This window comes from Panicum virgatum, chromosome 1K (assembly GCF_016808335.1).
Source record: "Panicum virgatum strain AP13 chromosome 1K, P.virgatum_v5, whole genome shotgun sequence".
In the NCBI taxonomy this organism is placed as follows: Eukaryota; Viridiplantae; Streptophyta; class Magnoliopsida; order Poales; family Poaceae; genus Panicum; species Panicum virgatum.
The window spans coordinates 13,079,196-13,151,284 of NC_053136.1; the positions used below are offsets into that span (position 1 = coordinate 13,079,196).

The window sequence follows — 72,089 nt, forward strand, 5'->3', positions numbered from 1 at the left end:
CATCCTTTGGCCCATAAGGTTTCCGGCTTAATGCATCTGCTACCACATTAGCTTTACCAGGGTGGTAATGAACTTCCACATTATAATCCTTGACCTGTTATAACCATCTTCTCTGCCTGAGGTTTTGATCTGGTTGGGTGAAGATATACTTCAGGCTCTTATGATCCGTGTATATCTCACACTTATTTCCGATCAAATAATGTCTCCAGATCTTGAGGGCATGCACTACGGCTGCAAAACTCCAGATCATGTGTTGGGTAATTCTGCTCATGAGGCATGAGCTGTCGGGAGGCATAAGCTACTACCTTCCCGTCTTGCATAAGGACACATCCTAACCCCTGGCGGGATGCGTCACAATAGACGACAAAATCCCGATGAATATTCGGTAGGGTTAGTACTGGAGCGGTTGTCAATCTTCTCTTCAATTCTTGGAAACTTCTTTTACATGACTCTGTCCAAGCAAACTTTTTTTCCTTCTTAAGCAGCTTTGTCATGGGCCGGGCTATCTTGGAGAATCCTTCAATAAATCTCCGATAATACCCAGCTAACCCAAGAAAGCTTCTAATTTCACTAACATTGGTTGGTTGCTGCCAATTGAAAACCGCTTCGATTTTCTCAGGGTCGACTGCTACTCCTTCTGCGGTCAGAATATGACCAAGGAAAGACACTTTCTCTAGCCAAAATTCACATTTGCTGAATTTAGCATAGAGTTTGTGCGCTCTCAACTTTTCCAAAACTTCCTGCAGATGTTGCTCGTGTTCCTGGACACTCTTGGAGTAAATAAGTATGTCGTCAATAAAGACTACGACGAACTTATCTAACTTATCCATAAACACCTTGTTCATGAGGTTCATGAAATAAGCAGGTGCATTAGTGAGTCCAAAAGACATCACGGTAAACTCAAACTGCCCTTAACAGGTGACAAAAGCTATCTTTGGAATGTCACTTTCCTTAATCTTGAGCTGGTGATATTCTGATCTCAGATCAATCTTGGAGAACTACTTGGCTCTTTTTAGCTGACCGAAGAGATCATCAATTCTGGGGAGAGGGTACTTATTTTTTATAGTAATCTCATTCAGTGCACGATAATCTACACACATCCTCATACTCTCGTCCTTCTTTTTGACAAATAGGACTGGGGCTCCCTATAGGGATGAACTGGGTCTGATAAAACCACTTTGTTTTAACTCTTCCAGTTGTTTCTTCAGCTCTGCTAGTTCTGAGGCTGCCATCCTATAGGGTTTCTTGGCTATGGGAGAGGTCCCTGGGACAAGGTCAATGGAGAACTCTATATCCCGGTCGGGTGGCATTCCAGGGAGTTCGTCGGGAAAAACATCAGGGTATTCATTCGCAACTAGAACTCCTTCTAAGGATTTCACATCCATACTGAAAACCATTGGGTCTGGTCCACTTTCTCGAGTATGGCAGGTCACTTGCATCCCATCCGAGTTGGTTAGGTGTACTACCTTGTCAGCACAACCTATGAGACCATTGTGTAGACTTAACCAGTCCATTCCAAGGATCACATCTATTCCTTTAGACTTAAGTACTACTAGATCGGATAGAAATTCTACCCCACTTAAATTGATCCTTACCCGAGAACAACCCAGTTGACACTTGATGTCACCTCCAGGCGTTCGGGTTAATAGGGGTGTTTTTAATAGTACCGTAGGTACTTTATGTTTATCCACAAAGCATGACGATATGAATTAGTGTGATGCTCCAGAATCAAATAATACTGTTGCCAGAGTTGAGCTGACTAGGAACTCACCAAGTACCACTCCTTGTGCACCCCGAGCCTCCTGCGCGTTGATGTGGTTGACGCGGGCTCGTCCGTAAAGCTGCTGGTTGTTGCTGTTGCCCTTGTTGTTGCTGCCGACGGGGACACGGTTGGCTCCGGATACAGGTGGCCTAGGCCCATTCACCGAGTTGGAGAAGGCTAATGCAACAGGCTTGTTTTTGGCATATGGACAGTTGGCAATGTAATGTCTTGTCTCACGGCAGTTGAAACAGGCCCTAGCATTGTTGTTGTTGGTGACGACTTGGCTGGCATTGCTCTGCGGAGCCTTCATGGTGTTCTGGCTTCTGAACTATGTGTTAGGGCCTAGGGGCCTGTCACTTGGGACTGGGTCCTATACTGCATTGGGGCCTGAGATATTGATGCAGTATAGCTGGAGCTTCTTCTTTTCTGGAAGCGGTCCTGCTGGCAGGCCTTGCTTTCCAGGAACTTGCGCTTGTTTTCCTTTTTTTCTTCAGCTTTGGCCCTTTCTGTGAGAATGGCCATGTTCATTAGAGTATTGAAGTCCGGGTATATCTGAGGGGTAAGCAAGGTCCGAAGTTCTGGGTTCAATCCCCTTCTTGAACATGTCCTGTTTCTTTTCGTCCTTGTCCACTTCCTCTGGTGCATAACGGGCAAGCTCCATAAACTGGTAGGTGTACTCCTCCACTAACTTGGTTCCTTGTTGCAGTTCACGGAACTCATTTGCCTTGCGCTTCATGGTGGCCGTGGGGATATGATAGCGGCGGAACTCCTCCACGAATTCCTTCCAAGTGATGGTGGAGGCATATTTGGCAGTGGCACAGTAATTCTCCCACGAAGCTAAGGCAGTTCCGGTGAGTTGGTGAGCTGCCAGAAGAACCTTGTCTCGATCTTGGCACTCGAACGGCTCGAGCTTCCTCTGGATCACACGCAGCCAGTCATCTGCCTCCAAGGAGTTGCTGGATCCGGCAAAGGTGGGTGGCTTGGTCCTCAGGAAAGCTATCAGCTTGTTATTCATGGTCTACTCTCGTGGCCGCTTATTGACTAGGACATTGGCCAGGGCTTCCAGTATGAGGGTCTGATTGCTTATCGCCTGTGCCAGGTCCCTGAAAGGTGGAGGTGGTGGCAGTGGTGCATCTCCTTGGTTTCCTCCCCCGATCTGACTCACTTCCTGTTCTTCCTGAAGAGGGTCATGCCCGTTAGGCAGCCCTCCCGCACCAGGCACTGCAGGGGTCCGACTTGGGAGGCTCTTGAACAGCGTCGGGAAGACATCTGTAGATTGGGTAGAGTCCTGGTGAGACTGGGATTAGGATTAAGTGATGTTTAAGTTATTTAGTTCGTATTTTTTGAAAAGGCAGAATCTTCCTCCTGCCAAAAAGCACACAAACAAGCACACAGAACAACAAGCACAAACAACTTTATTACTGCAGGGGGTACAACACTGGGGCAAGGCCAAAACGTGTACTACACGACCGGGTACAAAGGCCACAATTAAGGGTACAACTTAAGCCAAGGGGCTGGGAGGGCTTGTTCCAGGGTGGCTTCAGAGCATGCTACCCACGGGGCGAGCCTTCTTCCGAGACGGAGTGTGCCTCCAGGGGAATGAGCAATCTTTGCTCGCCGTCCTCTAGGTTTCTGTTTTCCCGGGGTTGCTCAGCAGCTTCTCCTTCAACGACGGTAGTAGGCCCTTCAGGGTTCTCGGATGGGGCTTGTGGAGTCCCCAAAAGTGGTCCCCATCCTATGATAGGCGGCCCGAGTAGGACATAGTTTTCCCCAATTACCGGGACTGGTGTTCCACTTCTGGTACATTCTTACATGCGCCGGTCCCGGGTCTGTCTGAGGCTCTCCTGGGCAACCGCTTTGCTACTGACCGCGGCTGCGGCTCTTGCCTCGGCTTGAGCCACCCGGATCTAATGCATTCTTATCGCGAGCTCTGCTTGCTCGGCCTGATGGGTCTGCTCCCTTAGGATGCTAGGTAAGTAGCCACTTGGTATAGGGGGTCCAAGGAGGCTAGGTAATTAGCCACTTGGTATAGGGGGTCCTCTTCATGGCGGCGTCGTTCCAGGCTTCTCATGCGAGCTTCCCATACTGGGGTTCTAATGGTCGGGGGAAAGAACTTCATCGTTGTGGGGGCGAGGTGTCCTTCAAAAATCCGGCACAGATAACGGAGCGCCTTCCTGACGACCAAGGGATAGGTGTCTTAGTACCTAAACCCCTTGGCGGTCACTCGCCATGGCTAGATGTCGGGGTAGCGGTCACTTTTGGCGATGACCAGAATTACCCTGCAGCGGAGAGTACCATGGTGCCCGTACTCCCTGTTGTAGTACCTTGGGCGTTCCGTAACGCCAAGACTCTTCAGGGCATTGATTAAAAGGCTGGGGAAGTCAGGTGCAACTTGGCAAATGCCCTGGGTCCATCCTTCCTCCGCCATCTGAAAACAAAGATTGGGTGAACAAGTTTTGCATATATACGGTCTTTATTTCATCACAAGGTTGGGTACATGGTTCATGGGTACATTATTAGGATAGCGGTTCTAGCCTAGGCATACTATTCTCTACTCATGGGGATGCTTCCTCAAACCAGGTGCGGCGCTTCTTTGGTGGAAGACAGTGCTCTTCATCTTCGGTCTGAGTACCCTTATCCCAATGGATTTCTTCGGGTTCTTCTTCTACCATCCAAGCTTCTGTCCTGGACGCCTCATGGTTTTGCCATTGGGCTTGGAGAGCGGTTAGGGAGTTTTCGGCTTGTATGGCTCTTTTCCGTTGTAATTCCATATCTTGGATTGCCTTTTCTGCCCTGCGGATTTGGTGCTTCAGTTGTGCCGCCTGTTCTTGGTAGAGTTGGTCTAGGCCGGTGAGGTAGATGGATAGGTGGGAGATCGTATCTTCTAATTCTTCTTCTTCCCTCCCAAGTCCTCTCATCCGAGCAATCCATGAGCATCCTCTTCCTTCAGTAGGCGAAAAAAATCACATAGGAGTCCGCTGGAGATGATGCTTGTAAAAAACACGCAGGCATCGCAGGGCTTTTCGGATAGCCTTTCGGTAGGTGTCTGGGAAGCAAAAGCAGGTGGTGGAGATGAGCTGGGGTTCCACGTCAGGATAGCTGGTGCTTTTTCCCACAAAGATCATCATGTCGCACCGAAAGGTGCCCCTGGAGTCATACTCTCGGTAGATGTACTCCGGTGGGTCCACAACTCCGACGCGTTCCAAACTGAGTAGCAATAACTTAGGGAGCCCAGGCTCTGCGGGGCAGATTCCGCCACTCCATTCGTCGTCAGCCATATGGAACCAGGCAAAGGCCAAAGGTAAGTGCTATGTGGAAAGATGGGCTAAGCAGGGAAAGTTCTAGTGGGAAATGGCTTAGAAAAGGTCCTCGGTCCTAAGAGTCACGTCCTACGGCCAACCTACAGCTCTGATATCACCTGAAGCGTCCCCACATAGGTAGAGACTAAATGTGATACAAATATCAGTCCCAGGAGGCTGATAACACATTTATTCAACAGATGGTTCAGTCACCGTACAAACCTCTGAGGAGGCGGACACTCGATACAAACGATGATAAGTAGTAAGACAACTACGGTAATACACCAAAGTACGACCCATATGGTTTCCAGCTCGGGCTCAGAGTAATGCACTAGCAGAAGCATCTTGCAGAGGGCCAACACCACAGGCAAGGTTGAGTGCGGACGCAACCTCTACTCAATGTCTTCAACAACGAAGTCTGGATCCTCTTCTGAAGAAAAACCACAATATATATCGGGTGAGTACAAAAGTACTCAACAAGTCCAACCCCATCCACGGAGGGGGAATACACAGATATGCACAGGATAAATCAAAGATAAGACTGAGGTTTGTTTGCAGTAAAGCTAGATTTTACACATGCAAGGGTTTATTTTTAAAAAGAGTTTTCTTAAAATAGTTTCTTACTTAACCGAATAATGAGTGGGGTTGATCCTACACAAATGATCCAAGTTTTAATGCTACCGGACTCCTCATCCGCAGTAGCTCACGACACAACTGTCGGACACATTCCCAAATAACTCACACCATGAAAATATCCCTCCCAAAAGTCTAGTTGTGTGACCAAACCGTAACTCACCCAATACCGTGGGCACGGCTATTCGAATATGTTTTAAAACTCTGCAGAGATGTACAATTTTACCCACAAGTGGGGTACCACAGCACGATCACCTTAGTGTCGGTGCAGATCCCAATAAAGCCATTACCCACCTTAGCTAGACCTCACTAGCCAACATGGACTCCACCAAGGGGCCATTTGACATATCACTGAGGTTTAGCCGGGGCATAAGTCACCACGACCTTATCATTTCTCCTTGATCACCCGTTGCTCTCAGCTCTTCTGATGGCTTATTAGACTAACTAGTGGGGTTTATGCTAAGCCATTGCCACACACAACGGTCGAGTGATTTGCACGATAGTTGAGTTAGGCAAGATGACACATCAACTCGGTCCTTAACTGTGACAAGATGGATATCTCCCAACCTTGCTCAACCACGCCGGTATGAGCACACCCTTTGGCAATTCACACAAGAATGACATCCATCTCATCTAAGTACATCTTTCTTTTAGTTTCCAAATATTTCACATTTTTCCTTCCCACACCCTCACACACCCTCACACGTTTTTCTTTTATAAAACAAGTTGTATCATATTCGTTGTGTTGTAGTTTAAGCACAAGGTCCTAAGCATTCTAGCAGCGATTAACATCCAAATAGAATAAAGAATATTTAGACATTAATCTAGGTGATCAAGGAATGGTTATAACAAATCAAGGGGTGGCTATCCAACCATGTTTTCAATAGTCAAAGCATATGCAATTTTGTAAAACAGGCCAATAGGTGGTGTTTATAAAACTGGGTCGAAATATGCAATCAAAGAATGAGATTAAACTTGCCGTCTTCAAAGCTTTCAGGGAGTTTCTGCTCGCGGTACGGTTTTTCGGGCTCCGGCTCGCGGTACTGATCTCCGAACTCCTCGGCGTTCTCTTCGTCAATTACTCCGTCGGCTACAGCGACAACGGCACACACGACAAGCAAACACAAGAAGGCACAAACATAAAATAAAATGAGCTCAGAAGGAGATGAAAATTGGTGGAATAGATAGTATATGATTTTATAGGAATTTAGGAAAATAACTTTATTGAATCAGAATTTAGATGGTTAAGATATTGGATAGCAAAGTGAGCTGATAAATAAGCTGGGTAATTAAATTAGCTTGTTTCACGTGATGGCATGGATGGGCATTTTTGGGCTGCTCGATCAGCAAATGGGTTGGTGGGCTTGCTGGTTTCTGGGCTGGGTAGTAAAATGAAAACTAAAGGAGAGAGGTGGTTACAGGAAGGAACAGACGGACGTCGTCCCCTTCTCCTCAGCGCCGCATGGCAGCAGGGCCGAACTCTCGGAGCTCTGCCAGAACGGCGCTCCCGGCCACGGTTCTCGAATCCGAGGGCATGGGGAGAGAGAGAGGAGGGTGAGGGGGTTCCTATTTGACAGCTTCGAGCCTGAGAGGCGTAGGTCGGCTCCGGCCACGTGGCAGCCATGGCTGTGGGTTAGCAGCTCGTGGAGCTCGGCTCAGGTGGGGAGGTTAGGATGGGGACGATGGGGTGTATGGAGCTGGTGGTGGAGAAGCTGTTAGGGGGTCTCACCTTCACAGGGAAGAGCTCGGGAGCGAGGACAGTGCAGCAGTAAGAGCAGAGCGAGAGCGAGGTGACTTGCGAGCGGTGGCGAGTTCTGGGTGGCCGGGATGGAGAGCTCGGCGCCGCCTTTTATAGGCTGGGGGCGGGGGTGCAGCCGGGTAGGTGCGGCCAACCGCGGCGCTAGCGACGAGGCCGGGCAAATGCCAGCGAGGGCGCTGGTCCTTGACGGTGCTGCAGCTACGCGTGCGCGGGGCTGCTTGGCGTGGAGCGGCGCGCTGGTGGCCGGCAGCGGGATGCGCGGCGGTCTGCGGCGAAGTGACGGGTGCGGCAGAGCGACTGTGGCGCACGTGGTCGCGAGCGACGGGCAGGTGAGGCCAAGAAGCAAAAGACGCCGGCGTCGCTGCACTGCGCGTGCGCGTGCATGCCGCTGCGTGAGCGATGGTCGGGATAGGCTTGCAAGCATGCAATTAGATGCCATTAGTTGATATGACTGCATGCTTTTGTGCTTAAGTGCTGCTGCATGCGTACAACATGTGTACGTGAAATTTGTGTACGTGAGAGCACACAATTTGGAGTGAGAGCAACAGAGGGATTAAAAAATAGAGAAGAGCTGATTTGTTGAGGTATATGTGCGAGATGATGATTAAGCCTGAGGTGGATTAGAGGCACAAGGAGTTGAGCTCAAGAATGCAATTAGATTTTTAAAAATAGTTTTGAATTCGAATGATTTTTTTATATGAATTTTCGGGCTATTACACTCCGCCCCTGTCCAGCCGTAATAACAATGCATCAAACAGGCTACATTTTCTAGAACCATCGCCTGAAGGCTGTTTGCGGGTCAGCGTGAATAATTTCGGCCTAATACCACTTTTGTTGCTCCGCCTGAAGGCTGTTTGCGGGTCAGCATGAATAATTTCGGCCTAATACCACTTTTGTTGCTCCACACTGCAGTTTTCTATGTTCATTATTTTGAATTGCATTTTTTATTCACTGATTCTACTACTACACGTGAACATGGACTCACATTGCTTCATATTGCATTTTTTCTAGTCTTTTCTAATTTTGTTTTCATTTTTTCCTTGTACTGCTTTGTATTGATTGTTTATTTATTTTCTTCTTTCCTTCCTTTTCATTCTAAATTGTAGATTAAATTATTTTGTGACGTTGACCCATTTGTTTACGGTGTTTAATATTTTGCTCGTTCTACATTATTATTTGTTTGTTATGTTTATTTTTTTGTTTGTTAAAATAATTATTTGTTCCTCTTGTTAAATTATCTATTTTCATGATCCAAAATTAATTATTTAGTGTAAACAAAAATATTTTAAAAAATATTGTGCAAACATAGGCAAATATTATCTTGTTTTGAAGATCTTATCATAAGAAAGATAATGATGCAATCTGAATTTAATTTGAATAATTGGTTTAATCCTTGTTGCTTTTTTTAGTTTCAAATTTGCATGCACATGGAAGACATCATTATTGCTAAATAGTTCAATTGTTGGGTTGATCCCGGCCCATCTAGTATATTCCTGAGGCGATGGCTTCCGTACCTATCACTTTAAGTGATATATAGCCACTTTCTCTTTCGGCCCCAAACAGTTGGACCCGGGACTAATGCCGAGCGGGACCAATGTGCAGGATCAAAGACCCTTTGTGTACAAGTGAAAGGATCTCACATTGAATACATACGAGATACTATTGTGGGTGGTTCTTTTACTGTCTGCAATCTGGCATATTATCACAAACCCATACGTCTTGGATTGGAAGTACTAGCCGCCTCTGATGAATCAGTCTATAGTAGTAATAACATCGTTTTTTATAATTTCTGAATACACACTTTGATACCATTCTATAGCAGTGATAACATCATTTTTTGAGTATTTCTAAATATATTAATATAGCCGGCAACAAGCTTATTGTATTTTTTCGGGTGCGGGTAGTTCCGTTCCCAAATTGCAGTTCTACATCTTTTGATGGGAGCGTCTATTCATAGCACATGTAATTGGAAGCTATACTATCGCGCTTGATTATGTTTAGATGATACTTTTATTAATATATTTTATTTGTTTGGAATTTTTTTTATCTTTAGATATTGTTATCTTATCTTGGAATATTTTTATTTGTTATTGAATAATTTCTATCTCTAGAATATTTTATCTTATTTTAGAATATTTTATTATACTTTGAAATAATCTCTATTTTCATAATATTTTTATACTGACGGACTTGTGTGATAGTATGACTTCTAGTCGCATGTGCGATGACACACACTCTTTTTTTTTGAGATTACACAATACAATTCAAACACTTACGACACACGCACACTCACCTTCTATGAATACACGTACGCAAACAGTGTGTAAACACTTTCGAAGTCATCACAGGCATCTCGCTGTCGACTGGAACGTCGCCTACCACTTAATGAACAACGCCGTTAAATCCTGAAATATTCGCTCTTATGGGGAGTCGAACCCAAAATCTGGGATGCTACCGAGACTCTTAAACCACTAGAGTACGGGCCTTTTCGGAGACACACGTTCTTTTGACTGCTCCACGGAAAGGACTTGGAGCTGACCTGTTTGGCAGCGGAAAGACTATATATCGCGCGTATGATGATTTAGGGATCCATCGCCTAAAGTTGGTTAGTGGGCCGATGAGATTTATTTCAGCCCAATAACATTTTCATTGGTAGCATGTGGTAAGCAGATTTGTTATCCATATCCATACATATATGCACATATGCATTACAGACTTGCGATTTTTATATACGGACGCATGCATCCATGCATGATGCAAATTTATTTTTGTTCTTTTTTCCTTTGCTTTTCTTTCTTATTATTACTAATTTACACACTGTTTTTTATTTTCTTTACTTTTTGCATGTGCATGCATGAATGCGATGATTGGGTCGTGTCAGTAGTTTTTTCTTCTTTTTTTTTTATTCTTTTTTTACATTCTTTTCTTTTTCTTTTCATATTTTTTATTGTACGCATACATATACAAATATTTTTCTTTCTCCTTTTGTTTTACTTCTTTTCCTTTTTTATTTGTATCTTGATTTTTTCTTTATATTTTTAAAACTTGTTTCTACTTCCTTTCATCATTCTATGATTGTATATTATTAAATATATCTTTAATTAGATTATCTAATATACAAACTACATATTTGTGATGAAAAATTACGCTTATAAAAATATATATTTACAATATAGATGTATTTGTCCTCATGTAAACTATTTATTATCGTATTACTAATTTATTCACAACATCATATTATTTGTTCGCTTTGTAGATTAAATTGTCCCGTAATGTTGACTAATTTGTTTGTGATATCTATTTTTTATTATTATCCTATGTTCGTGATGTGTAATATTTTGTCCGTTGTGTATTATTATTTGTTCGTTATGCTTAACCTTTTTATTTGTATAAAATAATTACTTGTTCGTGTTGGTAAAATATGTGTTCCCAGTATTCGAAATTCTTTATTAAGTATTTAAAAATATTTTTTAAAAAATATCGTGCAAGCATAGGCAAGTGTGGTCTTGTTTTGAAGATCTTATTACAAGAAAGATAATGGTGTAATCCAAATTTTATTTTGATGCTTAATTTAATACTTATAGCTTTTTTAGTTACGAATTAGCAAGCATGTGGGTGACATCATCAATTGCATGGACAGAATCTTTTCTCTAGATGGAAGTATACCGCGTAGTGTTAATGGGCTTAATTGTGGCCCAAATTATTATCTAGAGCTATGCGCTTAAGGTGATGGTTCGAGGAAACATCGCCTCGAGCGATATAGAATCACACCCGTTTGGCAGGTCTTTAGGCCCATGTTGTACTAGACTCAGAATTCTGTCCGCAGTGAGTTTGGAAGTCGGCCCAGTGTCCTTCAACTCAACTTCCGGCCCATAAGAGCAACTTCGGTGGAGTGACTAAATGAGTTTCCATGAAAGTTTAATCGGTGAATATCAAAAATGGATCTCCAGCAGGGGAGTAAATGAGCTTCCATTTTAGTAGGCTTTTCAAATTTCTCTCCCCCACCCCCAATTTGGTGGCCCTCTATTTGGGCTGCCTTCCAAATTTCTCCCCCACCTCTTTAATTTAGTGGCCCTCTACTTGGGCTGCCATATAAATGGAAGCCTAATTACTTAACCTGTGATGACTTTGAAATATTTAGCAGTGAGCTTCAAATATTAATATTTGAGTGAGTAAAATTTAGAAGTGGATTTCTAAATAAATCTCGAATTGCTCTGACCTCGTGGTCGAAACCCGCACGCCAATAGGCCCATCTAGTCGACTGGTCCCCCCACAAGCCGAGCCAATATCCCCTCCTCCGGTGTCGTCCCGGCTCCTCCGCCATTCGCCCGTTCCAATCCAAGTCGCTCTCGCGCGCCTCGTGAACCAATCCAATCCCTAACCACGATTAAAAGCAAGCAGCGCAGCCCACTCTCCCACCTGCGCTAATTAATCACATCACGAGATCCCCTTCTCCGCCCTCTCCCTCCTCCTCCTCCGCCTCAGTCGCACGCCTCGGCCCTCGGCGCCTCGCCTCGCTCCCACCGCCACCGCCACCGCCACTCGCGCGCCGGCGACGAGCCCAGGCGCCCGCCCCCGCAGCGCCGGACCGGGCTCGCTTCCGCGCGGCCGTGGCACCGGGGGATCCCGCGGTGAGCCTCCGCCGCCCGCGCCACAGGTCTGTCCCTCCATGCTCTCTCTCTTCCCTCCGAGGCTCCGAATGCGGCCGTCGCTCGCGCTCGATCGGATGGGCGGGCGGGCGCGCTCCGTGGCGGGGTTGCCGGATTCGGCGGCTCAATCGGTTTCGATTCCGGGGTGGCGTGGGGAGCGCGGCAAATGGTGGCAGCGGGTAATGCTGGGGTTCGCCTCGTTGGTCAACGCCGCGAGGGTTTGACTTCGCTTGCGTACGTCATTCGGTGGAGTGAGGGTGGTGGCTGCGTTGGATGGTTGCTGGGGAGAGGTCAACCCACGCTGCTGACGCGTGAGAGAGCACCCACCGACCCTCGTTGTCGTTGGTCAAGTTTTGGAGCTGGTGTCTTGATCATAGTCACAAAGTTCCTAGGTCGACCGGGTCGAGGAATGGGGTTGAGGGTCGTCATTTTATAAAATTGTGGTACGAAGGGGGTATACATCTATGGAACGATAAATTATTATGTGGGACGCGACCCTGATTCATCGGGGTCGATATCTTCGGATCGATAAAGACAAAAACTATATATGTGCTACTAATGAAGAAACTAATCTGCACAAGCATATAAGAAACATATAAAAGAGTACATTTAGACCATGCTACACGTACTCAGCTCATTGTCTAACAAAAACCACACCAATCCACTGTCCTTAACCTCCTTATCCCAACTAAATCTGCTAGCAATGGGGCTGCGATCCCTTTCAAACCAGGACACGATCCAACCTTGAATGGGACACTGACCCTCTTCGACCCCGACCCTCGAATCGAATCGGAACGACGTTCCCGGGTCGAGGGACGAGGCATCGACCCCGAATCCTGTGACTATGGTCTTGATACGATTAGGGGTTTTAGGTTGTTGCGGGATTGGCAGTTTGGCCTCGTTGGCTGTTGCTGAGTTTAGTGTGTAGCAAAGTTCTCCTGTTTAACTGTTCCATTACAGATTGCCCGGTGACCCGTGCTTGCCTCCACCACATGCTACTACACTTTGTTTTTTAGCATTGTGTCTGTTTAAATGGTAGTTACAGTGATAGCTGGCTCAGAATCTCAGTGGTTCCATATACTTCTCCGAATTCTGGATGGGCGTACATGTTAGTCAAACATGGGGCTGGGTTGATGTGATCGCACATTCACACCTGGTTACCTTTGCTGTAACATCACCACTGCCCTTTCTCTCTCTCCTGTGGAACCTAAGTTGTGCTTCTTGTCTTGATAGTGATTGGCTTTAGAATCTCTGGTGGAAGCTACACTGGAATCTTTGAAATTTACTTGTGGTGTAGATACAATGTTACAGTTGATTGGTCAGGATGTCAAATTCTGAAGTAGCCAACAATTTTACATTATCCTATTCGAGGTTTGATTTGAGTGAGAACACAAAGTGCTGAAATCTTATTATCTAGCGTGCATACTGTATTCTGTTGCCTGAATGCCACGAGTCTATGGCTTGTGAATTCCTATGTTTAGTGGGAAGATTTTGGCGAAGTAACTGTTCTCTCTAAATATACTGTACAATCCATGTATGTGTGAAGCCTGAACCTTTGCAGAGCATGTTCTAGTTCTGCTCCTATGTGACAAGAACATTTAGAGGAGCACCAATGTATATGGTGTTCCTATTGTACTGAATAAACCAATGCAATAAGCTTTCAGTAGTCAGTACCATGAAAAGCAATTTCTATTGACATAACTTTTGCAATAATTGTGATAGATATAAAGAATATGTCTGTTGTTCAATGTGGAAAACACTCGTGGAAATCAGTTTAAGAGAATATTGGTAATTTTTGAAGTTTGGAAATAAGTGTTGCATGTAGGACTTTTTTACATGATAATGCAAATATAAAATATTGATTCTTTGGTAATTGGATCAACAAGAATAGATTAATACATATTGCCCCTGCTTTGCTGCAGTTAGAAATAATTTCTTTTGGATGGTGCCATAAAATACATGTTTTGGTGAAAGCATGTTGTTTCGTGAGAGGATGTATATGGACTAGCAACTTTCCACCATTTTAGCCGAATGATGTCCAACAAACATCTGTTAACTACTTTCAAAACCTGATGTTTAAAATTTGTTTGAAGTTTGAGCTGATGAAACTGTAGTTGTGGTGGTGATGTGGCAAAGCATAGATACTCTGTTAGGAATCAATTTTAGAGCAAATAAAGATGTCGGTGCTTCGATACTTGGTGTTAAATTAGTTCCCACGATAATTCTTATTAGTGGCTGCATAGCATTGGTAAAATCATAACAAGGAAAATCAATATTCCACAATAACCATGCTATCTATGACCTACTCCCTCCATTCTCTATTGATAGTCCTATTTCACTTTGACACAATGACCAAGGAAAAGCAACCTTGCTTATCATCTAATTAATGCAACACAAGACTTTTTGCTAGTCTTCCAATATCTTTGCTAGAAACTCCTCGTTACTGATGCTATTTATTGTCATGGTCCTTATCAAGAGCAAATAGGACTATCATTTGTGAATATTTGAGTTTTGAAAATGGAATTATCAAAAAAGAATGGAGGGAGTATTAGCTAGCAACATATATTCATCATGTTTGGAGCGTGCTGAAGCAATTGGATTATCTGTATGGTGATCAAATTCTGCGTAATTCCATTTGTACAGTTACAGTAATGTGTAATGAAATGGCAATCCGAACTGTGAGTTAGCAGTGTAGTCAACAACTCACAATTCATATATTTCAACTTTTGAATTCGCCTTCTAACATAAATCAGAATGCTACAATTGTGAAGTATTTGCTCAACCCTGTTCTCAAGTTGGTTAAGTTGTACACCGTACGTTTAGATTATTGTTTGCACATGGTAAACAGTAACATGCAATCTGTATGGATATGTTAATATGATCCTGCACTCCCCTGCTAGCATTGCCTTTTTGTTTCAAATGTTGTTCTGAAGCATTTGAATATTTGATGTCTGTAGTGAATTCGAGGCCTCACCACGCCTTGTAAAATGAATCTCGCAATCTCAATTTTAAGTTGTCAAGATATTATGTTTTATTTGTTTGCTGTTTAAACATAGGGTGGCCTTGAAGGATGATAATTGAAGCAAAATGATTCTATATTTCAACATATTTTGGAGATGGATGATCTGTCAGGGGATGAAGGGAGATCCCAGACACAACCTTCAGATCCAAATTGGCCCTCCCATTTGGATCACAAGTTCCAGTCCCTTTCCCTGATTAAACAGGAAAAAAAATTGGATTCTGCATATTCTTCCCTTGATTCTAGGGAAGCTGGTCATTCATTGCACTTGCAGGCTGCTCAGACATTGTGGTCTACTGGATCTCTATCAGGTCCAATACCCAATGGTTTTTATTCCATTATTCCGGTATGGGAAGTCTTTCTATGACATTAGCTTGTAAAAAGATTGTGAGTAACTTATTTTGACAGTTTAGTTCATCTATTCACTCTAACTTTGCAGGAAAAGAGGCTCAAGGAGCGTTTTGACACCATACCTTCTCCAGATGACCTTTATTCTCTTGGAATAGAAGGATTTAAGGCAGAGATTATCCTTGTGGACATAGAAAGAGATAAAAAGATATCTGCTTTAAAGCAGCTATGCACAGCGCTGGTAAAAGGATTGAATTCAAATCCTGCTGCCATGATAAAGAAGGTTGCAGGTTTGGTAAGTTCTCTATGAGATTCTTTACATAATGTAGGATGATTATGGCAGTTTTTTCTTCCTCCAAAGTGCTGCAAGATCCTGTGGTCGATTGCCTTGAAATGGTTTGCGTAAAATTTTCCTTGATGGAACTGTTCCCTTCTATTACTTTTGTTTATGTGTTTGGTGGCTTGTACTTGGTGCTTGAAATATGAATGCTTCCTTCCAAACCGTTGATTGATTATTTATTCTTCCAGCCTATATGAATGCCTTATTAATTATTAAGTATTTACTTCTCTTTCATTAACTTTAAGTTTTTAATGATAATTACAGGTTTCTGACTTTTACAAGCGACCAAACCCGCATCTCAGTCCTGCAAGAACTTCCTCCGAAGAACTTTCTCATTTCTTAGAAAACAGGGGAGTTCAATTTCTGGGACAGATAAGACATGGATCTTGCAGGCCCAGAGCTATATTATTTAAAGTTCTTGCTGACTCTGTTGGTATAGACTCTAAACTGCTGGTGGTATGTTTTTACCTTCCATCAGTATGTCTGAATTTGAAATAGTAATCATCTCTTCTAATGGAACCCCTTAATCCTATATCAATATGTCATTTGACTTCGCACTTTATCAGAGCATTCCGAATGCCTGAATTTCTTTATCAAAATACAAATCCTGAATTTGAACAGTACTATCTCTTCTAATGGAAGTCCTTAACCCCACATAAATATGTTATTTTACTTGTCAGGGCATTCCAAATGAAGAACCTCATGGTTATGATGATTCGTCCAAACATATGTCTGTTGTGGTCACGATGAAATCTGCGGAGTTCCTAGTTGACCTGATGCGTTTTCCAGGACAACTAGTTCCATTTTCATCCAAGGCTGTCATCACATCCCATATATCTGCGGCTGGAGAGAGTGATTCAGCTGACTATGATTCCTGCGATTCTCCTCTTGAACCGAATAGTCCCCTATGTGCTCAACGGTATACCTATGCATTTCCATTTTAGTGAAATTTGTTAGTAGTGCTGTTTGGTCCCTTTGATCTAGCATCAATATATCAAATCAGGGTCAGTGTGCAAACTGCATGTAGTTTTGAATCATGTGTATGGAATCAGGATCAGTGGGTCATACTTCCCAACTCAGCATTTGCTAATTTGATGTAGAACCCAAGCTGCTGGAATGCTACACATTCACAGTGTGGGTATTTGGAACTGATAGGTTTACTATAATCGGTACAATGCTTAACTTTTTGATTCATAGGAATAGCAGCTAGAGAATTGACTGCTTCAAAATGTTTTTGTTGAAATTGTAACATTTTAGCCAATGTTCTTTTTTTTTCTTCACTTTTTGAGCGTTGTTTGTTTGATAAAATTTTACTCCAGTTTACTTCTCAAAATCTTAAGGTGAAATGTTGAGAACTTCTGTGATGCCTTAACTTGTCTTATTCAAAGCACCATTATTTTACTTTTGTACTTCTGCAGTTCTGCTTTTGAGGTATTTTTGGGTTTCAAACGCTGTTTGAAGCTTGGAACAATATTTTGGTTGACAACTTGATATTTGGGAACAGTTAATAACTTTAAATCAAACATTTCCACGCAATGGTTTCTTGATCTATGATGAGCACTATAAGCATTCCCTGTCTCTTTTTCAGGCAAGAGCAAGATGACAGCAACAGATCCTTTAAAGCCGCCTCTCTAAGAAACATCATGCTCAAATCAACAAATTCTATGGAGGGTAAAATGAGGTGGTAAGACATATAATCAAGCTTGTTCAGTGATTTTAGTTTCTTTTTTTTTCATGTTTACTAGGGGTTTCGTATTGTGCCCCTAAGGGGTCATCACCAACCCTCTTTAGTTCAACTAATAGAAATTCTTTTCCGAAATGTGCGGGAAATCTAATTCTATTAGTTTTAGTTGAACTAAAGAGGGTTGGTGGTGACTCTTAGGAGCACCAATTCACACCCCTAATGTGTACTGATTTTGTCGTTGTCCACTTAGCTGCAAAATTAGTCATCAGAATTTATTCCTCGTGCTTTTCCAGTTCATCACATAGTGACCCGAATGTTGCCAACGCCTTCTGTGGTCGCAGCCGGAAGAAAGTTGTGGATGAACATCAAAGAACTGCAAGTTCAAGGTGCTCATTTGATTTCGTTTATCTTATTAGTAATTGTCATTGGATGGACAAAAAACTGAAGGTTATGTTTTTATATTTAGTTTGCCTTCAGTTCTTTTTCTGCCAGGCTGCCGTAACTCATACTGCCTATCCCTGAATGCCCACACAGTGGCGGATCTAGGCCTAGGGCAGCTGGGGTTCCATCAGTGTGCAGCCACATGCGTGATCTGTTTCTTGTCACCACCCATGTGTGCAAACTTTCTATTTTTGGCATACATTAAATTGGCCTCATGAAAATTATGTCGGCATATTTTTTACCACTCATCAAACTGTTCTTAAATGTTTATACTGTAGTTATAAATATGATATATTTAAATGAAAGTATTTTTGGAGGCAAATCAAATTTTCACATAACTGATCCAATGGTATTTGTAAAGATGTTGGTCAAGTTTTAATTAGGTTGATTGCATGCATTCAATGATGGCTCTAATTTAACTAAATGGGTAATATATATAAACTTGTAACTGAATATCTCTTGGAGTTCTAAATTCCAAGAACAAACACTTCGATTACCAGTGTCATGTTGGTATGAAATAAAAACTATATAACTTTTCATAGCTCTTAACTATTGAGATATGATAAATGTAATTTCAGTCCTCCTTTGTGTCCATGTTTCTTTTGGTTCCTTTGTTTTAAGATAGGCAAATTGAGGGTGTTTTTGGAGGGCTTATCATGCTAGTTATTTTAGGAGGGCTTATCATGCTAGTTATTTTATCTCCCTTGTCTTCTACATTATATATGATATTTCCTCTAATGGTTGTATATACATTCCAACCTAGAATATTGAGTCCTTCACTGATAAGATTGCTTTTCCTCAAATGCCTTTCTTTGCTCCTGTAGTCCAGAGCATCCATTGTCCAGAGTTTGTGGGCGCTCAATGCTGGGTGACAGACAACAGGGTAACGGTGTAGCTGTGTCAAGGTACCTCAGTAAGTCTCTCTTGTGTATTTCTTTTCAGTCTGAAGCAACCAGAAGAGGCAAATTCTGAATTCTGATCCAGTGATCCTCATTGTTTTAGTACCCAAACAAAGCATCTAATGATGCATCTTTATATGCCTCTCAATTGCCAGATGTCATTGTTTTAGTGCCCAAACAAAGCATCTAATGCTGCATCTGTGATGCCTCACATTTTACCATGAGATGTAAAAGAAATCATAGACAGAAACATGAAAAAATGTTGAGTTTGGTTTGGTTTTTATCGACACACAAAACTCCAATACTGTATAATTTGTATAATTGAAATGTTGAAGCAAATACAATCAACCCCCAATTCATCAAACCGACCTGGTTTTGACCTATGTCATGTGGCTATTGAGTCTGATCCTTGTTGGCACACCTAAATGACAAGGCTGCAGGCTCCACGCCGTAGGGTTTTTTTTTTTTTTGAAAAAATGGTCCTTTCTCTTTCTTCATAACACCAATACTCATTTTATTCATCGTGGCTATTCTTCACTTCTCCAAATGCACTCCATCTGTAGGAAAGACCTATAGTGGAATAGAACTTGAAGTTGAGCAAACCTATGAAATTTTCTCGAATATGCAGGAGAGCTGCATATCATTGCATTAAGAAGAGGAAAAAGGCCAAAATAGCCAAAGTACACACACCACTACGCACCCAAGACACACACCACCACCCCAGCCCCTGGGATTCACTGTTTGAAAGTTACAGACGCGCCAATAAACAAAAACAATAAAACAACCACCGTGACCACTAGTTTGTCGCTATATAGGACTCCTAATCAGGAAATGCGACCGCGACCACCGCACTCAGCCCCTTTGCACCTGCAAGCATCCAAAGTTCAGCTTCATCCCGTGCAAGCAAGAGGGCTCTATCAACACTGGGAGCGATCCTATCAAACACAGTATCATTTCTAGTCCTCCAAATAGACCATGCTCCCAGAACGACCAGGGTATTGAACCCCTGCAACACACCAGCACTTATCCTGTCACCAGCCTGCTGCCACCACATAAAGAAATCCAAATCATTAGGAAGAGGCGTGACAGCCTGAAATCCAAAACAGCCCAAAAACCGATGCCAAAACTGCCGGGCAAACACACATGCCGAGAGAAGGTGGTTGATTGTCTCCTCTTCTTGTTCACAAAGAGGACAATGATCTGGATGTGATAGGCCCCGACGAGCAAGTCTGTCTGCTGTCCAACAGCGGTTATGGGCGACTAGCCACATGAAAAACTTGCATTTCTTTGGTGCCCAAGTGCCCCAGATCAGTTTGCCCACTGCAAAATAAACGGATCCATTGAAAAGGGCCTCATAGGCTGATTTGGTAGAGAACTGACCCGAAGCTTCAAAACGCCACTTGTGGACATCCTCCACATCATGTTGTAGAACAACCTCTTGTATCAGGTCCCAAACATTCAGGTACTCAGAAAGTACAGCGACCGAGTAGTGACCTTGGATGTCCCCAAGCCACATATTGTTACTCAAAGCTTCCTTGACAGTTCGTCTGTTAGCCCTCCTTTTTGGAACACAGGCGAAAAGATGAGGGGCAAGTACCTCAATGGAACACCCATTTAGCCATCTGTCGGTCCAGAATTTAGTATTTTCTCCATTGCCTACTTCAGTATGTATGGCAATAGCAAATAGCGACTTGGCACAAGAGTGAACTGGAACTGGGAGGGAGCTCCACGGCCTTGCAGGCTCAGTTTTTCCGAGCCACAACCATCTGACTCTAAGTGCCCAGCTGAAACGTTGCAGGTCTAGGATACCAAGACCACCAAGCTCCTTAGGCATACAAACTTTAGGCCAGGCTAATAGACAATGCCCTCCATTAGCCTCTTTTCTACCTCGCCATAAAAAGTTTCTTCGGATTTTGTCAATGGCCCTTAGGCACCATGGGGGAAGCTCCAGGGCAGTAGCAACATATATCAACATGGCTATTAGAACATGCTGCACAAGAATGGCTCTTCCTGCACGATTCAACAAATCAGCCTTCCACCCTGGGAGTTTTTCTGCAATCTTGTCGATGATAGGTTGGAGCTGTGCACGGCTTAGCTTCCTGATGGAGAGAGGCAGCCCAAGATATTTGCAGGGAAAGTTCTGAACCTCGCAAGGGAGATGTGCTTGCACAACCGTCAACTCATCCTCCGAGCACTGAATGGGCATGACACTGCTTTTCTGGATATTTGTTTTAAGGCCCGTAGCAGCTCCAAATAGCTGCAGCAAGTTCTCAACCATACACAAATCAGTGGCCACTGGGCGGAGGAATAAAACCACATCATCAGCATAAATGGAGACACGGTGATGGATGTTCCTTGTAGCCAATGGTTGCAGGAGCCCCTCGCTGTTTGCTTTCTCGACCATACAGTTTAGAACATCCATAACCAAGATGAATAGCATAGGTGATAGGGGGTCACCTTGTCTAAGCCCACGCCGATGGAACAGCTCTTCTCCTGGAATGCCATTAAGTAGTATCCGGGTGGACGAAGAGCCAAGGATACCACTGATCAAATTTCGGCATCTTGGGCCGAAACCCCTTTTTTGCAAGATCTCCAGTAAAAACGCCCAAGAGGCTGAGTCAAACGCCTTAGAGATATCCAACTTCAAGAGAATCCGAGGTTGTTTTTGTTGGTGGAGGAATTTTGCTGTTTGTTGGACTAGGATAAAATTGTCATGAATGCAACGACCTTTAACAAATGCACTTTGGTTTGCAGCCACCATAGCACTTAGCTTGCTTGCCAGCCGGTTAGCGATCAGTTTAGTGACAAGTTTGGCAAAGCTGTGGATGAGGCTGATAGGCCGAAAGTCCTTGACATGGACAGCACCTTCTTTCTTGGGCAACAATGTGAGAAGTGCTGTGTTGAGTAGGTGTAGATTTCTGAAATTTCCACGGTGTACTGCAGCAAGGGCCGCCATCACATCCGGCTTAATGGTGGCCCAGCACGACTTGTAGAAGCGGCCAGTGTAACCGTCAGGTCCCGGGGCCTTGTCCGAGGGCATGTGTTTGATGGTGTTCCACACTTCCTCTTCCCCGAAAGGCAGCTCCAGCTCGGCAAGATCATGTTGAACGAGGTCCAAGTTATCAAGGTCAATAGAAATATCCCTCTGTTCAGCCGTGCCAAGGAGTTTGTCGTAGAACTCAAAAACTGCTGCAGCTTTGTCATTGTGGCTTGTAAGAACTTGGTCCTCTGAAACTAATTTAGAGATGAAATTTTTCCTCTTCCTGTACTGCGCCTGAGAGTGAAAAAGCGCGGTGTTGGCATCACCATCCTTTAGCCACCCAATCCTAGATCGTACCCTAGCCATGGTTCGCTGCAAGGAACTCAGTGCAAGTGAATGTTTCTTCAGTGTATGCAGCAACCACAGCTCACTGACAGATAACTGACGGTTGTCTTGAGCAATCTCGAACTGGTGAATAATTTCCTTGGCCAAGGCAAGCTGGGTTGCAATATGACCTATTTTCTTCTGACTCCAGCTTTGCAAAGCTCGGGTAAGTGCCTTAAGCTTCAATGATAACGTTTCCAGGGGACAGAAATGTGGCTCGACCGAGTTCCAGGCTTCCGCGACCACATCCTGGAATCCATCCAATCGTGGCCAAAAGGACTCAAAATGGAACCTTCCTTTACCATGAAGTAAATCACCAAGTCCCAAGATGAGGGGGCAGTGGTCCGAGTCCATGGATGCTGTGCTTTGTAGTAAACAATTCGGGAACATACCCTCCCAATCCATTGAACAGAACACCCTGTCCAGCTTATAGAGTGTTGGGGATGGCCCTCCGCCACTCCAGGTGAACTTTGCGACCAGAAAGTGGCAACTCTTTCAATGCTAGATCATTAAGTGTTCTCCGAAAACGACCCATCATTGCACGATTGAGATTTGAATTATTCTTGTCCTCCTCTCTGTAAATAAGATTAAAATCACCTGCTAGCACCCACGGGCCATGACAAGCTGCCCGAATACTACGTATCTCTTGTAGGAATTGGACTTTCTCATCATTGCCTTGCGGTCCATACACACACGTAAGCCACCAAGGTTCACCTCCCTCATCAGCTGGCTGAAATTGGACTGAAGTGCTGTGAGCATCCACCCGGGTGGAGATTGCTGGACCCAGGTCATGCTTCCAAGCGACTAGGATGCCCCCACTCGCACCCACCGAAGGGGCGAAACTGAAATGGCTGAAGGAGGAACCCAGGGCAGAGATCAGGATCTGTTTGGATATGATTTCCATCTTAGTCTCCTGGATACACACGATATCGGCCTTAGTGGACTCCACGAGCGACCGCAATGAATCTTGGTGTGCAGTTGAATTTAACCCACGCACGTTCCATATTAAAATCTTGGACGGATTCATTGAGCAACAGAAGAAACAACCGACCACCAGATAACCAATCAGCACTGAAACGCTGTACTTATATTACTCATGTTCCTGAGTCCCTCGGGCACATTCCAACCAAACAAAGCCGCTAGGGCTTGGACATGGGACATCGAAAGGAGATTGCTGAACAGCTTGGCGTAGTCGTTCAGAACGCGTTGGTCAATATGCACCTGTTCCATTGCGATGTCGAGGGAGCGGATGACAGTTTTCCGGGCTCCAATGTCCGGGATGCCACCAAATTCAGCGCTCAGCCCGGCATTACGCCGGCTTCTGCGCGGAGCCGAGGTTGGAGGAGGCGCCCTGTTCTGTCTTTTGTTGATGACCGGAGGGAGTGCCACAATACTGTCAGTTTTCTTGGTGAGGTTGTCAATGAACTCCATCCTACGCAAGGTAGCCGGCGACTGGGCTTCCCCTGCTCCGGACGAGCAACCAAGGGGGGCCACAGCTAGCTGTGGTTGTGCGACTTCTGTAGGCGGCGGCGAGGGTTGCCGCGAGCGCTGCTTGCGTCTGTAGTAAACCCTGAGACCACCATCTACCCCGCCGTGAGGAGCAGTGGCCCTTGAAACCGCGGTCTCCACAAAGACGAGGGCTTCCAGGGCTTCAAGCGACGGGTCTTCAGAAAAGGTCGGCGAGGAGTGTAGTGCAGGTGGTGCAGAAGCATCGCCCGTCGAGATCAGGGGTGCCATCGATCCTTCAACACCCTCGCCAGCAGAAACGGTCAACGTCAGGGGATCGCCAACATCCGTCACCACTTCTCCAACATCCAGGGCCGCCCCTAGCAAGCTGGCAGGTTCCACGTGCTGTGTCTCAACCGGCAAGATGGGAGACGCACTTGCACAGCCAACAGAGCACCCCCCAACACCCAAGTCCAGAGCCGCCGCGGCCACCATGGGACTGGTAGCCGGTAGCAGGGGGCAGGCGCGACCAATAACTTCTCAGCGATAAGTTCCTCAGGCTGGAGCGCTAGTTCCTCGTGCTGGATCTCAACCGGCGCATCGGGAGACGCAACAACACGGGCCGCTAGGCACTCAGCAGCTCCTCCGAGCTCTTCCAGTGAATACGCCCCCGTGGCGGAGGGGACAGCCTCGGTTTCGCCCCTGCCCCGAGTCCCCCGCCCGCCATCAACACTGCCGCGCGAAAGCCGCACCGACCCGAGCCGTTGTTGCACTAGGACTCGTTCCTCAGGCCCACCGCCCGCGCTCCCAAGCGCTGCCGCATCAGCCTGCGCGTAGCGGTGCCGCCAGCGTTGTCGGCGACGGCGATCGGCCGGAGGCGGTGGGGGAGGGGTAGGGTGGACCGTCGGATCAGGTTGGTCGTGCCGAACGAGTGATACCTCCACAGGGTAGAGGAGGGAGCGCTTGGCAGGGATGCCGCCATCGCCGGCGACGGGAGCTTCGATGATTTCCAAGTCGACCTCCGATGGGACAGACTCCAGGGAGGAGCACCAGCCTGCCAGGTGGAAAACATCACGACGTTCCGCCGTCTCAGGGTGCAGGTCGCCGATCCAGCAGAAATCGTTGAGCAGGGCCTCCGCCGTTGCGAGCTCCCAGGCGTGAGCCGGTATGCCACGCAGCTCAACCTCTACCGCGACAGGGAGAGAAGCCGCCTTGGCGTTGATGAACCGCGACCACCGCCGAACATGAAGACGGTGGGAATTGGTGACGATCGGACGTCCTCCATTGAACACCCGCGTTGCCGCCGCCTCATCTTACAGGACAACCAGAAAACTTGCCGGGCCAAACCGTCGTACGAAGAGCTGGGAACTCTGTAGCTCGAAGCGGGCGGCGATCGTAGCCGAAATTGCACTCGCCGAGCCGTCGAGGCAGTCCCCGAACACAGAGACGACCAACGCCTTGGAGAGGTCCTCCTCCCGTTGCACGATGCTGGCCGAGCGATCGATTATCCGTCGAGGCCGCGATACTGCAGCCGAGGATCCATCATCGCTCGAGGCCAATCCCGAGTAAACATCGCATCTGCCCCCATCTCCCTCGACGTCACCACCAGGAACGGAAGGAGATGGTGGTCCGCCAGGAGAGGCCGCACGCCGGCCCCGGCAACGACGCCGACGTCGTTCAACACCGGCCGCCTCCACGCAAGTGCGGGTTGCCGTGGCCACCGGGAGTGGAGGGGAACAGGTCGACACCGAGCCGAGAGCGCCTGCCGCGGGGGCGGCGTCCATCGGCACCCAGACTCTCCGTTGTCCCGTCGAGCCGGCGTCCGTGCGGCGGCGCTGGCACCTGTAGGAGATGTGCCCGAGCCCGCGACACACGAAGCAGCGCGGCTTGGAACGGCACGCCACCGCCCGGTGATCCTCGGAGAAGCAGTTGAAACACCTGCCCCGGAGATCCCCAGGGACCCGTCGATGGGGCAGGCGGGCCTGACGCAAACGGGCGCGGCGAGCACGTCGACTCATCGCCTCTTGCCATCCATCCGAGTCGGTCCGCCGTACGGGCAGAGCACGGCGGTCCGGCGGACGCAGCACGATGCGCGTCACCTCGGCCCGTGACGACGGGGTCACCACGGGCGGCGGCACCCGGCGAGCAGCGTCACAAGGGGCCATCCACGAGGTTGCCGGTGGCGCACGCCGAAGGAGGGCGTCCTTGAATGGGGTAGGAGAAGAACACTCCGGGGAACCAGAGGGAGGAGAAGCGTTCTGCCACCTCTGGAACTTGGAACGGCCCGTGGGCACGGGGGAGAGAGAGGAAGAGAGGGCGGGCGGCGTCTCGGTGAGGTGGGGCGCCGTCCGATGGGTGGCCGCCGTGCCCGGAGTGGGCGGCGGCGGGCTGGTGGGGGAGCGGGCTACCAAAACCGAACCCGCTGTCTCTTCTATCATTTTTAATCTTATCCTTCACGTCCCTTGACACGACCTGCAGCGTGGCTGGTTTGAGATGAATGCCTGTTACTAGCAAGGCTGGGCCTTCTCTCATCTCTCAACAGAACAATGTCACCTGCATCATTGAGCGCACCAGCAGCTCCTCGAATCAATTCTTTTGTACCTTGTAGCCTTTGAAGAATTTGATTTTTCAGTAAGTCAATAACTTGGTTGATTGGGAAGTGATGCTCCTCGAATCGCATTGGCTTTCCTTTTCGGTTTTTTTTTTCTGCGTTGGAAGTGATGCTCCTGGAGAATGTGCAAATTCCCCATGCCTGTTTGGAGTGATAAGAAGACATGCACAGTTGCACACATGCTGGAGCAGATAAGGAAGAAGTTGGAGGGGCGAGGTTCGAGGGCCAAGAGATGGGAAGAACAAAGAATAAGTAGGGGCGAGAAGAGAGGAGCAGTACAGTTGGAACACTACATGTTAACCTACGAAAACCCTGTAGTTACATGCTGTTTTGTAGGAATGAGGAGGCAGAAAAAAGACAAAAGGACAGCAACCAAATCTTTATAGCAGAAGAAATAGGACTTATATGTGCTTATCTTTGGTAGTTAGGTTACCCTTGGCTATAGAGGCTTTAAACACTAGCAGTCAATACCTTTAGTCAAGTATACCACTTTATTTTGCCCTAATAAACATTTCTTGCTTGATCATAGGTCAGATGGTGCATCAACATCAAATGCACGTATAGCACGGAGACGAAGTATAAGTATCACCCCTGAAATCAGTGATGATATTGTGAGGTTGGTAAAGATGATTTTAACTCTGAACTACCAGATTTTTCCCAAAATGTGGCCTGCTTCTAAGTTCCGTGAAAATGCAGTGCTTTTAGCTTTATTACAGTAGTTTCTTTCTCTCCAGAAGTTTTAGTCTTTTCTAGTTCCGTGCTATCTAAGAAACATGGTGCAAGGGTTTTGGGGAATTATATGGTTTGGTTTCCTTTTATTTTAACACAAAATTCGTTGTATAACACGTTGCATTTGTGCATCGACCCACATATTATGTTTCTTTTCTATGGGCCTTGATGAAATGTTCAATATTATGTTTTGGTCTTTTCACTTTTTGCCCATTTAGCTTTTCCTTTAATCACAGAACTGTCACATGCATCTTATTTCTTTGGCTAATTGACCGCAAGCAAGTTGGGAATTATTTTTTTTCACTCTTCTTCTTTAGGGGACATTACCTGTCGTGACTGACATAGAAATGTGTTTTGCTTCTTTGCAGGGCAGTTCGAGCAATGAGTGAAAGCATGAGACAGAATCGCCTTTCAAGGGGGCAGAATGATGGTTCTCTTGGATCCTCAAATGATTCACAGAAACATGTATGTTAATACCTCAAGTATATTACTATCTTGGAGCATGTTTATGTCTCTCCATTGGCTTGTTTGGTTCCATTTTCCTCAATACTTTTGCACCATTGTTACTTTACAATAATTTCCACGATTCACAATATAATCATGCCACTGAGAAATATATGTGGTTCAGGAAAGAAAATGATCGCTGAGCAGAGGTCAATATTAGATTTTAGGCATTGATGCTCTCAGCTGTCTATATTATGCTTGAGCTATCTTACCCTACACTTTTGGGCTTGATCTATTGGTTATGTTGGTTCGATGTTTGCTTATTAGTATAAAAACCTTCACATGTTCATGTATCTAGATTTAGGCATCAAGAGGAAGCTAATACTGCACTGTCAGATGCTTTGTTCACATTTTGTTCCTGTTGAGAAGCCTGAATTAGATGGTGTAAAAGACTTCTTTCTACATGTGAAATGGAACTAGTTTCCTATTTTTCATGACATTGTAGTTTATGTTTCTGAAACTCATCATGACTTTGATTGTTATTATTCCTCCGCAAAGAGTACTCCCTGCTTAGCTTTCCTTTCTTGTCATAACTTGCAACCACCACCATTCTCTTGTAGCATACAGGGCTTATAGATCCTTAATTGTAATTCGTGTCCTGATTATGTACCCACTTAAGGTTGCCACCACTGGATAAGTGTTGGTTTATAAATTATAAGAATACCTAGTTTTGTTGTTTTTCACACCTACTAAACATGTATGTATGTTACAGCTGACACTAATGCTAGCGTGTTAACTAAAAGCTGATGAGATGTCTATGGATCTAAGTATCTAACACCTCTTATGCTTGTCAAAGGGGCTATAAGGGAGTAAGCCACTTTACAGTTACAATAGGTAGACCCATCCTCTTCAGTTTAGTGTACCTAGGTGCAGGTTGTATCTTGTATGCCAGTCTTTGAATTTAGACACTTCGTTTCATATTTGTAGGATAGCATATACATGTATTATTCAATTTTTTGTTTGTAGTATAAGGGCAGGGATCCTATATACTTTGTTGATTCCAAATAGTAATATGTTTTATATTGCTGCACTTATGCTAGGCGCCACAAGCAGGGTAGCTTGGCACAAACTAATTATGCTAAGAGGATGATAATGTTTAATATTTGCTTAAGACTCAATTTATGTTAGATAAGATCAGTTTGTTATGCTAAATAATTGTTTCTGTTGGTTTGTTGAATCTGGCATAAGCTATATAAGGTGAGGTGGTGTCCATGAATAAAGCAAGCAAAAGTTATCTCTGGTGCCTGTTCCCTTTCTCCCTCCCCTAGGTGCCTGTTCCCCTAGATCTGTGCTTCCATCGCCACATCTTGCCTTCGTTGTAAGCCCAGCAACCCAGCCCAGTGTGTGCACCCCTCCCTATTGCCTAGGGTCCTGTTTTGGCACATGGCTGGCAACCCACTAATTTAGGTGAAATTGCAGCGGTAAGAGATTTCCTGTCATGTTTCCTTTTTAGAGAGGTGCATGGGTACATGCTGAAAAGTGAAAACCAACTAATAAACATATGAACTGTGACAAAACAAGGTATTCTAATATGTCATTGCGAAACAGAAAGTTAAGAAGATGCTTATGAATAAGTTTTTTAAAATTTTGTCTCGCGTAGCATTTTTTTAACTAACATTATTTTCGGAATACCTATTTTTCGAAATTCCAGAGCAACTTTTAATGTGTTCTCATATTTTATAATGGCTTATACAAGTTCCCTTTTTAGTATACTAGGAACTTGTCAAATTAATCTTGCATATCTTCAGAATATTGGTGTTATAGAAGTAAAGAATTGGTTTTGCTGCATTCTTTTGTTTTATTTCAAGTTCATTATATTGCAATTGTATCTTCTATATGTATGTTACAGTAGACATTGGTGCCTAATGTTACATCCTGGAGACCATGCAATTATCCAAAATGGTGCCTGTTACTTACAAATATAGTACACTAGGTTCTACTGGTAGCCATAGTAATGCCTGCATACCTTACCAATGTCCATCTTTGATCTGCTTGCGCAGAATAGTTCAGGCAACATGAAATATTTTGAAGGATCATGCACCTGACTAGTGACTACATTTGCACTTCCATACTTGTGCTGCTAGCATTACTGTACAGCATCAGTACATAGCTACGAAAAAAATAGTGCGCTATTTCGACGCTATAGCGGCCCAAAGCAACTGGCGTGACGCAATTGCTCGTTTTTGCGCTATGCGCGCTATTGCGCGCTAAAGCACCGCTAAGTACGTTTAGCGCAAAAGCGCCGCTAACCAGCCGCTACTGTTTGGCTTTGCTTGTATGTATCTCATGTGATTATGTTTCCTGTTTGGCTATTTGCTACTTTACTCTTATGATTGTTATGGTGGTCTGGTGGATGTTATCAGTTATGAGTTATGAATTATGACTTATGAGTTATTAGATTGAGACATTGAGCAATTGAGGATTGACATATTTTTATGTTTTTTTTTGTATTTGTTAACAAATAGCGCACTATAGCGTGCAAATAGCGGCGCTATAGCGTGTACAATCAGCTGACGCTAGTGCGTTTAGCTACCGCTACAGCGGAGCTATAGCGCCGCTATAGCATTCGCTATAGCACCAATAGCGTCCAGGACCTCACGCTAAATTTGATAGCGCGCGATTTAAAACATTGGTACATAGATAGCAATGCGCCAATGCCAAATAGTTGAGTGCTGTCATTGTGAACTTTTTTTGATCTAGTTTATTGACATGTCTTATTTTGATTTCTGGTAAACTTTTCTTCATCTATTACTTATGCTAGAATTTTCTATGCTTTTTTATTGAGTATAAACCCAAAGATCAATTGGAAGGTCTGAGTTACTTAGTTTTGTGGTTTAATTATTTTTATAATCCATGCTTTATATAGGAACCTGCTGGTGACTCCCATGATGATGAAGTATCTACAAGACGACCAAGCGCACTGGAGGGTTTGAGAAGACAAATTAATAGTCAGAAAGCAGTGTCATTACCTTCATCACCGCATAGGTCAAGTATCCTTGCCTCTGACCTTAGGGGCCCATCTGACTTCACAGAAGCTGATCTGATGTCAACCTGGAATAAGGTGTTGCAGTCTTCACCATTTCTGAACAAGCCTTTATTGCCATATGAGGAATGGCGCATTGAGTTTTCAGAGATTACTGTTGGTATTCGTGTGGGAGTAGGCAAGTAATCTTCCCTGTTGTCTAATATTTGCTATATTTTGGATGGAAGCACTGCATCATCTGAAGTCTTTTAGAGGCAGGTGCATCATCAGAAGTTATGCTTCCTTTATTACCAATTTTGTAGAATTATTGAGAAAGTCAATGAATCTGAAATAATAGATGCTGTGTTTCCTTTATTTGGCATCTGATTCTAAGGTTGTAGCTGATCAAAAAATTTGTTCAGGGTTCTTTGGAGAAGTCTTTCGTGGCCTCTGGAATGGAACAGATGTAGCTATAAAAGTATTCCTGGAGCAAGATTTGACAACAGAGAATATGAAAGATTTCTGCAACGAGATCTCAATACTTAGGTTTTGTGTCTATCTTTGAGCATTACTTTTGTTATGAATGTTTAAAAGATTGTCCTCTTACTATTTTCTCGTTTTGTTTCAGCCGACTTCGACATCCCAATGGTACTACCTCCACATTGAACTTACATTAGTTTAGTTTAAAATTCAATTTGTTAATTTTGATACCAGCCTCTTCAGGATTGGTGGTTCCTATTTCATATCATAAAGAAAAGAACTTATCATGCATTCTGAAGAGTATGCTAAATATGTTGCTTTTTACTGCAGTCATACTCTTCCTTGGTGCATGTATGAAGCCTCCTCACTTATCCCTAGTCACTGAGTACATGGAATTGGGTTCTCTGTACAGTTTGATTCATTCAAAAACGCACAAAACGAAGCTCCATTGGAAGAAGAGATTAAAGATGCTCCGTGATATCTGTAGGTGAGCATGTTCAATGCCTCTAGTTTTCTGGACTATTCAATGCCTGTAGTTTTTCAGATGGTTCAATCCCTTATATATCCCTTTATGTTCTTATTATCGTGTTGTACAAGGGGCCTCATGTGCATGCACCGACTGAAGATTGTTCACCGCGATCTGAAGAGTGCAAATTGCCTTGTTAACAAATACTGGACAGTCAAGATATGTGATTTTGGGCTCTCTCAAATAATGTCAGATTCTGCAATGAATGACAACTCACCTGCGGGGACTCCAGAGTGGATGGCTCCTGAGCTCATTCGCAATGAGCCATTCACAGAAAAATGTGATATCTTCAGCTTTGGGGTTATCATGTGGGAGCTTTGCACTCTGAGTAGACCTTGGGAAGGAATACCACCTGTTCAGGTAGCCACCATACTTTTCAACAGCTCTTTTTTTTATTAGTTGTCACTAAATGAAACCAACTCATATAGAATTTGTTATCTCCTGATCTACATGTTTAGATCGTTTATTCTGTTGCCAATGATGGGGCGAGGCTGGAAATACCAGAAGGACCTCTTGGAAGCTTGATTGCTGGTATGGTTTGTGCAATCCTGCATCATTTTGATATTTGATATTTCCATTGTGGTTTGCGCAGATTCCAATTTTCAAAGTGGTCATACATGTTGCAATTTTCAAGCTTACCTATAAGAAATTCCTTATCTCTAGAGATGGACAATGGTTAATCTATTTCATGAAAAGATAAGAGGAAACTGATGGCTATTGTCGAATACTTTTGACTCTAGAAAAAAAAAGTCCTTTACCCAAGCAGCCAGGCAGACACGGTACTACCTCCCTTGGTGAATGTATGATGTCCTAGAATGTGTGTAGTCAACACCTTTCAACTTTGACCATGGATGTAAGAAAAACTTTTTGAAGTTAAGATTTAAGAAAAACTATTTGAGTTGTCGCATGGACACAACCTTTGAATGGAGGGAGTATAGTCAGCAATATACAGTCAAGACAATCTCACTTCAAAATTTTGCCACTCATCATGTTTTAAAAATAAAGGAATTCATGTCAACGTTGCAAGGAGACTAATTTTCAAGAACTCCATTAATGCACCTAATGTTGACCTGCTAAAAAGAATATGCTACATCCTTGTTTTTAACAGATTGCTGGGCAGAGCCGGAGAGGCGTCCAAGCTGCCAGGAGATCCTGACCCGCCTTCTTGATTGCGAGTATACCCTATGCTGAGATTTTGCCTCTAGTCTGTATATCAGTTTTAGGGGGCACCAAATTGGTCCGGCTTATACATGAATTTTCATTTCCCGTTTCACATCATTTTGACACCATTGACGATGTAAATTAGTAACATATACTATAATAAACAAACTTTTCATTACCTCTTTAATGCCACATATGATGCCTTGAAATTCAAGTTTTTTTTCTTGGAAAAATTACTTGTGTTCGAGTTTTGTGCTTTCTTCTATTTTATCCAGTGTCAACCCCTTGTAAATGACTAAACGTTATTTTCAGAGAAATCTGAATGTGAATTTATTTTTTTCTTCTGGCCGAGGCTAACTAGCTAACAATTATTTTAATTTGACAACTACTGGTTCCAAGCATGTCCCATTAACGTCTGGTTTCTGGCTCAGAATACATTTGAGCCAGGAGCCCAACACATTTGCACCTGGGCAGCCTGTACATCCACTCCGTTACACGGCGTTGGGCACACCTGATTTTTACAAAAAATCATAATATGAAACCATGAGTTCTGTTATTTGCCTAAAACAGCCTCCATCCAGGCTTGAGGCTTCTATCCAGTGCCGCTCTCTTCAGAGCTGTGCACCCAGAAGACGATTAAATTGCTGTGGTTCACAGTGTGGTTCACATAAGTCAAACGGAAGTTTGGTTCGCTTCCTGCATTGTAAACATCGATTTGTGCAACCCTATGCCCTTTCTCCGGGTGGACAAATCCTCCGGTGCTATGTGCGTCTCTCTTTCCCATTCTTCCTCTTCTCCCTCTCCAACCCTACCAATCCATCCATGGATACAGAAATCAAGCCATGAAGGAGATCCAAGCAAATGAGAGCCGGACAAAGTGATCCTAGCCCCCTCGTGTGGTGGCGTCGGCACATCGACGGCCTGCTCGAGTACGCGAGGCTCCTAAAGCGTGGGCACCAGGCGCCGAGGGAGGACGGATCCGGACTGGAGAGCAATCCAGTTTTTTTTTTTGAGGGAAGCTCGCTCGTTCTATATTCAGGAACCTCTACACTATAGAAAGCCATGCAGCCCGAGGCCCGGAGGCCCGGCCCGGAGCCCGCTTTTTAGGCCTGGCCCGGAGCCCGCTTTTTAGGCCCGGCTCGAGCACGGGCCGGCCCGACAGCCTGTGGGCCCGTGCTAGCCCGGCCCGACTCAGCAGGCCGTGCTTGGGCCGGACCCCAAGCACGGCACGGCCCGCCATCTAACGGCCGGCTCGACAGCGGCCCGACCCAACAATAGCCCACCCCCTCCCCATATATACCCCGCGCCGGCGCCCCTCCCCCCGGCCAAACCCTAACCTAATCCACCCACCCGCAGCCGCTCGCCAGTCGCCTCGCCTCGCCCGCTCCGCTCCGGCACTCCCACGACTCGCTCTCTCTCGTCGTCCTCCCCGACTCCGGTCACCGGCCGTTGCTGGTGGTCCTCTCCGGCTCGTCCTCTCCCCGACACTGAGTGCTCTGATCGATCCCCTCTCCCTCTCCTCTCGCTCTTGCTGTGACCATGTGAGTTTGTCTCCCCGTTCGTCCCTCCGCCACCACTCGCCTTCCAAGCTAATCCTTGTCGTTGTGATTCCTCTGGTTGGGCATTGTCTTCTCCGGCGCCGGGCTCCAATTGCGCAGGTCAGTAACCCTAACCCTAACCCTGACCTGATCTGATCTGATCTAGGTGTTCTTCCTCCTTTTCCTCCATTTGCAGGTCGGTAACTGATGCTTCATCCTCTACCACTAGTGGGTTTGGGCGAGCACGGCGGCCTCTAGCACCGTTGAGGAACGGTGCTGGAGGTTCCTCCGCGGTCGAGGGCGTCATGGCCGAGGACAATGTCGTCTATCCCTTGACTGGCAACGATGACCTGATCGCGGCAGGGCTGCGCCTCGAGGATGACGACGACATCCTTGAGGATGCTGCTGCCCTGTTGGGTGTCGGTGTCGGCAGCGACTCTGCTCCGATCGATCTGGATGGCGGCGGTGGTGAAGGTGCGACGAGGACACGGACCACGGTTGACTCCACCAGCAATGATGCCGTCGACACAACCTCAACTGTTGTTGGTAATGGTAAGCGTAAATCTAAAGTCTGGACTGATTTTGAGCAGATCTATGAGAATGTGAATGGTAAGAAGGTTTGCACTAAAGCCATCTGTAAAATCTGTAAGAATACTCTGTCTGCTAGATCTAAGGCTGGCACTGGACACTAGGACACAGAAGGGAACAGCACTATGTGGACAACCAAGATTTGGAAGATTCTTTCAAGAATTTGTATCTTGATGAAGAGGAACCTGGGGCTGCTGTCCCTGCTGATTGTACTTAGTGTGAGAGTGAGAGACTGAGTTGAGAGTGTGAGACTGAGAGTGACTCAGTGAGACATTTATTTTGAGACATTTGAACAATGGTCTGTAATAACTATTAAGACTTAATTTAGAGCTGGCTGCACTCTTTTTTTCCTTTCTAGGATTTTTCACAAGGGTGAGTTTTACCTAGAAAGGTTTTAAATGGGGCAGCATTGCACAAACAGCTCATTTTGGTTACTCATTGCTTTTTGGTTCTCAACTTCTCATTTTCTTTGTTAGAATCTAAGTTTGACTTGTGATTTGTGAATCTTTGTAGTTTTATACTTCTGTTGTAGATGAAATTGTGAAAATTATGGACTGTTAGATGAGCTGAGTCGTTTAAGGTGCGGCAAGATTATTGGGCTGTGGGCTGGCATGGCCCGGTATTTTGTTCGGGCTTGGCGGTCTAACCCGGCACGAAAAACAGCCCGTAGTGCCGTGCCTGGGCCAACGGTTGAGCCCGTGGGCCCGATAGGCATGGCCTGGGAGGCACGACATGCCGGGCCGGCCCGACCTCTTCCATGCCGTGCTTATGTCGGGCCCGGGCCGGTCAGGCCGGGTCGGCCCGTTGGCCACCTATACTCTACACCAGCAAGGTCACGGTCCAACCAAAGTCTTACAAAGTTTGGGATGGGGTCAAACCAGACAATCGGATCACCCGGGTCCCGTACAAGACCAGCTTGAGCAAGCTCATGTGCACACTGATTACAAGAACGTGGTAAAAGACTAAAGAGCACAGAAACAAACTGCAAAGAGAGCAGTTCCCGAATCTCCCTAAAAATAACATCACCAGGGGCCTGATCAAACAGTGATGTCTGGATAGCCGACAGGAGATTAGTCGAATCAGATTTGACGATAACCCACGATATGCCCACTTCCGTTGCTGCCCGTAGTGCAGCCAAACACTCACCCTCAGCAGATAAAGCATCATGGACAGCATTCAGTCTCCCTAAACCAGCCAGAACACCATAGCCATCGCTGTCACGCACCACAAAACCCCACGCCCTTGACCTCTCTATCATATGAAAAGCTCCGTCAGAATTGATCTTCAGAACATCAGCTGCTGGCGGCTTCCACCTGCTCTCCTTTTTTAGCGTTTCACCACTGGTGTTGGCGTGATCTTGCATGCCTTTGTAAATTTCTACCGCAGACACTGCCTTTGTAAATTTCTACCGCAGACACTGAAGCCCAGCTCACAACTTCAGTAACCGCAGGCAACGTTGGCTTTGTTTCTACTCATCCTCCACACCCATAACAGACTGATAGCAGTGGCGGAGGACAGATTGGAATTTAGGTATGGCACGATTAGACTAACGAAGTCAATTACTACAGTATAGCATTTATGTTAATGCTAAAATAATTGACACCAACATTGAACACGTATTGTCAGCAAAATTTGAGGTATGGCGGCCGCCATACCCTGCCCTACCGAGCGCTCCGCCACTGACTGATAGTCAGCTGTTGCTTGGTTTGGCCCATCTGAAGAATATGCCCCACGACCTCCTTTGCTGAACTCAGCGTGAGCAAATGCAGTCGCACATCTTCCAGGCAGTTTGCTAGGTAAAGGAAATTTTATACTCCATCAATGAAGCCAAATTAAGACATCAAATGAGAAAACGAGGTTTTCTTCAGAAAAAAAGAAAGATGGCGTACAGTCCAGTAAACCATAATTGCCATGGAATGCTATTAGTAAAAATAAAATAAAAATGCTGTAAATTCTTAAAAAAACAGATAAAGGAGTGTTTAGATAGCAAGATGTTCAACCCAATCTCCTCGAATCAACAGAAACATATAGAGAAGAAGTTTTGCGAAACACTTTATAAAAAAGTTTCAGCTCCACTAGAAAAGCACTCCACGAGAGGAGCCACGGCCAAAGTTGCTTGAGCATCCGAAGCCGTTACAAACCCATAGTTCCGTTTCTGTCCCTTGATCATGAAGCCATGGTGGAAGAAAACAAATCATGTCATCCGATCCTTCCGTTCCCGTCTACAACTGCTGCCTTCCACCTGCCTGCAACATCCCCCAGCGCCCGCCGCGACGACCCTTCCGGCGACCACGCCCGCGCAGCAGCCTCACGGAGCTCTCTCGCCCGGGAGCGCGCGGCGCTTCCCTTCTCCCCCTCCATGAGCTCCCTCACCGCCGCCGCGATCTCCTCGCGCGCCACCAGGCCGTCGCCGTACGCCGCCGGCCGCAGTGCCACGCCGGTCACCTCGTTCAGGATGGCCGCGTTCGTCTTCTGCTCCGCGTACAGCGGCCACGCGACCATCGGCACGCCGGCCGCCACGCTCTCCAGCGCCGAGTTCCACCCGCAGTGAGACACGAAGGCCGCCGTCGCCGGGTGAGACAGCACGCGCACCTGCGGCGCCCACGCCGCGACGGCGAGGCCCCGGCCCCTCGTCCTTTCCAAGAACCCCTCGGGGAGCCACGCCAGTGGATTGTCCTCGGCGCCGGGGATCGTCGCCAAGGCGCAGGGGTTGCCGTCGAGGCTGGGCATGCGCACGACCCAAAGAAATCTGTGGCCACTCGTCTCCAGCCCGGCGGCGAGTTCGGCCGTCTGTTCCACAGACAGCGCGCCCCCGGTGCCGAAGGAGACGTAGACCACCGAGTCCTCCGGCTGGCGATCCAGCCACTCCAAGCACGCCGACTCATCGGATTCTTCGCCGGAGCTTGGCCGGACGAAGGGCCCCACAGGGTACACCGGAGGGAACGCGCCGCCCTCGGCGTGCCGCTTGAACTTTTCCGCCATGGCGATCTCCAGTTCCTCGAAGCTGTTCACCAAGAATCCGTCGGCGCGGCCGTATCTCCGCGCCTCCTCGACGAGATAGGCGTAGACCGGGTCCGTCCGGTCCCGGAACCCGTCTGGGAGGTCGGCGTGGCGCAGAACGGGGCCGCCAGAGAGCGGGAGCGGGTCCGGGAGGTCGCGGTACTCGCCAGGGGCGGCGTCGCCGTGGAGCTCGACGATGTGGCGCATGATGGAGATCAGGGCGAAGCTGTTGGGGAAGAAGACGTACCCCTGCACGCCGAGCTCGGCGGCGAGCGGCAGCGCCGAGGTTCCGAAGAAGTCGCATACGAGCGCGGTCACCGGGCCGCTGCTGGGGCCCAACATGAGCGCGCGGAGGTGCGGGAGCGAGCGGCGGACGAGCTCGAACATGAGGGTACCGAAGCCGATGTCCGGCGGGAGGTCGTCGAGGGAAACAGCAGGGAGCGCCGCGGTCGCGACGGAGGCTGGCAGCGAGGACAGCACGGCGGCGTCAGTTGCCGGGTTGGACATGCCGGTGAGCGTGACAACCGTGACCGCGAGGCTCTGGTCCACGGCGAGCCGACGCGCGAGCTCCACCAGCGGGATGAGGTGGCCCGCGCCGGGGCTCGCGAAGATCACGACCTTCTGCGGCGGCGCCAGCTCCTCCGTGCACGCCGGCGATGGCAGCTCCGCCGACGACGGCGACGTGTCGCTTGCACCGGTGGTCGCCGCGGCCATGGTGGAGCGTCACCCTCGCGCACGTATGGTTGTTTGTTGCCTTGGTGGCGCCTCACTTGGTAGTAGTTTTGGGTATTGCATCAAAATGTATGATTGGTTCTTCGACTTCATGGGTCTTAGAAATTTTTGAAATGTAATTTTTAAAGAGGTTGGGAATAATTAACATTAAAATGGGATCAAATTTCAAAGTGAGGTAGGCTAACTGAAAGGCAGGTGGAAAGAATATTGCAAGAGTCAGTAAGAGAGAATAATTCAACGACCTTATTGGAAAACAATGATTTACAATTTTTTGGGTGTTTTTCCATTTCTTACCTCTGTTTGATGTTAGGCTTTGAAACCAGTCCAAGCACTTGGAGCTTGGCGCCAAGTCCCTACTGGCAAGAACACGACAGGGATGGCATGGCATGGCCCGGCTCGGTTTGGCGTCATTTTTTTCATTCTCAGATGAAGTTAGGCATCATGTTTCGCATGATCATCATCACCTCCGGAGAAACCTGAAGAAAAAAATATTTCTATTTTTTTAAAATAAATCTCCTGCCTTAAGCTGAAAACAAAGATATTTGGCATACCTTACAAATTACTTTGGGTGCATCGATAAAAAAAACTGTTTTTCAATCAGTGTTTTTATGCTTGGAACTACATATGTCCGAACTCCTGAAATTTCCGAGTGTCAAGAACTTGATAAGGGGCTCTACCTGGAAGTTGGAATAGCAGGTTTTACTTACGTCCGAAGATTTATATATTATTTCACGAAAGAAAATTAAAACAGATCCAAATTATCCTTAGCCAGACTTGTGAAAAAACAGATCCAAATCGAGATCTAAGCGCGGTCACAAGGGAACTGTTGCTTCATCAGAAGAAAGTACTTACTAATAAAATTCATTTCCGTCGCATCCGGCTTGCACGAGACGATTTGACTAAGAGAGTGGCCCCACGACCAGATATGCAAACAGTGGTGGATAAAAGCAATGTGAAAGGAACGTTGAGCAAGTCTGTATAACCTAGCGTGCAGTTGACGAACTCTTTGCAAGAGAGGTATAGGAATATAAGATTGTCAACAATGGAAACGAACCAGCTTCAGCTAAACTTGCCACACTATGTTATAGTTAAATAACTATTTTCTCCATCTATAAATACAAGATATTCAAATATTATCACAAGTCACACTATCATAAATTTGACCAAATCTATAGAAAAGAGCATTAATATTTACAATTTAAGACTAGTTGTTATGGGACAAATTTTTAGTATTGTGACCAAGAGCAATAAACCTATAGAGATTGAGTCAGCAGAGGCTCGCTCTATCAAATGAGCTTCTTTTTGTTAAAGTAAAAGTGAAAGAGAGTTGTGAAAGTGATTAAATCTTTTTTTTACATGAAAAGTGATTAATTCTTGATGAAAGGAGTTTGTGCATATTTATACTCTGCCAACGGACAGGAAGTGGCCCCTTCGAACACAGTGGCTATATGTCGCTCGCGCGACAAATTTATCATTCATCGCCTGAAGAACGAAGCGCAGGTGTCAGCCAATTATATATTGGGCCAACCAGATCCTTCAAGAGACCTAGTAACAACAGCATTGACACAGAGCCCGTTTAGTTACAAAAAATTTTCACCCAAATTTTTTTGGCTCACCTTTAGACACATGCATGGAGCATTAAATATAGTTAAAAAATAAAACTAATTGCACAGTTTAGATATATACGACGAGATGAATCTTTTGAGCCTAATTAGTGCATGATTAGCCATAATTGCTACAGTAATCCACATGTACTAATGATGCGGTCAAAGGCCTCAAAAGATTCGTCTCGCAGTTTCCAAGCCAGTTCTAAAATTAGTTTTTTAATTAGTGCCCGAAAATCTCTTTTGACATCTGGTCAAACATTTGATGTGACCTTTGTACCAAAAATTTTCATCAACTAAACACCCTCACATGCTTACACGGCAGCACGTACTGCAGTATGCAGAATGGTACAACAACATGCATACACTAGGTCATTATTGCAGGTATCATCACTTTTTTATTTTTTATTCTTTCTTTGTTTTCTTCTAATTTATTTCCCTTCCTACTCCTGCCTTTTTATTTATTAATTTTCTTTCTCTTTCGCTTTCCCTTTTTACGCCCCCTTCTTTTTTTCCTTTCCTTTTCATTTTCTATTTATATTTAAATTTTTGTCATTTTTTCTTTTGTATGTTAAATTGTTAATACACGCATACTTATTTTTCCTTCCCTTTCCTTTTATTTTATTCTCAATTTACCTTATGTTTCTCTAGTAATAAGTCTTGCTTTCATCTTTTATTTGTTTCTGATAATACTTTAATTTTTTCCTTGTCATGTATTTAATTGATCTTTATTTATAATTTGTAGTATTTGTTAATATATTTTTTACTTTAATTTAGCAAATATGTACTCTATTATAATACTTTGAAGTGGTCTGAATATTGACTTATTTGTTCATTTTTTAGGAAAATTTGTTTGGTGAGTTTAATTTATTTGTTTGCAATATTCATAGGCTCAAGTTTTCGCCATGTTTAATATTTTGTTTGTTGTACATTATTATTTGTTCGGTATATTTAATTTTTTGTTTGTAAAAATAATTATTTGTTTGTTTTGTTAAATATTTTTCTCAAAATATGAATTAATTATCTAGCATTAAAAAATATTTTTAATAAAAATCGTCCAAATATATTCATGTGTGGTCTTGTTTTGAAGATTTTGTCATAAGAAACACAGTGGAGCAATCAGAATTTAATTTAGATATATGGTTATGATTTATTATTTTTTTAATCTTCACCATGTTTGCATGATAAAAAGATTTGTCTCTTTTGCTTGTTGCATGTGCATGTGCAGACAACCCATGTATAGATGTTAGTTACGTATTGATTTTTGTGTGAGCCAAGATTCAATTAGGCCATAGATGATGGAGGTTTGGGTCAGCTTTCAGGCGATAGGAAAAAATATTATCGCCTTCTGCGATGCATATCCGTTCCCCCCTTCGAGGCACCCCTTCAGGGTGGGTTCCCCTTTGGATTTATCCACTAATTACTAAATTAAATAAATAATTACATATTGATCACTAATTAATCTATTTTTCTTCAACACTTTTCTTAGTAGCCTCGCTCCAAAAGCTGTTTCAGTCCCTGCCTTCTACCAAGGGCCATTCATGATATTTTGATGGCCTGAGATGAAACCCTTAATCTAAACATCACAGTATTGATATAAAAATGCATTGATCACTACTTTGTTAGGCCAATCCCTGTGGAGGATTTCATATTGATGTTTCAAAGATAGCCACATAAGCAAAAAGACTATAAAATCATGGTTGAAACTACCTCTCCCAATGCCTAATTTCATGTTGTGGTTTCTTAGGGTCTATGTTGCATTTAATTTCAAGACTCATAGAGTGTTGGTATTTGTGTAGAGAGAGTTTTATATAGATGAAACTGGTTTCTTCTCTTTCTTTTTAAATTCTATGACATGTCATCATATAATCATACATGATATGCTAATTAATGTGCATGAAATTCCTATAAAACTCCCATTAGAAGTGGCCTTAATGTATTCCTGAGACAGAAATTAAACCATAAGTGATCCTGAAGTAGACTGTCCCATCGTAATCTTGGCCTCGTTTGGTTTCTCCATGTTAGTTTCTAGCACGAATTTCTTTTTCATGCATGGAGTACTAAACGAAGTTTATTTGCAAAATTTTTTTAGGAATGAGTGTAACTTTTCGCAAAAAATGTAATGACGGTAATTAATCCATGAGTGGCTACAGTGATGCTACAGTAACCATGATCTAATCACGCGGTCAAAGGTCTTATTAGATTCTTCAGGGTTCCTAGCGCAGGGGTTCTGGAGTTGATTTTGTAAACTGCTTTCATTTAATATCCTTAAATTGCACAACAACGATGCATGCACCCAGCACACTCAACATCATCAACAACGATGGATATGGATGCATCTTGCAAGTCGACAATGTCAATGCCGAGCGGCGGCCGCGGCCATCCACTTGCCGGCGACTTCCTCCAGCACCTGCCAGGACGACCCCCCATGCGCGCACGCCCGCGCCGCCGCCCGCTGCAGGTCCCCGGCCCCTTCTCCTCCTCGTCCATCACCTCCCGCACGGCCGCCGTGATCTCCTCCCGCGCGATCAGCCCGTCCGCCCGCGCCGCGCGCGGCCGCAGCGCCACGCCCACGCTCTCGGACAGCACCGCTGCGTTGGTCCTCTGCTCCGCGTGCAGCGGCCACGCCACCATTGGCACGCCGGACGCCACGCTCTCCAGCGTCGAGTTCCACCCGCAGTGCGACACGAACGCCGCCGTCGCCGGGTGGGAGAGCACGCGCACCTGCGGCGCCCACGCCGCCACGGCGAGGCCACGGCCGCTCGTCCGCTGCACGAAACCCTCGGGAAGCCATGCCAGCGGGTCGTCCTTGTCGCTCCCGTGTCCTGTAAACATGGCGAAGTCGACGCCGTCCAGGCTTGGCGTGCGCACGACCCAGAGGAACCTGTGGCCGCTGTCCTCCAGCCCGGCGGCGAGCTCGGCCGTCTGCTCCACGGACAGCGAGCCGGCGCTCCCAAAGGAGACGTACACCACGGATCCCGTTGGCTGGCGATCTAGCCACTCTATGCACGGCGACACGGCGTCTTCGTCGGAGATTGGCCGGATGAGTGGCCCCACCGGGTAAGCAGACGGGAACGTGCTTCGCTCCGCCGCCTGCCTGAGCTCCTCCGCGTTGCCGGGCTCCATGTCGTAGAAGGTGTTCACCAAGAAGCCGTCGGCGGCGCGGTACCGGCGGCCCTCCTCGATGAGGTGCGCGTAGACCGGCTCCTTGCTGTTCTGGAACCCGTCGCCGTAGTCCTCACGGCGCAGCAACACGCCCCCGGGGAGCTTGAGAGCGTCCGGGAGGTCACGGAACTCCCCGACGGAAGCAGCGTCGTCATCGTTGAGCTCCACGGCTCTGCGCATAAGGGAGAGCGCGGTGAGGTTGGTGGGGAAGAAGATGTAGGCCGGGACGCCAAGCTCGGCGGCGAGGGGCAGCGTGCCAGCGTCACGGCGACGAAGAAGTCCGGCACCAGCGCAGCAAGCGGGACGGCAGAGCTAATGTCGCGGAGCAGGGCGCGGAGGTGTGGGACGGAGCGGCCGATGAGCTCCAAGAGCACGGTCTCGAGGCGGGCGTCGGCCGGGAGGTCGTCGAGCGGGACGGCGGGAAGCGCGGCGGTGGCGACGCCGGCGTCGCGGATGGAGGAAAAGACCGCGGAGTGCGCATCCGGGCGGGCCGAGAGGTCGGCAAAGGTGACAAGCGTGGCCGCGAGGCCGTGGTGCGCGACGAGCCGCTGCGCCAGCTCGGCCATCGGGATGAGGTGGCCGGCGCCGGGGCTGCTGATCAGCACGACGTGCGGCCGCGGCGGCGCCGTCCGCCGCTCCGCGGTGCCCGTACTGACCAGTGACTCCATTTCCATTGGTCGCGTGCGCGTCCTGGCTCTCCTTCGGGCTGCAGCGCGGCGACGAAACCCGCGCGGTTGTTGATGACGGCAGGGGGTTGACTATTGGACCAGCAGATTTCGGATATGGTAAAGAACAGTGGGTATATGTTTTGTTTATCTAGGTTGGCTTACCGTGCTTTTAAACTTCGATTAAGTCAGTCTCAGTGAAAGTTTTAGACCGAGAACTAGTTAACTATGTCAGATGAATTTTATGGTAATAAAACTCTCCTCACATTTTATGAAACTCTAGCATTCTCTCTTTTCTTGTCATGTCAACAAAAATAATGATATTTAATGTCATAAAATCTTTTATAAAACTTTAGACAGGGCAAATACTAATAATAGAATATACGAGGCATTGGATGATTCATTTTTATCTTCGTCTTCTTCTAGCATCTGCCCGCTTCGACTCCTGCTCCCCACACGCTCCTCGACGGCCCGGCGGGCGAGAAGGGCAGCAACCACAACCCCCAGTGAGCCTCGCCGTGCCCCGCGTGCAGCCCCTCAGAGCGTCGCCCCTCGCCACCGGCGAGACCACGACCGCCCCTGGGCGTCGCCAAATCCGTCGTGAGCCGCTCTTCAATTCCTCGCAGCTACGGATTCCTCTCGCCCTCCTCGACCGATTTAAGCCCCACCCATCCGTTTCGCCGCTTTGCACGCAGGACCTCCTTGGTGACAAGCTCCGCCGTCCCCATCGTCCATCCTGGGAACGTTCTCATCACCTCGTCTCCCCACCCCGCGATCCCTCGGTGAATGTTGTTTAAACTTCGGTGATGCTAAGGATAGGATAGGACGTCCATCAACGCCTTCCCACCGTTCTTATCCATACTGCATCTCCCCCATTCCATTTCCCTCCATGCTTCTTGGACCAGGCCGGTGGCAAGCGGCACACAAGACCAGCAGCGGCGTGCAACGACGGCCGTGGGAACTCAGCTGGTGGCGGCGCACAAGGCCACCGCGCGAGCCCTGGGCCGGCAGTGAGCCCCGTGTGGGCGGTCGCGAGCTCCAGGCCAGCGGCGAGCCCTGCGGGTGCCGGCAAGCTCTGGGCCATGGTGCGCAGCTCTAGTTGGCGGGCGGTGGGCGGGGCGCACGCGGTGGGGACCGGACCGCCGCTCCCCCGCACCTTCCCCCGCCGTGCGCCGCTCCCCTGCCAAGGGTGAGGCACGCTGGTCACCGGAGGATCTCCGGGCAGCGGCCATGGCGGGTAGCTCTAGGAAGTTGCAAAAGGAGCAAAGGCTGTAGCAAGTGAGCACCAGATCATCATGTTGCAATAGCTATCTATGATGTTTGCAATAGAAATTTTTAGATGTTGCATGTGTTTCATGTAGATATTGCAAAGTAGATCTAGATTTTGCGATATTACATATGTTTTACACATATGGTGCAAGTGTTTTACACATATATTACGATGTCGCGTCTTCAATGAGATATTTGAAACAGATATTGCGGTTGGTTTTTCCTCAGCATCAACAGATGACTAATAACATTTTTCAACATTAAAAATGGTGGTTGTCTATGTTGCGGACATTTTTCTTATATGTTGTGGACATTGTTAGTTGATGGTACGATGGACCAATGGAGGTCCGATGGGAAGTTTCTCCATCAGACATCCGGGCATTATTAGCAGCGCCGTTTAAACTTAGGAGTAGGACTAATGTTGTGTTTGGTTGTTTGCATGAGCCCGGCTTATAATAATTTTAGCTAGTATAATATTTTTATCTAGCAATAAACAAGACGAAAGATCTGAGATTGTTTAGTAGCGTTCTCCGATTCACTCTCCGTAAGAATATAATTCTAAGGAGCGTTAACAAGCAAACGACGATATATTTTCTCAACCGAGACTACTTCTCATCAGGATAATTAGGGGAGCAAATCTTTTGTTTTGCACATAGAAAACCTGTATCCCCAACCCCACCATCATTCACTCCGTCCAGTAGAGGCCGCACTCCTCTTCTGTTGATTTCTTGCTATCAACCGGCCTCTCCATTAGCCACACGCAGGAGAAAACTCTCCATAGAGATGATGCTAAACCACTACCTGGTGTTCCGACCCGTGCAAACCAAGGGCTTAGCTTGTCTCCTTCATTTCCCACTGACACGTCCTCTCGCTAAGCCGCACGCATGCACGGCATGTGAACCGTACATGTTGTCGAGCTTGGAATAAGAAACGTTTTTGAGTCGGAGTGAAATGAAGCTAGTAGAGGTAGAGTAGGTGGAAACTAAACTAGAATAGAGACCTACTAAACACGCCCTCACTTAGAGTAGGTGGAAATTAGGTCGAACCCTATTTAACAATGTTATTCATACGTTTGGGACTTGACTACAAGGGATCAGGTGGAAGGAAAAAAGAGTTTAATACTTACAGATGTAAGTGCTATTTGTTGGGCCATGTGGCTAAGTAGAATCGATATTATTTTTTATAAAGTAAACCCACAACCTTATTTGCAGATCCTTTTCAGGGCGACATACTGGATAAGATTTTGGGCTTTGCTTCAGAAAGAGGAGGACAAGATTACTATATCAGAGAATTGTCGAGTTTTGGAGTCAATAGCTATGGAGATCTTCGTAAGAAATGGGTGGCAGTTTAATAATAGGTTTTGTTTATAATAAGCTGTTTGCTAAATTTAGCTTTTTTCCCCTCCACATACTTGGTTCTCTTTTATAATAATGGCCGGACATTTCACACTGTGTTGTAGAGGCCGGAATATTGAAATATTCCTTTATCTAAAAATTTAACTGACGTAAAAGTGACACGCTCGTGTCGTCCCGCGTGGGCGCCTCGAGCGCCCCTTGGAACCCTAGCCACCACCCTCCCCTTACACCTATGCCCACCGCGCCGCCGCCCTCGCGGGACACCGGAAGCCCGTGCGGCTCACAAGGAGGGCGGGGCGGGACCACTTCCCCATCCTCCCATGGATTTGGGCGGGCGCGGCTGCCTAACCTGGATGAGAAAGCTCGCCGGCGCGGGGGCACTGGAGTCATCAAGGCCACGGATCCCGTGGCTATGCTGCCTTTGCGCGCATGACGCAGTGGGGACGTCAGCCGGCATTGTTGTTGGCCCGCGACGTCCGCGTGGTGCGGGCTAATGGTGCGGCCGGTAGGGCAGGCCAATGGCGCATCGTCCACGTGGTGCGGGACGACGGCGCGGCAGCGGGCTGGCGGCGCGGCGCGGTGACGGCCCGATGCGGCGTCCATGGGGTTGCGGCTCAACACGGTGTCCGTGCAGCAGCGGGTTGGCAGCGCAGCGAGGCAGCGGGCTGGCGCCGCGCCAGCCCGGCGCGGCGTCTGTGTAGGCACCTGCAGGATCCGGCGGCCAAGCGGCTTCGGCGCGCAGGGTGTCTGCGGACAACGCAGGTGCGGTGGAGGCCGCGTACAGGCGCCGAGGAGGTGGTGTGGGCCCCACACGAGAGGTGTTGCAGTGCGCGGGGCCAGCTATGACCTGATCCGGTCCTCCGGCTGTCAGTTTCGAGTGGTGGGGCGAGCGACTGTGGACCTGAGAAGTGATGGTGGGTCTGCGGCCTTAGCGGCGTGCAGGTGCGGCTGTTTGGTGGTGTGTGGAGGAGTTGGCTGCGGCTAGAGGAGGCACGGTGGCGGCGCTGCACCCATGATTGTCTCCATGGCTGCGGATCTAAAATGGCAGGCTCGGTTCATGCAGCTTGGGATGGGATTATCCAGTGGAAAGCCTTGTCAGCATTCATGCTGGTGGCGATGGTGTCCGAGCGAGGGTGTCATTCTCCCCGTTGCGGGCGTCATTTTAGAGCCTCATTCTTGTTGCACGGGTTTCTAGGTGAAAACCCTATCCGCCTACAGACGAGCAATGGCGGCGCCTTCGACATCATCACCTCCTTATAGGCGCCATTTGCAGAGACCCATCTCGGCCTGTGGCATCCCTGTTGTCGCCATTGGTCTTTCGTGGCTTCTGTTGTTGGTGCGGCAAGGTGGCTGGTATAGGTGGTTAGCTCGAAGGGGGTTGTCGAGCCTACGCATGGTGGTGGACAAAATTATGCTGGCAGCTAGGGGTTATCGCACTAGAGTCGGTTTTGGCTGCTTGTAGCGGACCGGGGCAGTCAGTGTTGCTTGAAAATTGCCAATGCGTTGTGGGACTAGGTCGGAGGATGGCGTTCGCAGCAACGACACCGTGGGATGACTAGGTTTGCAGCGGATTACGGCGGGTTGCCCAGCCTCAATCGGCGACTCCGGTGTGGTACATCGTCGGAAGACGACGTAGACGACAACTTGGCTTGCTGGGATGACGATGGAGGTTGGGTACGCCGGTGGCTCGTTTGTTATGATGGTGTTCTTGGAAACGGGCAACATTGTTCCTGATCTGGACAATGATTGCGACTTAATAACAGGTGCAACGGAGACGGGCGTGGTGAGGCCCCGTGTGAGGCGAGGCAATGAGTGAGGTGGAGTCCAACGACGGATGCGGCAAGGCCACCGCACATTGTGTTTCACGGTGGCTATTGCGAGGCAGCCTGTGTGTGGTCTGGATCTGGCGGTTTCACCCTGTTGGATGGTGTGTGGTGTTGCTGCAGCACTACGGCAGTGGGTCCCGCATGGTGTTGGCCTCTTCGGTGCGGTGCGGTCTGTTTATCTCGTTTTCCTATCAACGCCGGGTCATACCCAATGGCGGCTACATGGGGTGGAGAAGGTTGTTAGCCGCGGGGCCTAAACTTTGGTATGCCTCCGTTTTCTAGCAGAGTGGTCTCGCCATGTCAATGTCCCCATCTGCGGGTAGTGTTGTCTTGTGGAGACAAGTTGTGTGGCTTGCATCAATGTCCCAATCCGACTAGCCTAAGCTGTTTGAGTGGAGTTGTGTTCGGCACGTGTTGATGTTCCAATCCAACCCGCCAATGTTGTTGTGGTGCGTTTTTCTTTTTTTCCTGCTTATGGCCTCCCACAGCTATATCCTTGTACTTTTTTTGGCTATATTAATAGAAACGCGCTCGTCCAATGTTGTTTGTTCAAAAGAATTTAACCGATGTTATTCTTTCACGAGTAGTACCAGCCTATCAACTTGTGCTCCCGCATCGACTAATTAGAATGAATATAAAATAGTGTTTATAGCTAGTAATTATAATTATCTATCACGCCCTCTTTCATCAATTAAATATTTAATATGTACTCAAAAGGTTCATATTTATCATTATCTAGTTGTAATAGATTTTATTTTGTATCACACCTCCATGTTATTTGATATATATTTAATTAAATCATTTTTTGTGAATTGATATTCTTATCTTTCTCATCATACATGAATAAATGGTGACACGTATCATAGGTAGTATTTTCATATAATTAATAAAGTAAGTAATATATTAATAATAAAATATCATAGGCAGTATTTTCATATAAATAATAAAATAAATAATATATTAATAATGATATAAATATTAATTTAGAATTTTATATTGTTGCACTTTAATATTTTGTTATAATTATATAATTTAGATTCATATTTAGGGGTTATTTTAACTTTTAATAATAGCATAATTGGATAATTTATCTATAAATTGAGGAGGTTATTTGTATTATTTGTATAATGACATAGATGAGTAATTTATACGAACATTAAGGGGTTACATTTGATTTTTTTTATAATGGTAGAGGTGAGTAATTTATAGATACTCCATCCTTGTTGGTAAAGGAATTCGTTTTAAGTTTGTCTTAAGTTAAACATTTTAAATTTTACTATATATAAATTCATTTGGGTTGATTTACAAAATATGAAAGCGATGTAAGTAGATTCATTTGGAATTATAGTTTGGTAAAAATATATATTGTCTATATTATATAAATTTTTTATAGCAAAAAGATAGTAGTCCGAAATGACTTGTTTTACCAATCTAGAGGGAGTACATATTTAGAAAGGTTACTTTAATATTCATAATGGCATATGTGAGTAATTTATTACAAAAGATAAATATATAACAGACCGAGTGACTACTATTATTAGAGTTGTCGGAGTGATGACCACATGTTTCTAATTTTTATGAGAATTTATAGAATTTCTCCATTTTTAGATTGTCTGTCTAGAATACTACTCCCTCCATCCCTAAATAACTATCGCTTTCGCTTCTCGAGAAACAACTATGATTAATTTTATATAAAAAATATTAGTATTTATGATACATAATTGATATCATTAGATAGATCTTTTAATCTAGTTTTTAATAAATTTATTTGAAGATACAAATATTGCTCGTATTTTCTATAAATCGAGTCAAACTTGTGGCACGCACATCCAAGACGACACTTAAAAAGGGACAGAGGGAGTAGGTGGCTTCATGTGGAATCTTAGGAGCCTCCAATTAGTAATAGTAGTAAAAAAAGATATTCTTACTTGGCACAAACCCTATTCTTATTAACTGATGTCGCTGATTGCGCATTTGTTCTTGCAGGCTAACCAATCACGCCGGCAAGATTTGTTCAAATGCACTCGCTCACAGAATGATAGAGAACCACTATATATATTCAGATAGCATAGCTCCAAGCATTATTTTCGACCCAAGGCAGGCCGGCCGCTCAGCTCTATATTCAAAGCTTAACATTACGTCTTTACTCTTTACAAATGGCAGCTCCAAGCATTATTCCTTGGTGACAAATATAATCTTGCTACTACGAAATACGAGTTGTAAAGAAAAACCAATCACTCACCCCACACAGTAAAGCAGCCCGCAGTGACTCCATCCACACGGAGGATGCTTGAGCTAGCCACACGGAGGATCCACCGCGCCGCCATCAGCCCCGCTCCCGCCTCCTGATCGCATCAGACGGCGGCGGCCCTTTCTTGGAAGGAGCGACGTCGGCCTTGCGGCGACAGGCCTTGTCGATGGAATAGCAGAGGGCGAAGCCCAGCATGTAGCCCACCGACCTCGAGAGCACCGCGTCGCGCACCTCCCGTCGAACAGCCTCACGGGCGGCACTATTCCTCCTCGGCGTCGTCGTCGCGGCCGCGCGCCGCAGTGGCGGCCGCAGCACGCGATGAACAGCGGAACGCAGCAGTGGGTTCATACCCCTACTTAGGAAGTTGGGATCGGTCTCGCTTCGGTTCTGCTGGGTTTGGGGCTTCCTCGATCGATCGCAGGGATTGATCGAAGAGGGAGACGTCACAAGTGTATGTAATGTACCCCGGCCGGATCCTGTATGTATCGGACTCGCTACCGGACTTCCAAACTTTTCCGAGTGTCAGTTACACTTGGCAAAGGACAGATCCCACTCGGCAAAGTCTTTGCCGAGTGTAACACTCGGCAAACGACACTCGGCAAAGACACTCGGCAAAGACTCTCATGGTAAAGTTGACTTTGCCGAGTGTCGGATTTCGGGCACTCGGCAAAGGCTTTACCGAGTGCCTTGACACTCGGCAAAGGCTTTGCCGAGTGCCTTGACACTCGGCAAAGCAGCCATGTGGCGCCACCCTAGGCCGGCGCTTTGTCGTGTGCCTAATGGCAGGCGAAACTTTGCCGAGTGTCTGCGTCTGGCACTCGGCAAAGTGCTCGCGTCAGGGTCCCGCCACGTGACTGCTTTGCCGAGTGCTAGACCCTGGCACTCGGCAAACTTTCAAATTTTTGTCGAGTGACAGTACTTTAGCACTCGGCAAACTGGCTGCGCTGCTAACTTGTGCAGGCCACTTTGCCGAGTGTTTTGGCTTAAGCACTCGGCATAGTGGCCAATTTTTCTTTTTTGTTTATCTTTTCTCTGTTTTTCGATACAAATACAACAAATATATATAAATACAGGGGTCATTACATGCAGTTATTATAACAAATATATAATTGACAATTACGAGAATGGCATCGATATAAATAATACAAGCACTGCTAGAAAAACACACATTCGTCCGCGGCCGTTAGTACCGGTCACGGTTTCGGCCGGTACTAACGTGCAAATTTAGTACCGGGTCAAAGAAACAGTGCCTATGGGAGCCGATTAGTACCGGCTGGTGGCTCCAGTCGGCACTAAAATGCGCTACCGACAGCCCCGGACAGCCACCTGCAACGGCTAGTGACAATTTAGTACCGGCTGGAGCCACCAGCCGGTACTAAATTGGTGCCAGAAAACTTAGTACCGACTGGTGGCTCCAGCCGGTACTAAATGGGGAGCTTTAGTACTGGCTGTAGCCACCACCCGGTACTAATGCTCCCCCTATAAATTGGGGCTTCTTCCTCCCTGAGCCGAGCCATCGCCCATTTCACCAGAGAGCTAGCTTGAGTTCGGTTTCTTCTCTCATATTAGAGTTGCACCGTCATTATTTGATCCATTTTTGTGTGATTTGGACTCATTCAAGTGCGCCAAAGGTTTGCAACCTCATCCTCTATTCATTGATAGTATTTATTCTTCGTTTTATGCTCTATAGTTAGAGAAATTTGTGACTTTTAGAAATAGTGAGGATGAGTATGATTTCTTTGATTTATGCAATGATTTGAGATATATAGAACCGATGACTTGAATGTGGGAGTAGGTTTATTGGCTAGGTTGAATATGAAAAATTTATAGACATATTTTTCAATCATTTTCTATATATTACAAATGACCGTAGCATATTTTTTATTTTTAGATTCAGATGAGCATGTGGATAGTAGAAATTTTTAGAATGAGTGTAGACAAAACATGTGATTGTAGTAGATATAACCATAATGTGGATAGTTAATTTTTTATAATGAACTAATGAAAGAATTATAATAGATTTTTTTATTATGAATTGATTATTTTGACACTCTAGTGATGTATTTATTCAGGCTCATATTGAAACTATCTATAAGCTAAAAAAATCTTTATTTTGAAACAAGTATACGTCATTAATCTCCATCCAATAGTGTTGACACTACCTTTCGGGGAAACACTATGCGCTATATGGACGTCGCGAATCGGTTGGTCGCATCACCAGCACTTCCGATTGATACGAAGACAGTATTTGACGCAGTAAGCGTGGCCGTTGTTGCACTGAGAGCATATCAACGAGCACGCTGCCTGTGCCTAGTGCTGTGTTCCTATTAACCGGAAATGTTGGTGCTGCGACTGGCCGATTGGTGACATCCTTGTACCGCACAGTGTCCCCCCGAAAGGCATTGTCATCACTGCAGGGTCGAGGTTACCGACATATACATTTTCCGAAATAAAGTTTTTTTTTCTTCTAGATGGTTTCTGGATATTGAAAAGAGTGTTCTCCTGGAACTGAAGGGTGTCAAAATAATTAGGAGTTATAGAGATTTATTTCAATTAATTAGAGATTTCTCTCAATTAATTTATTCAGGTTTTTTTGATTGAGAATTAATGTGATTTTGCATTATTCAAGTGGCATGGATAATTAGTTTGGTATTTGTTATGTATTTAGTTGCATTATTTTGGCACTCTAATGATGTAATTATTCGGGCTCATATGGAAACCATCGAGAAGTTTAAAAAATATATGTTTTGGATCATGAATATGTCGTTAAACTTGATCCTGCAGTGAAAACACTGCTATTCGGGGCTAGCATCGATATCCACGATACGGTGCGGTATATATGAGGACGCGATGAAGGAGTACGGTCTTGGTCTCAATTATGAAATCCACAACTTTTGAGCCAGTTAAGAATGAAATTATCCGGACCAAGGCCGTACTCCTTCATCTGGTCCTATTGTACCGCACTGTGTCATGGATGTCAATAGTAGCCCCGAATGTCAGTGTTATCACTGCAGGGTCAAGGTTGACAACATAGATATGTTTTGAAACAAATATTTTTTCTTCTCGATGGTTTTAGAGAAAGTGAGCCTGAAACAAAGCCGCGAATATTGATTGCGCATCCCTTATGGCGTGGAACGACGTGTTCGCGTTGAACTGAAGAGTGTCAAAATAATTATAGTTTATAATTTATGTTTTCATTTTTATTCTAATAATTTGTTCAGATTTTTTTTCAATTTTTTTCAAGTGGCATGGTTAATTAGTTTGGTATTTGTTATGCATTTAGTTGCATTATTTTGTCACTCTAATGATGTATTTATTGGGGCTCATATTGAAACCATCGAGAAGTTTAAAAAATATATGTTTCAGATCATGAATATGTCGTTAACCTTGATCCTTCGGTGAAAACTCTGCTATTTGGGGCTAGCATCGATATCCACGATGCGGTGCAGTATATATGAGGACGCAATGAAGGAGTACGGTCTTGGTCCCAATAATGAAATCCTTCATCGGGTCCTATTGTACCGCACTGTGTCGTGGATGTCAATACTTGCCCCGAATGTCAGTGTCATCACCGCAGGGTCAAGGTTAACGACATAGACATGTTTAGAAACAAATATTTTTTCTTCTCGATGGTTTTAGAGAAAGTGAGCCTGAAACAAAGCCGCGAACATTGATTGCGCATCCCTTATGGTGTGGAACGACGTGTTCGCATTGAACTGAAGAGTGTCAAAATAATTATGGTTTACAATTTATGTTTTCATTTTAAGAAAGCTTGAGTTCCACCCTGCAGAGCGCGTTGGTCTTGTTAGAGGTCGTATTCGTCGTTTGATTAAGAAAGCTTTTTATATATTCTCCCTTGGCAAAGAAAGCCGTAAATTTTGTCGTGAATTTAATGTTGAGTTGCATGGTACTGATGATGATCGTGAGTTGATGGCTCTATATAATGCAAGACGTGAAGAGTCGGGGCTGGCGGAATATGACCATTCCGTGTCAAGACTTCGCGAGGCAGTTCACGAGGCATTGGTCCAAAGAACTCATGATGAGTAGTTTGTATTAGGTAGCTAGCATGTAGTGTAATGTATATATTAATTTGGACTTCTATTTATCATGTTCTATAATTTAAGCATGTAGTGTAATGTATCTGTTAATTTGGACTTCTATTAATTTTGTATTTCAATGTTAAATTCGCAAAAATGGCTTTTGTATTTCATTATGTTATGTGACAATTTAAATGATATGAATACAAGTAAAATAATGTTGTTACTTAATTCAAAAATATAGATCGATGGACCGACAATGGATGTACGGCGACTGGTGCACCATGGCGTGGATTAATGGTCTAAAGTCTTTTCTCGATGCGGCGGAGGCCCACAAGTCATCGAAAGGTTTTATGTGTTGTCCGTGCCGCGTTTGCCAAAATAAAAATGAATACTCTAAGAGGAGCACTCTCACGCCCACATTTATGAAAAGGGTTTCATGGATAACTATACTCTTTGGACCAAGCACGGTGAACCTGGAGTTGTGATGCAAGATGGTGAAGAAGATGATGATCATAATATTGCAGACATGGCTCATCTATATGAAGCGGGAGCCTTTGAAGATGAACCCATGGACGATGCTGAAGAAATGGACGAGGCTGGAGAAAATGCAGCAGAAAACCAACCACCTGATGAATTAGGTCAGGTTCTAGTGGATTCACAAAGAGACTGTGAAACTTTAAAGGAGTCAAAGAAGTTTGAGAAGATGTTGGAGGATCACAAAAAAATATTGTATCCAGATTGCAAGCAGGGGCTTAAAAAGTTGGGTACCACACTTGAAATGCTGCAGTGGAAGGCAGCTAATGGTGTCACCGATAAGAGATTTGAGGAGCTACTTGGAATCGTAAAGAACATGCTTCTAGAGGGAAATGAACTGCCCTCTACAACATACGAAGCAAAGAAGGTTGTTTGCCCTCTTGGATTGGAGGTACAGAAAATTCATGCATGTCCTAACGATTGTATTCTCTATCGAGGCGAAGAATATGAGAAATTGGATGCTTGTCCTGTCTGTGATGCAAAACGGTACAAGATCAGGCAAAATGATCCTGGTGAGGTCGACGGGGAGCCCGTCAAGAAAAAAGTTCCCGCTAAGGTGATGTGGTATTTCCCAGTAATACCACGTTTGAAGCGGTTTTTCAGAAATAAATCCAATGCTAAATTGATGCGGTGGCACAAAGAAGAGCGTAAGCAAGATCAGATGCTGAGACACCCTGCGGATGGGTCCTAGTGGAGAAACGTGGATAGAGATTTCCCAGATTTTGATAACGACCCAAGGAACATAAGGTTCGGTTTAAGTACGGACGGAATGAATCTATTCGGCGAGTGTGGCAGCAGTCACAGTACATGGCCTGTGACCCTCTATATGTTCAATCTTCCTTCTTGGCTATGCATGAAGCGGAAGTACATGATGATGCCGATGCTTATCCAAGGCCCAAAACAACCGGACAATGATATTGACGTGTACCTAAGACCGTTGATTGATGAACTTTTGCTGCTGTGGAAGGAGGAAGGTGTACGTGTTTGGGACGAGTACAAACAGGAGAATTTTGACCCGCGAGCATTGCTTTTTGTTACCATCAATGATTGGCCTGCACTTAGCAATTTGTCTGGACAGTCGAATAAGGGATACCAGGCATGCACTCATTGTCTAGAAGAAACCGACAGCTTGTATCTAAAAAATTGTAGGAAGGTCGTGCACATGGGTCATCATCGATTGCTTCCCCTCAACCACCCCTTAAGAAGAAAAGGAAAACATTTCAAAGGGGAACCAGAAACTCGTGCTAAGCCTATATTCCGAAACGGGAAGCGTGTTTTCTCGATGGTGAAGGATGTCCATGTCGTGTTTGGAAAGGGCCGTGGAAGCAAACAAGTTCCGAATGATGAAAACGGCCATGCCCCATTGTGGAAGAAGAAGTCCATACTATGGGAGCTCCCATATTGGGATGTCCTGGAGGTCCGCAACACAATCGATGTGATGCACTTGATGAAGAATCTTTGCGTGAACCTGCTAGGATTCCTTGGTACATATGGGCAGTCAAAAGATACACTAGAAGCAATACGTGATTTGAAAGAAACAAAACAAGGAGAAGTCCTACGTCCTGAGAAGAGAGAAAATGGACAGCACTACTTACATCCTGCTAGCTACACTCTCAGCAAAAAAGAGAAGGAAAGCATGTTTGATTGCTTGAACAGTATGAAGGTACCGTCTGATTACTCCTCGAATACGTAGGGAAGAATTAATATGAAAGAGAAAAAGTTCACAAACCTAAAGTCTCATAATTGCCACGTTTTGATGACCCAATTGCTTCCAGTCGCGTTGAGGGGTATTCTACCAGAAAATGTAAGATTAGCAGTGGTGAATCTATGTGCCTTTCTTAATGAAATTTCGCAGAAGGCAATCGATCTAAATAAGCTCACAAGGCTACAGAATGATGTGGTCCAATGTCTTGTCAGTTTTGAGATGGTCTTTCCACCTTCATTCTTTAATATTATGACCCACCTCCTGGTTTATATTGTGAAAGGGATAAACATTTTAGGCCGTGTATTCCTACACAATATATTCCCTTTCGAGAGATACATGGCAGTCTTAAAGAAGTATGTTCGGAATCGTTCTCGGCCAGAAGGATGTATCGCCAAGGGCTATGGAACAGAAGAGGTCATTGAGTTTTGTGTTGATTTCATTGATGAACTTAGTCCGATTGGGGTCCCCATGTCACGCTATGATGGGCAATTTGAAGGAAAGGGCACACTAGGTAAGAAATCTAATATGCACATCCCTGAAAGTGAAATCCGCAAAACAAATTTCACCGTTCTACAGAATTCATCCCTCGTGGCCCCATATATGGATGAGCATATCAATATTGTCCGATATGAAAACATAGGGAAGTCTGAGGCATGGATTACACGTCATCACATAGATAGGTTTGCGGTTTGGCTAAGAAGAAAACTCATAGGTGACAGCACGATTGATGTACAACTACAATGGCTTGCTAGGGGACCATCGGCCACAATCATGCAATACCAAGGATACGAGATCAATGGATATACATTTTACACAAGAGCCCAAGATGAAAAGAGCACGGACCAAAATAGTGGTGTGCGTATTGATGCAATAGGCCATGATAGAAATAAGGACAACTACTTTGGTGTCATAGAGGAAATATGGGAGCTTGACTATGGTCTCTTGAAGATTCCTTTGTTTCGATGCCAATGGGTGAACCGAGCAGGTGGCGGTGTAACGATAGACCGGTATGGAATGACAATAGTGGACTTCAAAAAGATTGGATATAAAGACGAACCATTCGTCCTCGCCAAGGATGTGACACAGGTTTTCTATGTGAAGTACATGGAAAGCAAACCTAAGAAAAATCAAGGCAAGTCCGACGACGAGCCAAAACGCCACATAGTTCTTCCAGGAAAAAGAAAAATCGTTGGACTTGAAGACATTTCGGACAAGTCAGAAGACTTTGATCAGTTTTACGACCGTCCTCCATTCTCTGTCGATGTTGACCCTAGCATCCTGTTGTCCAAAGAGGATGCTCCTTACTTACGCCTCGATCATGATCAAGGGACATTCGTAAAAACAAAGGTTGTCAACATTCCATTAAACAATGATGTGTAATCATTATGTTATACTTTCATGTTCATGTAACCAAGTGATTGATGTAATATATGGTGTATGAAATAACTTATATTTTAATTTTTATGCATTTATATAATAGTTTGCACAGAAAACACAATTGAAACAGATATAAAAAAATTTAGATTCAATATGATAAATTAATTAAGTGCATACTCAATGTGATAAACATAATTAAAACAGAAAATATATTTAATTAAGTGCATGCACATATATGATAAAACACAAAAAAAACAGAAAATCTATTTGATTAACTATTTAATTAACATGTATGAAATAACTGAGATTTAATTTTTTTATGCATTTATATAATAGTTTGCACACAAAACACAATTGAAACACATATAAAAAATATTTGGACAAAATATAATAAATTAAGTGCATACACATTAAATATATCAAACATAGTGACCTAAAATACAGAAATATAATTTTGCATGGTGAAAACAACATATATTTTTATTTATAATTAATTTATTATGAATAAACAACATGTAAAACACTCACAAAGAAAACAGAAAAGCTATTTAATTAGCTGTTTAGTACCAGGCTGAATCTTAGCCCGGTACTAAACAACTACATGAAAATTTCCCGCCAGATAGGGCAGGTTAGTACCGGGCGTAGCCACGGCCCGGTACTAAACTCCGTTGGCGCCAGTTTAGTACCGGGCGATGCCTTGGCCCGGTACTAAAGTGGCACCCCTATATATATATCAGGAGCGCCGTTCCCCCTCATCTTCGCCTCCGCCGAGATCGATTCGCCGCCGTTGCTGCCGCCGATCGCCACTCTGCCTCCGCCCCGCCGCCGCGCCGCGCCTCCGTCTCCGCGCCGACACCCCGTCGTGCCTCTGTCTCCGCCTCTGCGACGCCGGGCCCTCTCCTCCTCGACAGCGGGCGCCCCCGCTCCACGCCGCCGATGCCTCCTCGCGGCCGTCGTCGTGCACGCTCGCCGCTCATGCGGCGCCGCCGCAGCTCCTCCTCGCCGAGCACGCGCGCGCGGGCCCTCAGCTCGCCCGTGCCACGCCACCGCGCCGGCCTCGTCCACGAGCGCCGTCGTCCTCGCGTCATCCGGCCCCGACCGCCGCTGTCCTCGAGCACCGCCGCCGCGTCCCTGTAGCTGTGAGCCGCGGCGTCCTCCTCGCCCCCGATTCCCCCACCCCCCTTCACACATTGCACCCGACGCCGGTAGGCAGAGGCAGGAGGCCGGCCCCGGGGGTTTTGTATTTTTTTTATTTTTTTGTTTGTGATTGAACCTTGTTAATTTAATGAATTATAGGTTCAAATTCGAATTTAGTTTAGAGTTTAGGGTTGAAATTTAGTTTATTTGACTAGTAGGTTCAAATTCAAATTTAGTTTAGGGTTTATGGTTGAATTTTAGTTTAAAGCACTATTTAGTTTAGGGTTCAAATTCGAATTTAGTTTAGGTTTTTTAATTAGTTTAAAGCAGTATTCTATTTTGTAAAAAATTGAAGAAAAGTTGTAGAAATTTTAGAAAATTTGTAGAAATTATAGATATTTTTTCAAATTATAGTAAATTTGTTGAAATTTGTTGAAAATTTGTAAGAAATTGGTAGATATATACGTAGAAATAATGAAAATAGTAGAAAAATGTTAGGAATTGATACGCACTAGTGAAAATTGTAGAAAATTGTAGAAAATTATTGATATTTGTTCAAAATGTAGTAAATTTGTTGAAATTTGTAGAAAATGTATGGAAAATTATGGAAAATGTAGAGGAATTATGAAAAATTATGGAAAATTTTAGAAAATGTATGTAAAATAATGAAAAATGTGTGGAAAATTATGGAAAATGTAGAGAAATTATAGATATATTGTACAGAAGTATGTCTTTATATCTTGCAGTAATTATGGATATTGTACAAAAATATTATATATTGTAGAAAACTTCATGTCTTTACGAGCTTCACATTTATTGTTTTTTTTGATATTTTTGAATTGTGTATATTATGAAATGTATATGATGTAAATTTTGTCTTGTACAGCTTTATCTATTGATCTTCTAATTTTCTTTGTAAATTTTAGTTTGATATAATATAAACAGGTGTAATTAGTAGAAAATCTTAAAAAACTCAGGGCACATTTTATAAAATTCCAGGGCACATTGTATATAAGATGTATATGATGTAAATTTTAGAAATTTTGTCCATGTATGCGTTGTGCGGCTTTATCGAAGGTGCACTTGTAATTTTTTTATACATTATTAATTAGTACAAAATTGCATATCAAACATATGTTGATTCACATAGGAAACGAAATGGAACCCTTACGCCGTGATGACGACGAGGCCTTTCTTGCGGACATAATTGGTACGGGCACGCACCACAACGAAGAGGATGCTGCCGAGGACGATGGCAGCCAATACCTTAACGATACTGGCGATGGTGATGATAACCAGACAGAACAAATTACTGTGCAAGGTGATAGCGCAGAGGTATATACAATTCGTGCTTATATATATAAACATATGCATTAATTTTGTATGTAAGTACAATGCGTACTAAATACATATTTTTTAGGCATCCGGATCGACTAGGAAACCAAAACGGAAACGAGGGTCGAAGAAAATCATGGAGGGGCACACTATTATCACTTCATTGCATCCTGACAGTGAACCAAAGTCTCCGAAGGGTGTGAAGAAGACGGTGGTGAATCAATGTGGATGTTATGTCAGGGACCACATTCCCATTAGCTTCAAGCTATGGAAAAAAAGTAAAGCTACAGATATCGATGCTGACGTCATTCCCGAGACCGAGAAAGAAATGTTATGGGCAGATGTCAAACAACACTTCACCTTTCCGGAGGACAAAGAACAACTGTTTAAGGATTGGGTCATGAAGAAGATGGCTATTGCTTTTCAGACGTTCAAGAAAAATTTGAACAAAGATTATGTTAAAAAGGGACTCACGCCGGACTTCGAGAAAAACTTCAAGAATCAACGTCCTTATTGGGAGGCATTCGTGCAGTACAAGTCGTCCGAGGATAGCGAGAAGAAGATAGCCCAAGCCAAGGAGAATGTGAGAAAAAAGAAGCACTTCCATCGTCTTGGGCAAGGAGGATATGCGTCGGCGATTCCGAAATGGCAAAAGATGGAAGATGATCTCGTTGCCAGAGGAATCGTACCGGCGACTTTCAACTGTCCGGTGCGAGCAAAACATTACTTCTATGCTCATGGAGGCTCATTGAATATGGAAGATGGGTTGTTCGTCACTAGCGATGTGGCACTAAAGGCCGTGTCCGAAGGCAGCTTCAAGTCAGACAGAGGGAAAGATGAGCTGACGTACGCTCTTGGCACTCCGAAACACACAGGACGTGTGTGAGGCATGGGCGTAGTTCCATGGAAGCATGGCTTCAGTGGCGACATAGAGACGTATCGAAGACGACAGAGAAGAAAGGCTGAAGTAGCAGAGAAGGTGTGTGCCCTAGAAGAACGGGTTGTTTTGATCGAAGGTGCACTTACAGCTAGCCAACAGCAGCCACCAGAAGCCAGATCAACGGCTCAGCTGGAGACTAGCCCCGTCGGCTCGCAGCGTCGTAGCAGCGTCGCTTCAATGGAACACCCAGCCGCAGATCGAGAGGAAATGGTTGCAGAATATTACCCCATGGACGACATCGCCGTGAGGACCCCCTGTGAGCTTCTATTTCCGCTAAGGAAAAAACTGAAAGTAGTCGCTCACGGGGTTGCTGAAGTCCCTGTTCAAGGTGGGACAATCCATGGCATGACGATTCCAGAAGGATATGCTAGAGTCATGGTTGACCGCGTCGAGAAAGGATGGGAAGACCTCAACCTCGAGATCCCTGGAGGCGATGGAGAAGAGGAACTAGGACAGGCCCTCCACACTTGGATATGTTGGAAAAAATAGTACATAAAAATTGCAGGAAGGGATCCTAGCCCGTCTCCGAGGTCAACGCCAGCTGCTCAAGGGTCTCAGAGGCCCAGTGTGGATCCACCGTCACCGCCCGCAGCCCAGGACCCCAGCGTTAGTCCATCGCCGTCACTGACCGCTTCCGGGGAGCCTAGTGTTAGTCCGCCTCCGCTATCTCCTCGCCCCGCAAAGAAGAAGAAATCTGCTTGGGTGCCGCCACCGCCACCTCCAAGATATAAGAAGACCCAAGAACGAAAGAAGAAAGATAAGCCCACGCCAGAGAAGTCAGGTTACGAAATGACTCCGGAGGAATTGGATGCTTGGGTGCAAGAAGACGTGCGCAAGCAGTTGAAGCCAAAGAAGCATCCGCCAAAGGAACCAGTGGATCCGGCAGAGTAGAAATTCTATCTATCTATGATGTGCCAACCAAAGCCTCCACTGATGTCGGACTACGACCGCTTGATTACAAAATCATGGGAGAAGAAGAGTAATCGGAGGTACAATCGAGTCCCCCAGCTCGACGAACAACCCAAACAAAGCTACCCCTCTAGTAGTGCTTTCAAAAGAGGATGAAGCTACTGCTGAGTTTGTCAAGGAAACGAACCTCACAAAAGCTCAGCTCCTAGGTCAGGAAAAAATCCCAGTTCACCAAGGGGCAGGAAGAAAGCCATTTGTACTGGGGGAACCTCTGATGTGGCCAGAGTTGATTGACACCCTACCTACAAGAATGCGTGAGTTACATCAGTGGTACTTGAAAGCATGTGCAGAGGGGTATATAATGCTAACTGCTCGAATTAAATATACCCATTTCTATCTGGGAATGGATGACATTTGGATTGATTTTGACCATTTTTGGTTTCTATTCCATCAAGACGCCCTAGACAAGTCCCTCGTCAGTGTATGGTCTATGTAAGTGTTTTCTGTCAATTGTATACTCTAGCTCTACTAAGTCGTTTAGATTTCTCATTCCCTCCTTTTATTTGTAATCGTGCAGGATGAAAATGCAAGAATGCCGGAAGAGCGGGATTTACAATGTTGGCTTCATAGATCCAAATGTCATACATGAGGAGTGTGTACGCAAATATCCTAATCGGACCGAGAATAATTTAGTCATGTCCTTGGAAGGGTAGCACGATCGCAAATTCATTCTATTGCCGTACAACTTCAAGTGAGTCCTTTCACTTTTTGAGTCACTTCAACTAGCCAATAAGTGTATATATCTAACATTTCTTGTATCCATATGTATGTATCAACAGTTTCCACTGGATCCTACTTGTGATCGAAATCGATTGGTCCCTAGTTACTGTGTGGGACTCCTTGAATAAGCCACCAGAATTATATCAAACTCTCTTAGACATCATGCAAAGGGCATGGTCTCGGTTCCTCAAAACACAATTAGGAGTCGCATCAACACCGACTGAGCTTGAATTCAACTATAACAAGCCGGTACGAATATCGCACATCTACTTTCATTTATTCAAATAGCATGAATATTTCATAACATGTATATATGTATATAGTGTTTGAGACAGCAACAAGGAACCAACCTCTGCAGATACTACGTATGTGAGCACATGCACTTTTTTTTTGCAGAGAAACCAAGAGGGTGACACAAGAAAACTTCGAAGTACGTATAACATTAGTAACAATTTCTTGTATCTAATTCCATGCAGGTACTAAATTAAACTATTGGTGTTTATTTGTTGTTGACAGATTTGGAGACTGAAAGAGAACCTCATCGAACCGGAAAGAATCATGGCAATTCAAGAAGCACTCTGTGGATTCCTGTTGGATGAGGTGATAAATCCAAAAGGTGAATTTTATTCCGATCCAATGATAAGTGTGGCTCGAGCTGATAAACTCAACAAACGCCTCAAGAAGGATGCCGGTGCCGATGACGATGCAGATGATTAGAATTATTGAAGAATTTGTCGGAAAAAACTTATGAGAATTCATACTTGTAGATATTATTGTCTTTTATCCATGTATGTATATAATTTCTAACATTTCTTTTATCCGTGTATGTATATGTATATAATTTTTTTATTTGCTTTGCTCCATATACAAATACGAATTCTAGATACGAGTACAAGTATGAATACACAAACCGTTGCGAGTACGACTACTAATACTAATTAATTGAAATTGAAAGGAAAAGAGAACAAATATAAAAGCATCAAAAAGAAAAAAAAATCGTTTAGTACCGGTTGGTATTACCAACCGGTACTAAACTGCTCGGCCTAGCTGCTGGCGCGGCCAGCAGTTTAGTACCGGTTGGTGTTACCAACCGGTACTAAACAAGCCAGTTAACACCAACGGGTACTAAACGGGCCGTTTAGTACCGGGCCAGCTGACCGGTACTAAGTGCGCGTGCACTTAGTACCGGAGGAGCGGTACCGGTCGGGAAACCTGTACAAATCGGGGGTTCCCGACCGGTACTAATGAGAGATTTTCTAGGAGTGAAGTCCATCACATATATCACAAGTCCAATACATAACACGAGTCCGATACATATAATAAGTCCGATACACAAAATATAGTCCAATACATAGAATAGTTGTGGCAGAACCACCTGAATTATCCCGGCTCAAGTGCGCAGGGCATCACCATAAAGGCAACACTAGCTCAAACGCACTTCAAACGGAACAATTCTTGGTCTGTCGGGTAACGTCCCGATACAACCACCAGTTCTCGGATCGAACAAGCATACCCCGCACGAAGGCGAGTCCAGAGATATTACAACCACAATTTTACAACACAGGCAAAGTAATGATTACAAACCAGTTCAAACCATTATTACAAAACCAACTTTAGTAAAATAGTTATACAAGCCTTAAGTGTAAAATTTCAGAGTTAAAAATAGCGGAAGATAAAACACGACGGCTACAACACGTCGCCAAAGTATACCAGGCTAGCCCAAGCATGGTATCACTCGTCAGGGTCATTGCCGGCCGAAGACGGAACCCACTCTACGGACCAGCCAGGAGGCAAAGAGCATGGATAGGTCAAGCTAGCGATCTGCTCTTTGAAACTCACACCTGAAAAAGGGTTTCAACAGTAAGGCTGAGTATTCTAATACTCAGCAAGACTTAACCGTCAACGGGTATACTAAACCCACTTTAGCTAGACTATGCAGGGTTTGTGAGGCTCTGGTTTCCTTTTTACTGAAAAGCAATAAAGAGTTGGTCCTTAATTCACATTTTAGCTTTCCATATTCTAGTTGATTAACCATTCTATGTAAGCAACTACTATACAACCATGGTAGAACTTTAAGCAAACATCAAGATTGATCATAATATTGTTGCTCTTATTACTCTGTGTGGCAAAGAGATTAAGCAGTCTTATTTCATCGTGAGAGGCGGACGATTCTGAATCGAAATTCAACCTTGCAAGGGTAAACCTAGCACACACGCTTGAAGCACCGTCGAGTCACCTCCAAGCAACCGTTGACCTTTCTTTCCGGCTTGTGGATAGGAACACTCTCCCCGACTATAGGGCTCCCGCTCGTCCCACAGGGCACATTCTCTCGTCCCATAGGGCACTCTATACCTCGTCCCTCATAGTCGTAGTGTTGCGCAACATAAAATAAAACCTATCCCTAAGAGAGAGTGTCAGGTATATCCACTCCCCGGTCCAATCGGTTACTAGGCTTACCGCGTACCATATTTACGGCATGTGGCTAGTACGTTCAAAAACTTAACCAGCACTACCACACACCGTGACCTTAGCAAGTTCATCAACACAGACGGGGTCTCACCAAAGGTCATGATATCGAACACGACCCCGTCCATCGTCCTTATATTGATAACGGAAAGTAAACAAGCAATTCCTATAAAGCTCGCCAGTGACAGGCAATCACTCGACTTTTACCGGTCCTATAAGCTTAGCAAGTAGTCGAACTCAGGTCTAGTGTTCAGTACATAGGTTCCTAGGATCATGCATCTAGGGTTTCAATTCAAATCCTAAGAACTGTAAATGCACAAGTAAATAATAATAGTAAATGATAATAATTTGAAATATAGGTTATGTCCGGGGCTTGCCTTCTCGGTAGTTGCTAACTATTTTAGCTCTAGGCTCTTCCGAACTTTGGTCCGGGGCTTCAGTTAGTACGGCGGTGTTCACTTGAGCTTCGAGATCACCTCCTTCGGAATCAGGGATCAACTCGTACGTCCCATCCGACAAAGCAGTCGTATCTATATGTAATGCAAGAACAACCTTATAAACACACATGGGCAATCGTTTATAGAGTAGCTAATTAACAAATCTAACTACACAAGGCATCATGATCAACAACACAAATGAAGTTTACTAACTTCATAACAAATGGGGTGATTTCCTATAACAAGTAAGTCATGGTTTGCTAATAAATAAACAACTCAAAGCACAAACAGAAATAAATTTAGCAAAAATTACCCTAAACAGAAAATGAACAGATTAAGCTACCCTGTAAAAATCATGCCAAGACATGTAGCCAATTAATCACAACAATTCATTCATTCAGACAACACCTAGAACAAACTTGAATTATACAGGTCCAAATATAGCAAAGTAGAATCTCAAAATTTAAAAGGAGGTTTACACAGAAATTAACTAGATACTGTGGTTTTTTCATGATTTTATCTACACATAATTAATTCTGAGAAAATAACCAAAACAGACATCAGATTAGTAAGATTCATTTTTATCTCCTGTTCTAGTCATGAACTGAGGCTCAAACTTCCTGGAAAAGCTAAGCTACTCAAGAAGAACATGAAGAAATATTTCCATGATTTATTACTTAAAGAAACTACTTACCATAATTAAAGTCTATTAAACAAGGATTAAAACAAAGAAATAGCTATACATGAGAACTGATCATGAAATTTTTATAGAAAAACTGGTGTCACATGAGTAAACTACCATAAAAATTTCAGAGCAATACAGGTTTCCATTATCAGATAAGAAAAAGATTAAATAACTAGTCTTTATTTACCTAGTGACACACAACAACTTGTACAGCAAAAACTTGCAACAAACACCTACAATATTATGGTTCTACTGCAAAGAGATTTACACAAGGATTCCAGAACATCAATATTTGATATTTTACGAATTTTCTACGGATTGATATTGAATTTCAAAGTTCACAGCAAATCATAACAAACAAGTCCCTAAAGGCACTATTCATCTGAGTCTCTGGCTATTCAAAGAACCCCCTGGGTTTTCTCGAATTCAAAACCGAAGTCCCTGGGTCGGGTCAGAGAGGGGAGGCGAGGTTTGAACGGCCGTTTCCCGGTGAGGGGAACAAGGCGTGGGAGCTACAGGGGTCCAAGGCGCACCTCTGGGTGGTCTTGGGGTGCGGAGAGGAGCTCAGAGGCGGCGGCTCGTCGGAGCAGGGCGGGTCGGCGGCGAAGGTTTAACGGTGGCGGGTGACTCCGGTGAGGATTGGGCGAGGGGAGGTGGTCGACCAGCTGCGCGAGGGCGAGGCGGATCTAGTGGCGGGGTCAGCGCGTGCGGAGGAGGGGCGGAGCTACGAGTTCCACTGCGGGCATGCGGCGGCGGAGCTCGGGCTACGACGGCGAGGGGGCTCCGGTGGAAACTGGTCGACGGGAAGTAGCCAGGAAGGTGTGCGAGGGTGAGGCGGAGCTGGTGGAGTGCTCAGCATGAGCGGAGCGGCTCTGGGAAGGCGGGTCGACCGCGAGATGAGCTCGCCGGCGTGCGGCGGAGCGGCGGCGTTCTGAGGCGTGGAAGTGAGGAGAGAGCAAAAGGGTGAGAGGAATCGCATTCTGGGGTTTTTGTAGTGCCCGGGCGCTCGCTAGGAGAGGGCGGTGGCCTGTAGCTTGGCCGGGCCACGGCGACGGCGAGGTGGCGACCATGCGGCGGATCTGGGCGGCGTGGCACTGCAGGGGAGCTCCAGCGCGAGGCAATGGGTGGGGGAGGAGAGGCAGCTCGACGTGTGGGCGCCAGCGCGACTCAGAACATGGCCGGGCAGGCTCTCCACCGCGCCGGCGACGGCACTGCGCAGCGGCGGCGGGGAAAAACAGAGCAGGGAGCTGGAGGAAGGGGATAAGGGTTGTTTTGCAATTTCCAAAAATTCCAGGGACCAGACTGTAAACAAGCAATAACTTTTAAACTAAGGCTCAAATGAAAAAGTGCCCAACATGAAAGTTGTTCAACTTTTCAAGATCTACAACTTTGATGTTGTGCAAAAATTTATTTGATCAAAGGATAGAGAGCTAATTTTGAAAACATAGAAGAGAATTTGAATTCAAAGGAAACTTGTCTTTTTCAATGAAATTTCACTTCAAACTTGGGCTGATTTGAAAAGTTTCCTGCCATGTAATGATTACACCACATTTTGCAAAAACACCCTCCACAAAAGCTATAATTGCACATCCAATTCAAATATAACTGCAGAAAGGACCTTGCATAAAATCATAATTACACATATAACCTTTATATTTACAAAAAGATCCTTTTTCAAGCAAATCAAGCACTTGATGCATAAAATGGATACACAACTACTGTGCAGACACCTCGGGAGTGCCAGAAGGTCCTGCAGGAGAGTAAGCCTGAGCTGGTAAGGCGAAGGGAGGAGACGGCGTCGCATAGTTCATCGACGCGGCAAGTCCTTGCATCCAGGTGACCATGCTGTGCAACATAACCAACTGCTCCTCCCTTAGCTTCTGTTCTTGCTCCAGCTTGGGCTCGGTCTCCATTCGGCGCCTCTTCTCCTCCTCAAACTTTGCCTCCATCTCGGCCTACAAGATTTTAACCTCCATGTTACAATACATAACAAAGTTTCATTTTAATCATAGAACGACAACTAAATCTAAACTAACCTATCTCTGGTGCACGCTGGCCACTGAAGTCTCAGGCCGTGGGCGTATGGGCGGGGTCGAGTCGGTGGTACTTGCCCTAAGCTGCGAGAGACTGGGCATATTTGCCATGTCGACCAAGCTGTTTGCGATCAAATACCGCCCGTGCTTCTTCCCTTGTCCCGCCCTCATGATGGCTTCTCCGGAGAGTGGCGCGGTGGCCGGATCCCAAGTCTCCCCGTGGAGCGCCCTTCCCACCTCCGTGTATGCATTGATGCGTGCGTGGATGCTTGGGTTTGTGTAGGCCTCTGGTGGAGCCGCCGGGTTGTAGGCCACGTCCGACGTCGCCCTGCCCATGTGAGACATGGCGTACGCCGTGAAATTGTTGCATAATAAATAAGTACTAACATACTTACTTAGGCTCTAGTGGCCGAATCATCGGGCGTCTCGCTAGAGGTATCGGACGCAACCACACCTTCTGCTCACCTCCTGCCGCCCCCTCCTCGGCCTCTTCCTCGTCCTCCACCTCCTCCCCCTGCACGTGCTCCTCCTCCTCCTCCTCGCTCCCCTGGTCCTCCACCCTCTGCTGCTCCTCCTCCTCCTCCTCCTCTATAGGAGAAGAGGTCCTCTCCCTCCTCCTCCTCCTCACCTTACCTCCTCCACCCCTCCCTCTCCCTCTCCCTTTCCATCCCCCTCCTCCACCACCTTTGCGAACACTACGGCTCCCGGACCCCTCGGGTGCGTCGGAACCACTGCCGCCTCCTCCACCATTGCCCCTGTACAAGGAGCTCAGCCAAGTCATCTTGTGACCGCCTGGCATATTTGTTTAGTTACCTGAAATCAAAAGGAGTGAACGAATTAGTCAAGATAAACAATACTTGCAAATAAATGAAAATAAACAATACTACAAATTAACATAATATATATTAAATATTGCGAGTCATACATGTTTTAGAAGTAGTCATCATAATCGGGATTAGCTGGATCGAAATACTCATCATCACTATCAGCTATGTCAACATAACCAGCAGAATCTGAAGGAGGAATGTCATCTTCACTGTCTCTGCATAAACGTAGTCACTCTAGTAATTGTAAGTCCTGAATATTTTGAACCTCATCTCCACCTTCCTCGTTAACTTTCCTTTCATTGTCGACTTCCATTCCGATCTCGTCGGATAAGTTTATCTCGAAACTCCCTTGTAGCCCCTCTTCTTGAAAAAAACTCTCTATCATTGTTGTAATCTTCGTTGTTTGGGAGAGGTAGTTTGCCGTGTGGCGATACTTTATACACAACATACCAACCCCGAAGACGGTGGTCGCTTTGGCACGAGTATGAGAGATAATAAATTTGTGTGGCTTGTTGAGCCACAATGTACACATCATCACCATGTAACATTGAATCCTGTCGAATTTCGACTAGGCCAACACTAGGGTTATGTCTTGTTAATGTTGGATCAAACCAATGGCATTTGAAGATGACTGGAGTGAGCGGTACAGAACCATGAAACTTGAGTTCGTATATTTTTTCAACTCTTCCGTAATACTCGACTCTGTCTTGACCTGGCGTAAAAACGCCGGTATTAGTGGTTCTTAGATTGGGTCGACTCTGCTCGTATGTCATTGTGTAGAAGCGATATACGTTCACGTCATAAATGTTAAACGACTTGACCCTGTAGCTAAAACCATCGGCAACCTGTCTCAACTCGGTACTCATGGACGAATCAGTTTGGCCCTGCAAGCGTAGGCAGGATAGTTTGTCATATAGTTCGAGGACAACGAAATGGAATAGAACTATGAATTCAAGACTACCTTTTGTTGAAACCAATAAATGAAATTGGGTTGTGAATTTCCCGCGCCATTTTTAAGAAGACTCTCCATTTCTATTGGGGTTGGAGCCCTTGACCGATGCCAAAATAGTTGTTGAAATTCTCTGTATCAAAAATGACAAAGGGGGTTGGATACTAAGTAGTGCAAACTTGTGAAATGGAAACTCGTGAAGTGGGCACAAAGTTGAGAACTTACGCAATATACGGCTCCACCTCGGAAAGGTTGGTCAACACGTATAGCATGATACGACGCCACTCTTCATGGTTCAAGGTCTTGTACCTCGCATCACTTGCACTTCCAAGTTGTCCTCGGAAGATGCTGAGACTCGATTCATTATCGCCAGCATTGTAACGAGGGGGTGGATTATGCACGCTGGGAAGATTATCACCATAGTATTTGGTTGTGAAGTTTGACACCTCCTCTAGAATATATGACTCCACAATAGAAGCTTCAATTTTACATTTATTTTTGCATTTCGTTCGAAGGGCCTTCTGACATCTCTCAATTGGATAGCACCAACAGTACTGCACAGGCCCCCCCATCCGTGCCTCATATGGAAGGTGTAGAAGTAAATGTTGCATCAGATTGAAGAAGGCGGGTGGAAAGATCTTCTCCAGCTTACATAGCAACACAGGGGCCACTTTTTCCATGTCCAAAATGACGGCCCGAGATAACTCCTTAGCACACAGCTGGCAGAAGAAATTGCTCAACTCTGCCAGCACTCGCCATATATTATCAGGGAGATAGCCTCGAACCATCACCGGAAGAAGCCGCTCAATCCATATGTGGTAGTCATGACTCTTCAGCCCGTTGATTCGCATCGTAATCAAATTAACTCCCCTTCTCAGATTCGCTGCATACCCATCTGGAAATTGTAACTTTTGGATCTACTCTAGTGCTTCCTTTTTTTGGGGTCTCGTTAGGACGAAATCCGCCGGAGTCTTCCTCCATTGTCTCCCTGGTCTCGGAGTCTTTGTTTCATATCTTGGTCTATCACACAACGTTGCCAGATCCACTCGAGCCTTGACGTTGTCCTTCGTCTTATCAGGGATGTCCATGACAGTTCCAAAAAGAGCCTCGCCCCAATTCTTTTCAGTGTGCATGGCATCAATGTTGTGTGGAAGGAGAAGATCGTTAATATAGGGAAGCCTCCACATGCCAGAGATCTGAGTCCAGGAATGTTCTTCACCATATCCCACAAAACCACCTGCATCATTGACCTGGAGAGCATCTATCTGAGCATGAAGCACGGCACCCGTCAGCATCTGCGATGCAAGTTGTGTAACTACGACACCT

General features: G+C 45.4%; 2 protein-coding genes and 1 pseudogene across 9 annotated transcripts; 1 reads left to right on the top strand and 2 right to left on the bottom strand.

The window, feature by feature from the left end:
- The first annotated feature begins 11,872 nt into the window (after positions 1-11,872).
- LOC120695642 (serine/threonine-protein kinase EDR1-like) lies at positions 11,873-32,825 on the top strand. 8 transcript variants are annotated; one of them, XM_039978858.1, is made up of 17 exons: positions 11,873-12,110; positions 15,159-15,467; positions 15,561-15,764; positions 16,074-16,265; positions 16,490-16,728; positions 17,398-17,493; positions 17,787-17,879; positions 18,759-18,839; positions 26,784-26,870; positions 27,352-27,448; positions 30,354-30,648; positions 30,872-30,995; positions 31,078-31,097; positions 31,260-31,416; positions 31,527-31,815; positions 31,914-31,986; positions 32,564-32,825. In XM_039978858.1, exons 2-17 carry the CDS (start codon positions 15,219-15,221, stop codon positions 32,644-32,646), a joined length of 2,379 nt encoding a protein of 792 aa, XP_039834792.1. In that variant the 5' UTR covers positions 11,873-12,110; positions 15,159-15,218; the 3' UTR covers positions 32,647-32,825. The 8 variants fall into 8 exon arrangements, with proteins under 8 accessions (XP_039834792.1, XP_039834808.1, XP_039834799.1 ...); XM_039978874.1 differs by having other exon boundaries at positions 11,950-12,110; positions 17,835-17,879; positions 18,759-18,847; positions 26,789-26,870; XM_039978865.1 differs by having other exon boundaries at positions 11,950-12,110; positions 17,398-17,490; positions 18,759-18,847; positions 26,789-26,870.
- A 3,911-nt stretch (positions 32,826-36,736) lies between these two features.
- Positions 36,737-38,958, bottom strand: LOC120695682 (hydroquinone glucosyltransferase-like). The gene has a single exon (XM_039978907.1). The coding sequence runs from the start codon at positions 38,454-38,456 to the stop codon at positions 36,942-36,944; it is 1,515 nt and encodes a 504-aa protein (XP_039834841.1). The 5' UTR covers positions 38,457-38,958; the 3' UTR covers positions 36,737-36,941.
- A 3,381-nt stretch (positions 38,959-42,339) lies between these two features.
- LOC120651399 lies at positions 42,340-43,958 on the bottom strand (annotated as a pseudogene).
- Positions 43,959-72,089: the final 28,131 nt, after the last annotated feature.

Bases quoted from the DNA above. Each gene is read 5' to 3' on its own strand.
- LOC120695642 (XM_039978852.1), top strand. From the start codon at position 15,219: ATGGATGATCTGTCAGGGGATGAAGGGAGATCCCAGACACAACCTTCA. The intron at 16,729-17,397 runs GTATACCTATGC...TCTCTTTTTCAG, and splicing joins AGTCCCCTATGTGCTCAACG to GCAAGAGCAAGATGACAGCA. The intron at 18,848-26,788 runs GTAAGTCTCTCT...ATCATAGGTCAG, and splicing joins AGCTGTGTCAAGGTACCTCA to ATGGTGCATCAACATCAAAT.
- LOC120695682 (XM_039978907.1), bottom strand. From the start codon at position 38,456: ATGGCCGCGGCGACCACCGGTGCAAGCGACACGTCGCCGTCGTCGGCG.